Source organism: Lucilia sericata, unplaced genomic scaffold (assembly GCF_015586225.1).
Source record: "Lucilia sericata isolate MDLA Ls3-8-SP2 unplaced genomic scaffold, ASM1558622v1 Contig001481F_arrow, whole genome shotgun sequence".
NCBI lineage: Eukaryota > Metazoa > Arthropoda > Insecta > Diptera > Calliphoridae > Lucilia > Lucilia sericata.
Genome location: NW_023995409.1, coordinates 387 through 72,475, shown reverse-complemented (window position 1 = coordinate 72,475; position 72,089 = coordinate 387). Strand labels below are relative to the sequence as shown.

The following is a 72,089-nucleotide window of genomic DNA, read 5'->3' as shown; positions in this document are numbered from 1 at the left end:
GCAGCCATAAAATCTTAACGCCCTTAAAATTTTAGTTGAAGAAGTATTTAAAGAATTTATTTCAAACTTAGTTGTGGGTGTTATAAAGAGATAGATTTTTCTAATCAAATATGCAAAATATGTCGAGTATATTTACATTGAAATTATTTATGTATAATTTGAAAATAAATATTCAAAGTATTTAACACATATTTTCTTATCAACCACTTGTAAGAAAAATTTCTAATTGAGTTTTTCTTTTCGGTTGAGTTAAGAATTTATTGGGGGGAAAACTTTTCTGTAGTTTAGTTTGTAATTTGTATGATTTCCTTGGAATTTTGTAGAGGAATCAAATGATTGCAGAAGTAGTAAGTAGCACTAGTTAATTGAATATTCTTTATGGGTGTATGAACATTAGTAATTAACATTTTGGGGTTGTTAAACTACGAACTAACTAACTAACTAACTAACTAACTAACAAACTAACTAACTAACTAACTAACTAACTAACTAACTAACTAACTAACTAACTAACTAACTAACTAACTAACTAACTAACTAACTACTAACTAACTAACTAACTACTAACTAACTAACTACTAACTACTAACTAACTACTAACTAACTAACTAACTACTAACTAACTAACTAACTACTAACTAACTAACTAACTAACTAACTAACTACTAACTAACTACTAACTAACTAACTAACTAACTAACTAACTAACTAACTAACTAACTAACTAACTAACTAACTAACTAACTAACTACTAACTAACTAACTAACTACTACTAACTACTAACTAACTAACTAACTAACTAACTAACTAACTAACTAACTAACTAACTAACTAACTAACTAACTAACTAACTAACTAACTAACTAACTAACTAACTAACTAACTAACTAACTAACTAACTAACTAACTAACTAACTAACTAACTAACTAACTAACTAACTAACTAACTAACTAACTAACTAACTACTACTAACTAACTAACTAACTAACTACTAACTACTAACTAACTAACTAACTAACTAACTAACTAACTAACTAACTAACTAACTAACTAACTAACTACACTACTAACTAACTAACTAACTAACTAACTAACTAACTAACTAACTAACTATCTAACTAACTAACTAACTAACTAACTAACTAACTAACTAACTAACTAACTAACAAACTAACTAACTAACACGTACGAAAGTATAACTAGAGCATGACCGAACATATGATACCCTACACAAGTCAATTACAATTACTTGTAATGCATAATTGTGCAATAAACAATTAAAATTACATGTAAATGTATTTTTTGCCAATTACAATTACCTGCAATGTATAATTGACCAATAACCAGTGACAGTTACTTGTAATTGTAATTGAAGTTTACCAATTCTTCAATTACTTCTAATTGTAATTTAGGTATTAACATTTTTTTTTCAATTACTTCTAATTGTAATTTAGGCATTACCAATTATAAATTGCATGTAATAAGGAAAATTACAAGTAATTGTAATGGGAAATATCTTAATTACAAGTAATTGTAAGTGGCAAAACTTCAATTGTCATTACAAATACTTGTAATCGGCAAAAATTCAATTACAATAGCATGTAATTGGTAAAACTTCAATTACAATTATTTCAAATGTTTCCGATATGTTAGAGCAATTTATTGATCAAAACCGAATTTTCTAAAAGGGGCTTTATATGGGAGTAAGTTTCAAATAGGGGTCGATCCTCATAGGAGGAGGGTTTTATTTTGATATAAAAGTTAGTTATGCTGAATAGCATACTAATGGTTATTATGGCCGCAGAAGGCATTTTCTGAAGGGTAGTTTCTATGAGGGCTTAAGTTAAATGAGAGTCTATCATTTCGGCAATAACTTTTGCGCTTATATAAAACATAGTTGTACCGATATCTGAAGATATAATAGTATATTTATCGTAGTTATGAACTAAAAAGTCCAAAGCGGAAAATCCGTTTATATACAGACTAGATCAAATAGACAGATTTCAGTTATTCTCTGAAAACCTCCTAAATCCTGCGGACAAGGTTTAATCGCTTCAAACTGGAGATGTCTGAAGATGTCTTAAATCCACCAAATCATTAGTTGCGATGAAACCAAGTTGACATATACCTGTTAAAAACTATTTTGAAAGATGTGATTGGAAAGTATTGTCTCACGCATCTTAGAGTTCAGACCTTGTCCCATCCGACTACTATTCGTTTTATGCAGAAAGCTCTCAAATATAGCTATTATAATAAAGCTATTATAAATACCGATAAAATCATTATGTTTGAGATTATTGTCGTAGGGTATCAAATAACCATACTTGATAGACATTATTGTTCTTCTTGAAATAATTACGTATGCATTACTAGACATCATCATTATTGCTGATTATTCTTGCTTAAAATTATCTGATTATTTCAACCTTACTCAATTGTAGGAAGAATAGACAAACATAAAAGCAAAAAAAAATATACGGTAATACAATTCATCTTCGATATAAAATCTGAAAATTTGTAGATTGACCTGAGGCTACTTCGTTTTGCAAATATACAACATTTTGTTGTAGGGCTTTAAAATGACAACAACAGCAACAAACAAATAACATTTTTCGACCAAAATTCTATTTACACGAGTCTGAATATATCACATGCATATTTCCGACCTCACACACATATTTAAATAAACACATGTGCACACAAACAGCAAACCAATACATATGTATAAGAGTTGAGCAAATAAACCCAAATCCCAGTAGTTTTAGGAATATATGAATAATCTCTTAATTTCGACCTACTTAGTTGTAGAGATAAGTTATTTGTATATGTTTGGTAATCTAGCGGAAAGTTATTAGCCACTTTAGTATCTCAAAGTAATCTAAACTGTATTCACATAACATTTCCTATACTAAACTTTAAAATCGAAATTTAATTTCATCAGAATAAGGTCACAAGGTATACCTTCCCCATTTCCTGATCTACCGGGACTGGTTAAAACCGAAAAAGATAAAACTTCTATAGGATAAAATCAACAACAGTTAAATTAACATACATAGAAATAAGGACTTCCAGCACAAATGCATGTGTGTGCATAACCATGTAATAGATTGAAAGTCTATGTTTATGAAGTGAAGAATGATTGAAAAAGAATCAAAATTACAATTCAAACAACAACTATGTAGGTTTTTTTAAGTAAAATTAAATTGAACATTTTTAAATTTTATATTCAAACAGATACTTCGAATAAAATTAATCATGAACAGATCCAAAACATCAAGTAGACAGTGATTAATTGAGATTCAAAGAAAGACTGATGTAGAGAAACCCCTTTCCTTTTAAGATTTGAATCTGAAAATGGAAACTCTGGCACCTCTAGTTCAGTTCTAGTTCAGTTCTAGTTCAGTTCTAGTTCAGTTCTAGTTCAGTTCTAGTTCAGTTCTAGTTCAGTTCTAGTTCAGTTCTAGTTCAGTTCTAGTTCAGTTCTAGTTCAGTTCTAGTTCTGTTCTAGTTCTGTTCTAGTTCAGTTCTAGTTCAGTTCTAGTTCAGTTCTAGTTCAGTTCTAGTTCAGTTCTAGTTCAGTTCTAGTTCAGTTCTAGTTCAGTTCTCAGTTCTAGTTCAGTTCTAGTTCAGTTCTAGTTCAGTTTTAGTTCAGTTTTAGTTCAGTTCCAGTTCAGTTCTAGGTTAGTTCTAGTTCAGTTCTAGTTCAGTTCTAGTTCAGTTCTAGTTCAGTTCTAGTTCAGTTCTAGTTCAGTTCTAGTTCAGTTCTAGTTCAGTTCTAGTTCAGTTCTAGTTCAGTTCTAGTTCAGTTCTAGTTCAGTTCTAGTTCAGTTCTAGTTCAGTTCTAGTTCAGTTCTAGTTCAGTTCTAGTTCAGTTCTAGTTCAGTTCTAGTTCAGTTCTAGTTCAGTTTCTAGTTCAGTTCTAGTTCAGTTCTAGTTCAGTTCTAGTTCAGTTCTAGTTCAGTTCTAGTTCAGTTCTAGTTCAGTTCTAGTTCAGTTCTAGTTCAGTTCTAGTTCAGTTCTAGTTCAGTTCTAGTTCAGTTCTAGTTCAGTTCTAGTTCAGTTCTAGTTCAGTTCTAGTTCAGTTCTAGTTCAGTTCTAGTTCAGTTCTAGTTCAGTTCTAGTTCAGTTCTAGTTCAGTTCTAGTTCAGTTCTAGTTCAGTTCTAGTTCAGTTCTAGTTCAGTTCTAGTTCAGTTCTAGTTCAGTTCTAGTTCAGTTCTAGTTCAGTTCTAGTTCAGTTCTAGTTCAGTTCTAGTTCAGTTTAGTTCAGTTCTAGTTCAGTTCTAGTTCAGTTCTAGTTCAGTTCTAGTTCAGTTCTAGTTCAGTTCTAGTTCAGTTCTAGTTCAGTTCTAGTCAGTTCTAGTTCAGTTTAGTTCTAGTCAGTTCTAGTTCAGTTCTAGTTCAGTTCTAGTTCAGTTCTAGTTCAGTTCTAGTTATAGTTCTAGTTCAGTTCTAGTTCAGTTCTAGTTCAGTTCTAGTTCAGTCTAGTTCAGTTCTAGTTCAGTTCTAGTTCAGTTCTAGTTCAGTTCTAGTTCAGTTCTAGTTCAGTTCTAGTTCAGTTCTAGTTCAGTTCTAGTTCAGTTCTAGTTCAGTTCTAGTCTAGTTCAGTTCTAGTTCAGTTCTAGTCAGTAGTTCAGTTCTAATTTAGTACCTTCTTTTTTCAGGAAGGAGCTTGGAAGAAAAGTATTTCTTAAAGAGAAGCGTGTCCAATATGGTAAGACTTTCAGGGACCAGAAGTTGTTGGTAGTTTTAAGAACAATGCACCCTTCAAACGACACCAACTGTTGTGAATGTCGCATTTTAAACTTATACATTCAATTTATTTCTTTAAGTGTAATTTCCCATATAATAAAAATTTTTTATTATGAAAAGAAAACCTAAAGAATTTAGTATCTTCCTCCTGGCCAAATAGAATATGTATGTACTGTAAAATTTCTTTCTATAAAATAAACAAAATTCATTTTGTTTTGTGGCTTAAAATTTGACAAGATAGATTTCTAATAAATAATTAAATTACAAAGAGAACATTTATAATGAAAATAAAAAATTTTATACTACAATGATTTTGTTATAAATTGTCAAAACAATCACATATATATTACCTTTAAAAGTCTGTATTTAAAAAGGCCTCAAACTAAATAAGAATTAAAGTAAAATTTTCTTTGTTCTAAACCCATTTACGTCTAAATAGCAAAAGGAGGGTTTTTCTAACAACTTTTAACAAGATTTCAAAAATATAGTATAAATTTCTATTACCTTGAATGAATAAAGGAAATTTACTTATATAAAAGTTTTTTTTTCAAAAATAATAAAGCTAATAAAACTGCCTACATTTACAACCCTTTTTCATTTGAAAATTCGTATTCACTCAAGGATAAACACTTACTTCAACTCCCATTAAAATTCTCACAATTTAGTAAGTATTTTTAAAGAAATAAAAGAAATCTTTGCTAAACTTATTTAAAATGCATTTTACCTTTTATAAAAAATATTTAAATGAACATTTTTCAGTGTATGTATGTGTGTTTTTACTTTTAAACAAGAAAATTTAAATAAAAAGGAATATATTCAGCTTAACAACCCACCACGAAGTAAGAAGTTAAGGGGGGAGTATTATAGCAACCGTTTCGTATTTTTAAGCTAATTTAAAATTCAATTCATTTTTCCGTTTTTTTTTTTCTTCCTTAATATTGATTTGTATTTTTCTTCCATTAAAGATTTTGGAATAAAAGAAAATCTAGGACGAACAAAGAGAAAATAATAAAAGAAATGTTTGAAATAAGAAATCGGAAAATTTGTAGAAAATCAAGATTAAGACAAATTTATACATATACTAGCTATACCCAGAGAGCTTCGCTGCGCTAGCCTATAGACTAGGCTATAGACTAGACTATAGACTAGACTATAGACTAGACTATAGACTAGACTATAGACTAGACTATAGACTAGACTATAGACTAGACTATAGACTAGACTATAGACTAGACTATATACTAGACTATAGACTAGACTATAGACTAGACTATAGACTAGACTATAGACTAGACTATAGACTAGACTATAGACTAGACTATAGACTAGACTATAGACTAGACTATAGACTAGACTATAGACTAGACTATAGACTAGACTATAGACTAGACTATAGACTAGACTATAGACTAGACTATAGACTAGACTATAGACTAGACTATAGACTAGACTATAGACTAGACTATGGACTAGACTATAGACTAGACTATAGACTAGACTATAGACTAGACTATAGACTAGACTATAGACTAGACTATAGACTAGACTATAGACTAGACTATAGACTAGACTATAGACTAGACTATAGACTAGACTATAGACTAGACTATAGACTAGACTATAGACTAGACTATAGACTAGACTATAGACTAGACTAGACTATAGACTAGACTATAGACTAGACTATAGACTAGACTATAGACTAGACTATAGACTAGACTATAGACTAGACTATAACTAGACTATAGACTAGACTATAGACTAGACTATAGACTAGACTATAGACTAGACTATAGACTAGACTATAGACTAGACTATAGACTAGACTATAGACTAGACTATAGACTAGACTATAGACTAGACTATAGACTAGACTATAGACTAGACTATAGACTAGACTATAGACTAGACTATAGACTAGACTATAGACTAGACTATAGACTAGACTATAGACTAGACTATAGACTAGACTATAGACTAGACTATAGACTAGACTATAGACTAGACTATAGACTAGACTATAGACTAGACTATAGACTAAAGTATAGACTAGAATATAGACTAGACTATAGACTAGACTATAGACTAGACTATAGACTAGACTATAGACTAGACTATAGACTAGACTATAGACTAGACTATAGACTAGACTATAGACTAGACTAGACTAGACTATAGACTAGGACTATAGACTAGACTATAGACTAGACTATAGACTAGGACTATAGACTAGACTATAGACTAGACTATAGACTAGACTATAGACTAGACTATAGACTAGACTATAGACTAGACTATAGACTAGACTATAGACTAGACTAGACTAGACTATAGACTATAGACTAGACTATAGACTAGACTATACTAGACTAGACTAGACATAGACTAGACTAGACTAGACTATGACTAGACTAGACTAGACTATAGACTAGGACTATAGACTAGACTAGACTAGACTAGACTAATAGACTAGACTATAGACTAGACTATAGACTAGACTATAGACTAGACTATAGACTAGACTATAGACTAGACTATAGACTAGACTATAGACTAGACTATAGACTAGACTATAGACTAGACTATAGACTAGACTATAGACTAGACTATAGGACTAGACTATAGACTAGACTAGACTAGACTATAGACTAGACTATAGACTAGACTATAGACTAGACTATAGACTAGACTATAGACTAGACTATAGACTAGACTATAGACTAGACTATAGACTAGACTATAGACTAGACTATAGACTAGACTATAGACTAGACTATAGACTAGACTATAGACTAGACTATAGACTAGACTATAGACTAGACTATAGACTAGACTATAGACTAGACTATAGACTAGACTATAGACTAGACTATAGACTAGACTATAGACTAGACTATAGACTAGACTATAGACTAGACTATAGACTAGACTATAGACTAGACTATAGACTAGACTATAGACTAGACTATAGACTAGACTATAGACTAGACTATAGACTAGACTATAGACTAGACTATAGACTAGACTATAGACTAGACTATAGACTAGACTATAGACTAGACTATAGACTAGACTATAGACTAGACTATAGACTAGACTATAGACTAGACTATAGACTAGACTATAGACTAGACTAGACTATAGACTAGACTATAGACTAGACTATAGACTAGACTATAGACTAGACTATAGACTAGACTATAGACTAGACTATAGACTAGACTATAGACTAGACTATAGACTAGACTATAGACTAGACTATAGACTAGACTATAGACTAGACTATAGACTAGACTATAGACTAGACTATAGACTAGACTATAGACTAGACTATAGACTAGACTATAGACTAGACTATAGACTAGACTATAGACTAGACTATAGACTAGACTATAGACTAGACTATAGACTAGACTATAGACTAGACTATAGACTAGACTATAGACTAGACTATAGACTAGACTATAGACTAGACTATAGACTAGACTATAGACTAGACTATAGACTAGACTATAGACTAGACTATAGACTAGACTATAGACTAGACTATAGACTGTAGACTAGACTATAGACTAGACTGTAGACTAGACTAGACTATAGACTAGACTATAGACCTAGACTATAGACTAGACTGTAGACTAGACTATAGACTAGACTTTAGACTAGACTATAGACTAGACTATAGACTAGACTATAGACTAGACTATAGACTAGACTATAGACTACACTATAGACTAGACTAGACAATAGACTATATGTTTTGATTGATGCAGAACGCTCTCTATGTGATACGCTTTACAGGGTATCAAAATTGCCCACTACTGTTCCAAAAATATTTTTGTTTTGTTGCACGATTTCCTCCTCGAGTTCATGTCCACATGTTTAGCGGAACATTTTATATTCGTATTTCTTTCTTGCAGTATTATTATGTCATTGTTCAGTTTTTTTCCGTTCAATATGAATTGAGAAGTTTTAGTGCTAAAACACGACTAAAAATAGCAGCCTTAAAGTAAAGTAGATACAGCTAGCACTCTAGAATCCTGGCTAACCTACAGAAATGTACGAGTAAAATACATTTCTCTCCTTAACATATGGAAAATTCTTACAATTATTTAAATAATTGAAAAAATATATATATATATATATATATATATATATATATATATATATATATATATATATATATATATTCTAAGTTCATAGACTTTTCAAACCATGTAGTATCTATTTTGCGCGGATTTTGCATCGTTAATGTATTTTTTGCTCATTTTTTTTTTTATACTTTGTTGCTATAGAAAGTTAATTGAAAACGTGTTTGTTGGTTAAAAAAATGTTCAACAACTGACAAATATTAAGCGCACAGGATACAAATACACATATACGTTTACGGTATGTATGTAATGTACCGGAACTACACATGTATGCAAACACACAATATTAATGTAATGGAATCAAAAACGTTTTAATTTTCTTTTTTATATGCAATATATAATAAAAAATTAAAGACTAGAAAATGATGTAATATTAAAATTGGAAAAAAAAAGAAAATCACATTCACTTAAAAGTACAAGAAAAATAATTTAAGAAATTTCAGAAATTTTCTCTGAAAAATAATAAAATCTTGAAGAAATATTAATTTTAAATTTAAGTCGGTGTAATGAAAATATTTACTTATATCTCTTATTGTTTCTGTTTATCTTGTTATTTACATGATATTGTCATAAACAAAAGTTAATTTTGTAAAATAAATTTACATTGGTCACACACTTGCAACTATAATGAAAACCTTATTGAATGAATAAGTTGTAAATTGCAATTTAATTAAAATACAAGTTGCAACATGTTGTGGTTTTAATTTATAAAACAAAATAATTTACTTTCCCCCGTAAGAACAAGTAGAAACTATTTGGATAACAACAATATATTACCTAGCAGCTTATAGGTAATGTACTATATAAGGAATTATGAACATATAACAATATAAATATATACATTTGCAAAACACTTACCTTGTGATGTCATGTCATTGAGTGAAAGCTGAAAGAAAAAGAAAACAGGTTATTAGTGAAATTGTTAAGCAAGCGAAGAAGCAAGCAAGGAAGCAAGCAAGGAAACAAGCAAGCTAACAAGCACGCAAGCAAGTAAGTAAGCAAGCAAGCAAGCAAGCAAGCAAGCAAGCAAGCAAGCAAGCAAGCAAGCAAGCAAGCAAGCAAGCAAGCAAGCAAGCAAGCAAGCAAGCAAGCAAGCAAGCAAGCAAGCAAGCAAGCAAGCAAGCAAGCAAGCAAGCAAGCAAGCAAGCAAGCAAGCAAGCAAGCAAGCAAGCAAGCAAGCAAGTAAGTAAGTAAGTAAGTAAGTAAGTAAGTAAGTAAGTAAGTAAGTAAGTAAGTAAGTAAGTAAGTAAGTAAGTAAGTAAGTAAGTAAGTAAGTAAGTAAGTAAGTAAGTAAGTAAGTAAGTAAGTAAGTAAGTAAGTAAGTAAGTAAGTAAGTAAGTAAGTAAGTAAGTAAGTAAGTAAGTAAGTAAGTAAGTAAGTAAGTAAGTAAGTAAGTAAGTAAGTAAGTAAGTAAGTAAGTAAGTAAGTAAGTAAGTAAGTAAGTAAGTAAGTAAGTAAGTAAGTAAGTAAGTAAGTAAGTAAGTAAGTAAGTAAGTAAGTAAGTAAGTAAGTAAGTAAGTAAGTAAGTAAGTAAGTAAGTAAGTAAGTAAGTAAGTAAATAAGTCGACAACACTTCAAATTTGAAGAAGTTGAAGAATTATTTCCCTCATTATTTCAATATCACACTAAGATGTCACTGGGACATCACTGGGAATCTCTACTGACTCGATAAACCTTTTACTTAAAACTAAAACTTCAAAAACGAGATGACATTTTCAACTATCCAGTAAGACAAAATTCATATTCGTATTTCTTTGAAACATTGAATTACACAATCTGTACAAATTATTTGATGACATTTTGTATTTATTGCCAATTATTGTGAAAAATCTACGTAATATAATGTCATCATTGTAATAACGTTTAAACTTTCAGTTTGTCAAACATCATACATCTCAATTAGCATAAACATACTACATGTACAAACACATATCGATAGGTGAAAAGTTGATACCACATAACCATATTGTTTTTTGGAACTTGAAATAACTTTATCAATCATATTCAGCGTTATAGATAAGTCAATTGACATCATAACATCTTGAGCGAAAAAATCATATCAGTTATGTGGTGTCAAATTTTCACTACCGTGATATATGAACAGAAACTTATACATACAAAACATTACAAATCGATACCCAGCATACAATATCGAATGATATTAACTAATATTCTATTCAAGATATTTTCTGCAATTTTAATCGAACCTCTATATGTTTGTTGGGTATCACCAAAAATTATGTGGGTATTTGTCAATTCAATATGTGTGCATGTGTGATTGTATCTTATTGTCCTTTTAAGTTTCATTCTTATACCTGCATGTAATATTTTGTCAAACTAATCGATTTCGCAAGAAAACAATTTGACACAAAACGATTCCATAAGATTTATTATAGACCATAATAAATTTACTTATAACAGCAATGAATAACAACAATCTTATATACGTTATCATTATATGTATGTATATCCTACGTCATTACTTTATATAAGATTTCGTTACAAAGAACCTCAAAGTTTAGGTGATTAACTTATGTTTATATTAAGATAAATATAGGTGAAGATAAATTTATATGATTATTAGGGTGATATGATTTTTGAATAAAATATACTAGACTATACAATAGACTATAGTCCCGACTAAAGACTATACTAAAGTCCAGACTAGACTATGGTCCAGTCTATAGACTAGACTATATTCCAAACTATATACTAGACTATAGTCCAGACAGTAGACTGACTACATTCCAGTCCATAGAATAGACTATAGTCCAGACTATAGACTTGCCTACAGTCCAAACTATAGACTAGACTATAGTCCATACTATAGACTTGACTATAATCCAGACTATAGACTAGAGTATAGTCCAGACTATAGACTAGGGTATAGTCCAGACTATAGACCAGAGTATAGTCCAGACTATAGACCAGAGTATAGTCCAGACTATAGACTAGACTATAGTCCAGACTATAGACTAGAATAGGCTAGACTATAGTCCAGACTAGACTATAGTTCAGACAATAGTCCACACTATAGACCAGACTACATACTAGACTATAGTCCAGACTATAGACTAGATTAAAGTCCAGACTATAGACTAGACTATAGTCCAGACTATAGACTAGACTATAGACCAGCCTACAGACTAGACTATAGTCCAGACTATAGACTAGACTATAGTCCAGATTATAGACTAGACTATAGTCCAGACTATAGACTAGACTATAGTCCAGACTATAGACTAGACTATAGTCCAGACTATAAACTAGACTATAGGCTAGACTATAGTCCACACTATGGGCTAGAATTTAATCCATACAATAGATTAGACTACAGACTAGACTATAGTCCAGACTATAGACTAGACTATAATTCAGACAATAGTCCACACTATAGTCCAGACTACAGACTAGACTATAGTCCAGACTACAGACTAGACTATAGTCCAGACTACAGACTAGACTATAGTCCAGACTACAGACTAGACTATAGTCCAGACTACAGACTAGACTATAGTCCAGACTACAGACTAGACTATAGTCCAGACTACAGACTAGACTATAGTCCAGACTACAGACTAGACTATAGTCCAGACTACAGACTAGACTATAGTCCAGACTACAGACTAGACTATAGTCCAGACTACAGACTAGACTATAGTCCAGACTACAGACTAGACTATAGTCCAGACTACAGACTAGACTATAGTCCAGACTACAGACTAGACTATAGTCCAGACTACAGACTAGACTATAGTCCAGACTACAGACTAGACTATAGTCCAGACTACAGACTAGACTATAGTCCAGACTACAGACTAGACTATAGTCCAGACTACAGACTAGACTATAGTCCAGACTACAGACTAGACTAGTCCAGACTACAGACTAGACTATTGACTAGACTATAGACTAGACTATAGACTAGACTATAGACTAGACTATAGACTAGACTATAGACTAGACTATAGACTAGACTATAGACTAGACTATAGAGTAGACTATAGTCCAGACTATAGACTAGACTATAGTCCAGACTATAGACTAGACTATAGTTCAGACTATAGACTAGACTATAGTTCAGACTATAGACTAGACTATAGTTCAGACTATAGACTAGACTATAGTCCAGACTATAGACTAGACTATAGACATAGCCTAGCCTATCGTCCAGACTCTTGTGGATCTATGAACAATATTTCAATGTTTTTCAAACGGAAAATCAAAGTCAACATGCATCTGTCCGTCTGTTAGTCTGAGTGCCAGTTGAAAGTCCAGACTATAGAAAGACTATAGTCCAGACTATAGACTAGACTATAGTCCAGACTATAGACTAGACTATAGTCCAGACTATAGACTAGACTATAGTCCAGACTATAGACTAGACTATAGTCCAGACTATAGACTAGACTAGACTATAGTCCAGACTATAGACTAGACTAGACTATAGTCCAGACTATAGACTAGACTAGACTATAGTCCAGACTATAGACTATAGTCCAGACTATAGACTAGATTATGGTTCAGACTACAGATTAGATTATACTCCAGACATAGCCTAGCCTATAGTCCAGACTCTTGTGGATCTTTGAACAATATTTCAATGTTTTTCAAACGAAAAGTCAAAGTCAACATGCATCTGTCCGTCTGTTAGTCTGAGTGCCAGTTGAAAGCACGTGATTCGGAGCCCGTCTAATATAAAAATCCTTGTCTGTATTATCTTAAGTACAAACACATATACCGGTATGAGTATTATTTAAGCTTGATTAAATTCATTTACGAGATTATTACATTAATTTATTTTGTACTCATACAAAACATGTAATTGATTTACAGAATTCAAAAAGAAAAAGATAAAGATAACGTTATAAGGTGATTCCTTATTAAGATTTAGAACAGAACATGCGGAAATCACATAACATTTTTATTCCTTATACTTCGTCTTAATGACTTCTTCAAACTATAGTAACTATTTAACTGTTTCCAAGAAAAGTTTTACTAAAATTTACCAGAAACCTTTTATTCAAAACTATTGAAAATGTTAAAGTACTTATATTTATTTCCTAAAAATATGATATATTTTTCTCTTTAAATTAACTTTTTACACTTCAAGATTTAACTTGCATTTAAATGAATTTTATATGTAATCCTAAATACTCTGAACCCCCTGAAAATTAACATCCTTTTCAAACACTCAACCAAAAATGTTAAATTTCATTTCAAGTAAAATCTACCTTAACATGTAAAAAAAATTTTGAAATGTGTTATTTAAATATTTGTTAACAAATATTTAAACAAATTTTCCAGTTTCATAAAATGGTCAGTGATTTAATGTTTTTTTTTTTAGTTCGTTTTTTGTTCAAGTTCTATTTTATTTGTTATAAAAACAGTAAAGGATTTAACAAATATTGACATTTAAGTTTTTATCACACTTTCTCTCTTAAATCTTTTGAATACAGATGAAAAATGGCTTTAAATAGAGAGAAAAATATATATGGAAAAATTATGGAAAATTTTTTATTAAAGTTAAAATCTAGTGGATATGATTAAGTTTTGCAGATTTATGAAAAACAAAAGAATAGTGCAAAAAGGACAAGGACAAAATCAATGAAATAGTTATTTAAATGCAAGGACATACAGACGGATAGACGGACATATGGATGGACGGACAGACAGACAAACGGACATAGCATAATCGACTCTGCTATCTATAACGACTCGGAATCTGAGTTTTATTCTGCATTTCCCCCATCTTATAAAATTTGCTACAGCTACGATTGCACTATCCTAGTTCTTCTTATATCATGCGTCTCCAAGTATTCTTTGGCCGATCACGGCTTCTTTAAGATTCCACTCTAACACCATTCTTCTTATTCTGACAGGATTTTTTCTAATAACATGACCGATCTATCTCAGTTTTATCTACGTTTTATTTAAATTAGCCCTCGTTGTTAAGGTCCGCTAGAGATCCGCATTGCTGATGTTTTTAGGTCTGAACATCATGAATTAGGGTTCTATAAATCGACTTTCGAATAATCGAACAATCGACTTTTTGTCGAAAAAAGTCGAAAAGTCGAAGTCGACTATTTTGTTCCAAAAAAGTCGATAACTCGACTATCGTATGTGGAAAAAGTCGAAAAGTCGACTTTGCTAATAAAAGTCGAAAAGTCGTAAAGTCTGAAAGTCGATAAGTCGAAAAAAGTCGAAGAAAGTCGATAAGTCGAATAAAGTCGAAAAAGGTCGAAGAAAGTCGAAAATGGTCGAAAAGTCGAAAAAAGTCGAAAAATCAAAAATTGTAGAAACAAGTCAAAAATAGTCGAAAATTTTAAAAAAGTGTAAAAAAAGTCAAAGACTCTAAAATAGTCGGAAAAACTCGAAAAAAGTCAAAAAATAGTCGAAAAAAAGTTGAAAGAAGTCGAAAATAGTCAAAAATTCGAAAAAATCGAAAAGTCGGAAAAAGTCGAAAAAAGTCGGAAAAAGTCGAAAAAAGTCGAAAGTCGGAAAAAGTCGACTATTTATAAAATACTTATAGTCGAAAAGTCTAAAAGTCGACTTTTAATTAAATGAAAAAGGTCGAAAAATCGACTTTTCATAAAATGCAAAAAGTCGACTTTTAACTAAATGAAAAGTCGATACTAATAAGGTTGACTTTAAACATTTCCTGAATATTCTAAGTCTCGTTCATCTGGATATTTTTGAGTCCTCCGATTTGCTTTTTAGTACCTCTCTTAGTACCGTCACTCGTTTTCTGGGCTACACTTTTCCTTCTACATTTGGCAGGGCATCTGATGGTATCGAAGGCTTTCTTGAAATCTCTAGATACAGTAGATACAGGAAAGTAGGTCATTCTAGGGATGGTTCCATTATAATGCGTAGGGGTTTGGTCTGGTCCACGCAGTTCCTCGTACATAACTGTGATGATTCCAGTTTTTTCCCTTTATTCTTCATTCAGCAGTCCATCTGATGGTATCTTTCTTGAAATCTACGAACAGTAGATACAGGAAAGTACGTCATTCTAGGGATGGTTCTATTATAATGCGTAGGGGTTTGGTCTGGTTCACGCAGCTCCTGTTCGGCCGAAATCCTGCCTAATCATATCTTGGACTATTCTTTATTTCAATTTGAAGCCTTCCCAGTTTTATGCCTGCTTATATCTATATATCGTAAAGTAGTGTAATTCCTCTCCAGTAGTTGCAATCATTCGAGTTGCCACCTTTCGGTAACTAAACAATAATTTTCCCCGTAGGACTCATTTTAGACTTATGTCCTGTGCGGTCGTAGAAGTTCAGCAGAGGTTTTGATTTCAATCTGTAGAATTACATCTTCGCAGCCTCGTTATTTCTTAACATACCGATGTTTTCCTTTATCTCTTACAAATATCTCTATACATATAAACTAAATAGATCTAGGGTATAACAGGGTCGGAAATACACGACCTTTTACCTTGTTTATATTTTTAAAAAGTTATTGCGTTTGACACTGTTATGTAATCGATATCAAAACAATAGATTTTAGTCAAAACATTAATTTTTATTGAATGATGAGAGCGTGTGTTTTGAACAGAATGTAATTGGCAAAAAGTTTGTGGTGCCATGAACCATCGAATTCAAGGTCAAATCATTTAACTTTTAAAATTAATAGAAAGTCAAGCAGTTGCATATGATTAGAACCATTTACTGTAAAAATATTCACATTAACTTTCCTCTTATTTAATTTCATACAAAAATAGACATAATAACCTAAAAATTAAACAGAGATAACTCATCTATATAACAGTTCAACAAAACTAAATTGCAACCAAAACTCCCCCACCTAACGACATCTACTAACAACCTTCAATTTCACCTGTCATCTAATCTTATCCATTCATCTAGTAAATATGTATCTGTTGCACCGTTCAATTCTAAATTAGTCACATTTGATACGACCATTTAAATGCGAAGCAACACAAATAAAAATTCACCAAAACAAAAGCTAAATCAGCAGAACTTTTCGGCTTAAATGAGGCATTAAATTATTTGAATACAGCAGACACAGATCAACCTTCAACACTTTTACAGGTGGGGGCGGTTGGGTAAAGATATTTTGGACTATGATAATTATTTGAATGCTAAATGTTGCTGACACAATACTGACAATCATGATGACGATTACCATGATGGAGTTGGTGATGATGTTGACAAAAAAAAATGTTGACCCTTTTAGAAAAATAAATATGCTTTGAATAAACAGGTTTATTTGTGATATTAGTTACACTCAACTTTCAAGTACATGAATTGGTTATAATTAACTGGGTATTACTGGCAAATAAAAACAATAGAATGGATTAGAGAGCTGTTAGTTAAAGGGTAGTGCGTAAGGAGGAGTTAGATAACGATATCACCGAATGACTAGAAGGTCTAAATTTACGATTTTTATTTCTATAGACTCCAGAAGACTACTTTATAGACTATATACTATTCCATAGACTAGAGCCTAGTATAGGCTACAGAGCAGTCAATAGACTAGTCCATACATAAAATATTTAATGGACTAGTCCATAGACTTGTTCAGAGACTAGTCCACAGACTAATCAATATATTTGTCATAAGCGTTGCTTATAGACTAGTCAATAGACTAGTCTGCAGACTAATCAGTAGACTGATTCATAGACTTGTCGACATACTAGTCAACAGACTATGTCATAGACTAGATAACACACAAGTCCATAGACTGGTACATAAACCACTTAATAGTCTAGTCCATAGACTACATATTATACAAGTCAATATTCAATACACTAATCAAAAGACTAGTACATAGACTAGTCAATAAACTAGTCCATAAACTTGTCAATAGACCAGCCAATAGATATTCTATTAGTCAACAGCCAAGTCCATAGACTAGTCAGTAGATTAGTCAACAGACTAAGTCCATAGACTGGTCAATAGATTATTCCAAAGACTAGCCAATAGACTATTTCAAAAACTAGTCAACAGCCTAGATCAACGGCTAGTAAACAGACTAGTCAGTTAGTCCATGGACTAATCAATAGACTAATCCAAAAACTAGTTAAAAGACTAGTCTATAGATAAGTTCATAGACTAGTTAATAGATTAGTCGACAGATAAGTCTGGAGATTAGTCCAGACTAATTAAGAGACTAGTCCATAGACGAGTCAATAGCCTAGTCAATAGACTAGTCAATAAACTAATCAATAGACTAGTCAATAAACTAGTCAATAGACTAGTCAATAAACTAGTCAATAGACTAGTCAATAGCTAAGTCAATAAACTAGTCCATAAACTAGTCAATAGCTAAGTCAATAGCTAAGTGAATAAACTAGTCCATAGACTAGTCAATAGTCTAGTCCATAGACTAGTAAATAGCCTAGTCAATAGCCTAGTCAATAAACTAGTCCATAGACTGGTCCATAAACCAGTCAATAGTCTAGTCAATAGCCTAGTCAACAGACTAGTCAATAGACTAGTCAATAAACTAGTCAATAGACTAGTCAATAGCTAAGTGAATAGACTAGTCAATAGAATAGTCAATAGCCTAGTCCATAGACTGGTCCATAAACCAGTCAATAGTCTAGTCAATAGCCTAGTCAACAGGCTAGTCAATAGACTAGTCAATAAACTAGTCAATAGCCTAGTCAACAGGCTAGTCAATAGACTAGTCAATAAACTAGTCAATAGACTAGTCAATAGCAAAGTCAATAGACTAGTCAATAGCCTAGTCAATAGCCTAGTCAATAGCCTAGTCAATAGCCTAGTCAATAGCCTAGCCAATAGTCTAGTCAATAAACTAGTCCATAGACTAGTCAATAGTCCAGTCCGTAGACTAGTCAATAGCCTAGACAATAAACTGGACCATAAACCAGTCAATAGTCTAGTCAATAGCCTAGTCAACAGACTAGTCAATAGACTAGTCAATAGACTAGTCAATAGCCTAGTCAATAGCATAGTACATAGTCTGGTCCATAAACCAGTCAATAGACTAGTCAATAGCCTAGTCCACAAAGCAGTCAATAGCCTAGTCGATAAACCAGTCAATAGACCGGTCCATAGCCTAGCCAATAGACTAGTCCACAGATTAGTATATAGACCAGCCAATAGATTAGTCAATAGACTAGTCAGTAGACTAGTCAATAACTAGTCTACAGATTAGTACATAGACTAGTCAGTAGACTAGTCAATAGACCATCCAATAGATTAGTCCATAGACTAGTCAGTAGGCTAGTCCATAGGCTACTCAATAGGCTTGTCCATAGAATAGTCAATAGGCTAGTCCGTAGACTACTCAATAGGCTAGTCCATAGATTAGTCCATAGGCTAGTCCAAAGATTAGTCAATGAACTAGTCATAGACAAGTCCATACGCTAGTCAACAGACTAGTCCATAGGCTAGTCCAAAGACTAGTCAGTAAACTAGTGCATAGATTAGACAATAGACCAGTCCATAGACTACAGGTCCTCTTCATTTAAATTAGTACAGCTGCGTAGGTCTCCAAAAATCATTAAAAAAATTAAAAAATCAATCTTTTTAAAACAACACCCTATGACTTTTATTACGATACACATTAAGTCCATCATTCTCCAACTGAAAACATTATTTCACTAAATCACCAACTCATCTCATACTAAGTTAGTATCATTTACTAAAACCGCCACTTAAACACCAGGTTATTACCCCCTTTAAAAAAAATGAATTTAATATTTTCCAAAACAATGTTTCATCCCTAAGCTATATTCTTTTATTATCTCCATCATGACGATGATATCATCATAAACGGAAAATATCATTGAAATTTCCACTTGACATACCATTCAAGCGCTGGGAAATTCTATATATAAAAAACATTAAAAACGTTTAACTTTTATTTAAAAACTAAATTCTAAATTAAAGTTTCTAGTTTAAGTTTGTTGTTCATTGTCGTTGGTGTACGTTGAGTTTGTGTGTCAAAAAAAAACAAAAATGTTTGCAACTCAAAGTGTTTGGAAATTAGGTGTTTTGCTATTTTTGAATGCTTTTATAGGAATTGTAAGTAAAGAAGGTGTTAAAGCTTTAAAAAAGATTTTATTAATCGTTATTTTTTTTCTATATGGTTAGTGCTGTACGGAGGCAGCTGTTGAGGAAATATCTATGGGTTCGTTTAACTGTTCCCAACCACCAAAATTTGATAATTTTGTAAGTTTAAAATAGATTTTTACAATTTTTCTTTTTATCCTTAAATTGATGTTATATTAATTTGAAAGTTTATCTAACTTTATACTTTTTCCTATTATTTTGCAACAGTTGTTGCAGATTTTGTTGCAATATCGTTAGTTATTGTATTTTTTTTTTGTAAAAAATGTAAATTTTTATATTTAATTAAATGTAATTGACATTTGCAACCACTCTATTTCATTTTTTTTTATCAATCTACAATGAAAGTAATAACAAACAATGTGTATTTAATTATTTATATCTCCTTCCTCCAAAGACAGTGTAATCAATAGTAGAGACACAATTTTTTAAAAGGAGTCAGGCAAGGAACTTTATCTCATGGAGTACATTATAATTATACAAAATATATTATCATCACATTATAATTTGATAAAATATGTTATAATCGAACATAATGAATATAATCGATTTAAATTTCATATGATACATTATAATCGATTTGTAATATTGCAAAGTTCATTATAATTGGATTCTAAAGTTGAGGAATAAATTCTAATCGGATTATAATGTTATAGAATACTTTATAATAGGATTATAACATTACAGAATACATTATAATCGTATTATAATGTTATATAATAGATTATAATTGGATTATAATGCAATAGAATACATTATAATCGGATTATAATGTTAAAGAACTTATTATAATTGAAATATAATGTCATATGATAAATTAGATCAGAATATAATATTACATAATACATTATAATTGCATTATAAAGTTAAAGAATAAATTATAATCAAATTATAATGTTACAGAATATATTATAATAGGATTACCATGTTACAGAATACATTATAATCGGATTATAATGTATAAGGATACATTATAATGGGATTATAATGTTTTAGCATACATTATAACGAAATTTTAATATTATTCAATACATTCTAATAGGATTATACCGTATAAGGATACATTATAAAAGGATTATGAAGTTAAATAATTTATTATAATTGAAATATAATGACATATAATACATAAGATCCGATTATAATATTACAAAATACATTATAATTGCATTATAAAGTAAAATAATAAATTATAATCGGATTATAATGTTACAGAATACATTATAATCGTATTATAATGTTACAGAATAAATTATAATCGAATTATAATGTTATAGAATACATTATAATCGGACTATAGTCTTTTATAATACATTATAATTGTATTATAATGTTATGGAACACATTACAATCGGATTATAATGTTAAATAGTTTATTATAATTGGATTGTAGTGTTACATAATACATTATGTTCAAATTAAAATATTACCGAAAACATTATAAAGCGTTATAATATCAAAAAAACATTATAATTGAATTATAACTGTATAGAATACATTAGAATCGGATTATAATGTTATGTAATACATTATAATCTTATTATAACGTTATATATCATTATAATAGTTTCAGAATGTTATATAATACATTTAATTTGTATTATGTTATATTATACATTATAATCGTATTATAACGTTATATAACACATTATAATGTTATATAATACATTATAATAGTATTATAATGTTACATAGTACATAATAATCGTATTATAATGTTATATAATACATTATAATAGTATTATAATGTTATATACTACATTATAATCCTATTATAATGTTATATACTACATTATAATCGTATCATAACGTTATATAATACTTTATAATGGTATTATAATGTTATATAAATTATTATAATGGTATTATAATGTTATATAATACATTATAATCGTATTATAATGTTATATACTACATTATAATCGTATTATAATACTATATACTACATTATAATCGTATTATAATGTTATATACTACATTATAATCGTATTATAATGTTATATACTACATTATAATCGTATTATAATGTTATATACTACATTATAATCGTATTATAACGTTATATAATACATTATAATGGTATTATAATGTTATATAACACATTATAATCGTATTATAATGTTATATAACACATTATAATCGTATTATAATGTTATATAATACATTATAATCGTATTATAATGTTACGTAATACATTATAATCGTATTATAATGTTATATAACACATTATAATCGTATTATAATGTTATATAATACGTTATAATCGTGTTATTATGTTATATAATACATTATAATCATCTATAAATCAGTCTATAATGTTATATAATTAGATACATGGTATTTGCCAGATGTCTGGTATTATTCAAGACTTCTGGAAAAGGAAGTGGAGGTTGAGATAATGTGATAAAAAATGTTTATAATGTTTATAGCAGACAAATATATAGTACATGGAAGATCAAAAAGAAAATTGATAAAAAAAAATTACATGTTTTCAAAAAATATTGTATGAATTATAACACATCACAATTTAAAACCAACCATAACATATATGAAATATATTAAATTAAACATATGTCAATACATATATGATGGGGCCAGATGGAGTAGAATATTTTCAATATTATAAAACACACACTTTCGTATATTTATTTAAGAATTGAGACACACACACAAATATTAATATATAAACAATATTTCAATATACTTTCATTTAAAACATTTTTTGATTGTTTGAATTCTCTGTTTTTCTCCCAAACAGGACATCAGTAAGTGTTGTCGTTTACCTGCCATAAATATGGGCGATGCAATTGAAAAATGTCATAAACAAATAATATCTTTTAAATCACACAATGATAAATATCCAACATATGCACATGTGGTAAGTTATTTAAAAAAAGAAATATATCAAGTAAAAATTTCTATAGAATATTTAAGAAAATTGCAAGAAGACATTTAAATTATATTTATCTTGTCTTTTATTCTTTTTTTGTTTAATTTCCTTGCAGTGTTATCCGGAATGTATTTATCGTGAAACGAATTCCCTACAGGCTGATGGAGATATACATATTGAAAATGTTCAAAAGTTTTTGACAACAAATATCGAACAACGTGACAGGGTTATTGTGCCAACAATTGTTGAATCCTTTCGTACATGCTTGACCAACAGTGCGTATGAATAGTGTATTACTTAAATGTAATGTATTAACACTCTATCCCTTCCCATACACCACCCACTTGTGCCATTTTATACCCTCATTTCTTCCTTATGAATTTATTATCTTTATAATTTTTGTTTTAATTCCTCTTTTTTTGTTGTTGTATTTTGTCTATCTTTCCTTTAACATTTCATTAATTTCATTTCTCTTCAGTCAAACAAAATATGCAGGCCAAAGGCATAAAAATGTTTTCGAAATTAACTGACTTGGGCTGTTCTCCATATGCCAGTATGGTTTATGGTTGTGTTAATGCTGAAACCTTCCTACACTGTCCCCCAGAGATGTGGCAACAAAATGAAAACTCTTGTAATTTGGCTAAAAGTTTTGCCCAGCAATGTAACCCTTTACCTCACGTACCCATGCCCATGGCTTAATGTGCGAGCGCACAAGTGTAATTATTTAATAAATAAGTTAAATTGTTATAAATTATTAGTTTTTAGAATAGAATTTAGTTACAGATGTATTAATAAATAAATGATTGAATTAAAGAAAACTATTGAGTGTATAACCTAAATCTGGGGGATTCACTTAAAATTCACCTATAGACTAGGCTATAAACTAGACAATAGACTAGACAACAGTAGAAACAATAGACTAGACTACAGACTAGACTATAGACTAGACTACAGACTAGACTATAGACTAGACTACAGACTAGACTATAGACTAGACTACAGACTAGACTATAGACTAGACTATAGACTAGACTATAGACTAGATTATAGACTAGACTATAGACTAGACTATAGGCTAGACTATAGGCTAGACTATAGACTAGACTATAGACTGTAGACTAGACTATAGACTAGACTATAGACTAGACTGTAGGCTAGACTATAGACTATAGACTAGACTATAGACTATAGACTAGACTATAGACTAGACTATAGACTAGACTATAGACTAGACTATAGACTAGACTATAGACTAGACTATAGACTAGACTATAGACTAGACTATAGACTAGACTATAGACTAGACTATAGACTAGACTATAGACTAGACTATAGACTAGACTATAGACTAGACTATAGACTAGACTATAGACTAGACTATAGACTAGACTATAGACTAGACTATAGACTAGACTATAGACTAGACTATAGACTAGACTATAGACTAGACTATAGACTAGACTATAGACTAGACTATAGACTAGACTATAGACTAGACTATAGACTAGACTATAGACTAGACTATAGACTAGACTATAGACTAGACTATAGACTAGACTATAGACTAGACTATAGACTAGACTATAGACTAGACTATAGACTAGACTATAGACTAGACTATAGACTAGACTATAGACTAGACTATAGACTAGACTATAGACTAGACTATAGACTAGACTATAGACTAGACTATAGACTAGACTATAGACTAGACTATAGACTAGACTATAGACTAGACTATAGACTAGACTATAGACTAGACTATGGACTAGACTATAGACTAGACATAGACTAGACTATAGACTAGACTTTAGACTAGACTAGACTAGACTATAGACTAGACTATAGACTAGACTATAGACTAGACTATAGACTAGACTATAGACTAGACTATAGACTAGACTATAGACTAGACTATAGACTAGACTATAGACTAGACTATAGACTAGACTATAGACTAGACTATAGACTAGACTATAGACTAGACTATAGACTAGACTATAGACTAGACTATAGACTAGACTATAGACTAGACTATAGACTAGACTATAGACTAGACTATAGACTAGACTATAGACTAGACTATAGACTAGACTAGACTATAGACTAGACTATAGACTAGACTATAGACTAGACTATAGACTAGAAACTAGACCATAAACTAGAAACTAGACTATAAACTAGAAACTAGACTATAGACAAGACTAAATACTTGGGTCAATTGTAGGTTCGGATATAGTAGGGTATGGTCGTCATTACTTTTTTACTTCTTGTGAAATTTCAATACTTGTTATGAATATCTGTGTTCCTATGTATTGCTTTCAACAACACTCAAAGAGTACCTTATCTGAATCATCTTCTAAATAAATTAATCAAGCAAAAACTAATTGATAAATAAACCATTTTTTTGTAAATTTTACTTATGCCCTTCTATTGTGGAAAAAACAGATCCATTTCATATGTTAAATTATCCATGAAAAACTGATGTTTATCTTAAAATACCATCAAAATGAAAAAACAAAACTAATTATAAAGAAATTTGAAAAACCCTCATTATAAAAAAACACATTCAACATTTAACGGCCATGGGGTATAAACTTTACATGCTGCTACAATTTGTTTGTATGACAACACCAATTTGGGCAGCTTTTAAGGATTTTGTCATAGAAAATGAGGTGAGTAAAAGGTGAAAAAACCAAATTAATAATAATTAACAAATTCCGTTAATAAAGCATGATTTAGAACGTTTCGGTTTAAACAATAACGATATGGTGTACGATGACGTGGACTTGGAATATCAGATGCTAAATGACGACATTTATGAGGATGAAGCTTCTTATGGTGCTCTTGCTGGCAGTTGTGGTGACTATGGTGGAATGAGCAATAGCTATGATATATTCAGAAGCTATGACGAAGACTTAGGTGGTGTGTCTATGCCTGGCTATGAAGGCCAAATTGATAAGAATCTTCTGAGAGAAATTATACGTCAGTTAGCTAATGATCCACGTTTTCAACACTTAAAGGAACATTTAACTGAGGGTAAGTTTAAAATACGTTAAAAATAACATTTTGTGAATCGTATGGTTTTCAGATAAATTGCTATTGAGTTATAATGACGGAAGTGATAATGATGAGAATTTCCCAACACAAAATTATGTGGATTATTATGACGAAGATCATAATTACTTTTAAAATTATAAACAGAAAAAAGTTTAGAGATTAAATTAATAAAAACTAGAAAAATATTAATACAAAATAACAACAAAAACGTTTTCTTAATACAAAACTTCATTTACTTGATCATGCAGTCTGTGATCACTTTTATTTCCAACCAAAACTCGATTTAGTAGTGAAAAACTAAAAGTCCATTTTCTGGCTAAACTAAAGGCGCTAGGAGGATAAGGACAAAGATCTGTGATCACTTTAATTTCCAACCAAAACTCAATTTTGTGGTGAAAAACTAAAAGTCCATTTTCTGGCTAAACTAATAGAGCTAGGAGCAAAAGGATGAAAATCTGTGATCACTTTTATTTTCAACCAAAACTCGATTTTGTGGTGAAAAACTAAAAGTCCACTTTCTGGCTAAACTAAAGGCGCTAGGAGGAAAAGGATGAAATCTGTAATCAATTTTATTTTCAACCAAAACTCGATTTTGTGGTGAAAAACTAAAAGTCCATTTTCCGGCTCAACTAATAGAGCTAGGAGCAAAAGGATGAACATCTGTGATCACTTTTATTTCCCACCAAAACTCGATTTTATGGTGAAAAACTAAAAGTCCATTTTCTGGCTAAACTAATGGAGCTAGGAGCAAACGGATAAAAATCTGTGATCACTTTTATTTCCAACCAAAACTTGATTTTGTGGTGAAAAACTAAAAGTCCATTTTCTGGCTAAATTAAAGGCACAAGGAAGAAAAGGACAAAGATCTGTGATCACTTTTATTTCCAACCAAAACTCAATTTTGTGGTGAAAAACTAAAAGTCCATTTTCTGGCTCAACTAATAGAGCTAGGAGCAAAAGGATGAAAATCTGTGATCACTTTTATTTCCAAACAAAACTCGACTTTATGGTGAAAAACTAAAAGTCCATTTTGTGTCTAAACTAATGGAGCTAGGAGCAAACGGATGAAAATCTGTGATCACTTTTATTTCCAACCAAAACTCGATTTTGTGGTGAAAAACTAAAAGTCCGTTTTCTGGCTAAACTAAAGGCGCTAGGAGGAAAAGGACAAAGATCTGTGATCACTTTTATTTCTAACCAAAACTCGATTTTGTGGTGAAAAGCTAAAAGTCCATTTTCTGGCTAAACTAATAGAGCTAGGAGCAAAAGGATGAAAATCTGCGATCACTTTTATTAAAAGTCCGTTTTGTGTCTTAACTAAAGGCGCTTGGAGGAAAAGGACAAAGATCTGTGATCACTTTTATTTCCAACCAAAACTCGATTTTGTGGTGAAAAACTTAAAGTCCATTTTCTGGCTAAACTAATAGAGCTAGGAGCAGAAGGATGAGAATCTATGATCACTTTTATTTCCAACCAAAACTCGATTTTGTGGTGAAAAACTAAAAGTCCATTTTCTGGCTAAACTAATAGAGCTAGGAGCAAAAGGATGAAAATCTGTGATCACTTTTATTTTCAACCAAAACTCGATTTTGTGTTGAGCAAAATCTGTCAATATCTGTGATCAATTAGAAACTGTGATCTATATGAAGAAGCTGAAAAAGTTATCATATTGTATTCGAAGTAACTTTAGTAATAAGGTCACATTATGGGAAACCCTAAACAAATAGAATCAATAGAAAAATTTTCCAGTTCACTTAACATCAAAAACTTTTAACTTTATTTTTATACTTATTGTTATACATTGTTCAACATTGTTCAAGAAATGCAACAACAACAAATGGACACAAGCTTAACGCATAAAAGTTACCGTTTTTTTATTTATTGACACTGCTAATTAACAGACACTTTCATTCAAATTCAAATTTAAAGACGAAAAAAAAACGTAAAAATGTTCTAATTAAACTGATACACATCGTCTATTGAGGCGTTTAAAAGCTTTAACAAATTACAATGCAAAACATTTAGTTTAGTTTTATTTAAGAAGTTAAAGACTTAACACCACTTGTAGAAGAAAAAAGAAAAAGAAATTGTAGTTCGAAATTTTTAAAATTACAAATAACTATTTAAAAAAAAAATAAGAATTTTACGTTTAAATTAAAAAAAATACTAAGATTAAAATGCAATTTTTAAAAATATATGTTACTCTGGTGATATTTTGTTGTTATATTAGATTATCGCATAATGCTCTATTCTTTCCCTCAAACAGTGCTTATGGTGTAAGATTTTGCAATTGTAGTTTTTCGTATGTTTGTGTTAAATAATTTAAAATTGTTATACATTTTTTTTTTTGTTTTTATTAAAAGGTATTTGCTGCCATTGCGGTACCTTTAGATTTACCTCATCGTAATGTTTTCATTTCGTATAATTTCGAAGCAAATTATAATTTACCAGAGACTTGGAATTTACCACCATATGCGGTGAGTATCTTAAGTATATTTTTGAGAATGTTTCTCAATTTAATCGAATTGTGTTAGATCATAAGTTCTTGGTGTACTAGGTGATAAAATACTTTCTCTTTTTTGTTATTTTTGTATTTGAAAATTAAAAAAAAAACTGATGTAAATTATAAATGGCTTGCATATGTTACAATTATAAAGCATGATTATTGTGAATCAGAGATTTGTTATTTAAACCGGGTTTTCAGGGCCTTCTAGCAGCTATCTAATAGACCAAAATTTAAAATTCAATTCAAATTTGATAATTTCTACTTCAAAGTAAGAAGAGCCTTCCGTTACACAAAAATGGACCTAAAAACATTTACCAAAGATTTTGGTGTAAATCGAAACTAAGACATGCGAACTAACCGAATTGAAAACCACCAACGAACCTACTAGAGCAGCCTAGGTGGAGTATTAAATAATATTAATATTAAGGCAATTGGCTAGTCTATAGTCTAGACTACGCTATTGTCTAGCATATAGTATAGAGTAGGCTACTGTCTAGTCTATTGTCCAGACTATTGTCTTGTCTAAAGCCTATACTATGATCTAGTCTAAACTAGGCTATTGTTTTGTGTATATGGTCCAGTCTATGGTCTAATCTATAGTCTGGACTATAGTCTAGTCTATAGTCTGAACTATTATCTAGTTTATCGTCTGGACTATAGAGTATCTATAGGCTGAACTATGGTATAGTCTATAGGCTGAAATATAGTATAGTCTATAAGCTGGACTATAGTCTAGTCTACAGGCTGAACTATATTCTAGTCTATACTCTAGACTATAGTCTAGTCTATAGTCTAGTTTATAGTCTAGTCTATAGTCTATAGTGTAGTCTATAGTCTAGTCTATAGTCTAGTCTATAGTCTAGTCTATAGTCTAGTCTATAGTCTAGTCTATAGTCTAGTCTATAGTCTAGTCTATAGTCTAGTTTATAGTCTAGTCTATAGTCTAGTCTATAGTCTAGTCTATAGTCTAGTCTATAGTCTAGTCTATAGTCTAGTCTATAGTCTAGTCTATAGTCTAGTCTATAGTCTAGTCTATAGTCTAGTCTATAGTCTAGTCTATAGTCTAGTCTATAGTCTAGTCTATAGTCTAGTCTAGTCTATAGTCTAGTCTATAGTCTAGTCTAGTCTATAGTCTATAGTCTATAGTCTATAGTCTAGTCTAGTCTAGTCTAGTCTATAGTCTATAGTCTATAGTCTAGTCTAGTCTAGTCTAGTCTAGTCTAGTCTAGTCTAGTCTATAGTCTAGTCTAGTCTATAGTCTAGTCTATAGTCTAGTCTATAGTCTAGTCTATAGTCTAGTCTATAGTCTAGTCTATAGTCTAGTCTATAGTCTAGTCTATAGTCTAGTCTATAGTCTAGTCTATAGTCTAGTCTATAGTCTAGTCTATAGTCTAGTCTATAGTCTAGTCTATAGTCTAGTCTATAGTCTAGTCTATAGTCTAGTCTATAGTCTAGTCTATAGTCTAGTCTATAGTCTAGTCTATAGGCTAGTCTAAACTCTAGTCTATAGTCTAGTCTATAGTCTAATCTATAGTCTAGTCTATAGTCTAGTCTATAGTCTAGTCTATAGTCTAGTCTATAGTCTAGTCTATAGTCTAGTCTATAGTCTAGTCTATAGTCTAGTCTATAGTCTAGTCTATAGTCTAGTCTATAGTCTAGTCTATAGTCTATAGTCTAGTATATAGTCTAGTCTATAGTCTAGTCTATAGTCTAGTCTATAGTCTAGTATATAGTCTAGTCTATAGTCTAGTCTATAGTCTAGTCTATAGTCTAGTCTATAGTCTAGTCTATAGTCTAGTCTATAGTCTAGTCTATAGTCTAGTCTATAGTCTAGTCTATAGTCTAGTCTATAGTCTAGTCTATAGTCTAGTCTATAGTCTAGTCCATAGTCTAGTCTATAGTCTAGTCTATAGTCTAGTCTATAGTCTAGTCTATAGTCTAGTCTATAGTCTAGTCTATAGTCTAGTCTATAGTCTAGTCTATAGTCTAGTCTATAGTCTAGTCTATAGTCTAGTCTATAGTCTAGTCTATAGTCTAGTCTATAGTCTAGTCTATAGTCTAGTCTATAGTCTAGTCTATAGTCTAGTCTATAGTCTAGTCTATAGTCTAGTCTATAGTCTAGTCTATAGTCTAGTCTATAGTCTAGTCTATAGTCTAGTCTATAGTCTAGTCTATAGTCTAGTCTATAGTCTAGTCTATAGTCTAGTCTATAGTCTAGTCTATAGTCTAGTCTATAGTCTAGTCTATAGTCTAGTCTATAGTCTAGTCTATAGTCTAGTCTATAGTCTAGTCTATAGTCTAGTCTATAGTCTAGTCTATAGTCTAGTCTATAGTCTAGTCTATAGTCTAGTCTATAGTCTAGTCTATAGTCTAGTCTATAGTCTAGTCTATAGTCTAGTCTATAGTCTAGTCTATAGTCTAGTCTATAGTCTAGTCTATAGTCTAGTCTATAGTCTAGTCTATAGTCTAGTCTATAGTCTAGTCTATAGTCTAGTCTATAGTCTAGTCTATAGTCTAGTCTATAGTCTAGTCTATAGTCTAGTCTATAGTCTAGTCTATAGTCTAGTCTATAGTCTAGTCTATAGTCTAGTCTATAGTCTAGTCTATAGTCTAGTCTATAGTCTAGTCTATAGTCTAGTCTATAGTCTAGTCTATAGTCTAGTCTATAGTCTATAGTATAGGCTATAGTCTCGTCTATGTCTAGTCTATTAGTCTAGTCTATAGTCTATTCTATAGTCAGTCTATAGTTAGTCTATAGTCTAGGTCTATAGTCTAGTATATAGTCTAGTCTATAGTCTCTCTATAGTCTAGTCTATGTCTAGTCTATAGTCTAGTCTATAGTATAGTCTTAGTCTAGGTCTATAGTATAGTCTAGTCTATAGTCTAGTCTATAGTAGTCTATAGTCTAGTATATGTCTAGTCTATAGTCTAGTCTATAGTCTAGTCTATAGTCTAGTCTATAGTCTAGTCTATATTATAGTCTATAGTCTTAGGTCTATAGTCTAGTCTTATGTCTAGTCTATAGTCTAGTCTATGTCTAGTCTCTAGTCTAGTTATGTAGCTCTATTAGTCTAGTCTATAGTATAGTCTATAGTCTAGTCTATAGTCTAGTCTATAGTCTAGTCTATAGTCTAGGTCTATAGTCTAGTCTAATAGTCTAGTGCTATAGTCTATTCTATAAGTCTCTAGTATATTCCTTCACCCACTAAAAAAATACTAGTTCCAAAGAGTCGCTTGAACTTATGATTTATAAAGAAGTCGTGTAATTCGTTTACCTACAGGTTCAAAATCTGATTTTAAAGTATCATAAAAAAATACACGCATTTGTCTAATATTTATCGTTTTGCTTAAAAAAATCCAAAATCTCTAATTAAAATTTTTTATTAACAGATAGGCGTAGAAGAGGAAGATCTTTTCGAAGATGCAGCTAGATATAATAGTGGCAAAGATTGTACAAATTGTACATCGTCATCATCAGAGGAAGAAACTGTCGAAGATGTTGAAGTTGATAATGAAGAAATTATGGAGGAAAATGATATTGACAACACTACAACACCCTACAGAAATGAAACTGAATCGAATAATAGAAGAAAAAGAGGCAGGAAACGTAGAGAAATACCCTCGCTACTGACAAGAACACATTTCTATCATATATTGATAGATAAATTTGAAAGGTAAGCGTAGGTAGTATGTTAGATTTGCTAAATTTAGAAAATTTGTCTTTGTAGAAGTGGCTTTGAGGGTGAGCCCTGTTTGTTGCGTTTAATTTGTGAGACAAATGCTTCGGAATTGGGAGAAATAAACGGTGTCTTGGGCAATTTAATACATATAATGTTTTCGTAAGTTTTAGACAATAATTATTTTAAATACTTCATTATTCCAATTTTTACTTATATTTTAGTCCTACTACCTCCAAAAATGAAAATTTACCCTTGGCTTACTATCAAGCAGAAATAGATGGTATACATGATCAATGTCATCATTATGAGGAAGAATGCTCGGAAAGCATACTGGATTTAATATCAACACCCATACATGAATATATTGAACAAATGGAAATGGAAATTAACAATTTAGGAAAATGATATTGAAATAAATTTGGATTTGAAAATGCATACATTAATGAAATTAAATACATTCGAACAAGTATGGAGACTTATTACGCGACCCCAATTTTACTTATAAACAAATACAAAAAAACTTTATACAACAGTACAACAGTTGTTGAAGATATTTATTGACAACAAAGATAAATTGCATTTGAGATGTTTATAGATGATCAGCTGCAAGAAGTTTTCTGTTTAAATAATAAGAACTTTTTAAAAACAACTTTCACAAAAAACTTGAAAAAAATCCGCGGTTCAGATTTTGTACGACTTTCGAAAGCTACTAACTAAAACTAGTTACTTGAAAACAATTTTCTCACAAAACTCAAAAAAAAAATCTGCAGTTCAGATTTTGAAAGCTACTTACTAAAACAAGCAAAAGAAAATAAAAATCTAAAACTTACTTGTTATGATCTTGAATTTGTTGAAAACAGCTTAAGATTTTCAATGGTTTATTTTGTAATTAACTTATAAATCTGCAAGAAAAAAACAAAAATAATTAACTTAACAAGCCTTTTCAAAATTAAATCAACAAAAGTTACCATAATTTTTTTTTTCAAATAAAGAGAGTAACATTGGTTCTCCAAAATAATAAAAACTTATAGTTGAAAATTAAAGACAGTAGTAGCAGCTATTTATGCTGACGCATTTTGCGTTCTTGCCAAGTGACAAATTTAGTATTGGCTGATTGTAATAAACGGTTTAAATGTTGGGTTAAAGTGCCGCCCAAAGGAGAGAGTTTTTGTAAGCAGCGATCCTGAAATATAAACAAAAACGTAAATAAAGTTTCATTTACTGATATGAAAGAGATTACCTCAAAGGGTTGCAATTTGGCCATTTTAAAACGCTGCAAAGCTTCGTGCATTTTCAAAGCTTTAGTTTCTAATTCCTGAGTAGTGGGTGGAAAACAGTGCCAAAAGTGTTTTAATAATTCCGACAAAGCTAAATATAAATTACGCAAATCTTTTTCAAAATCTGGAGGTACAAGTTCTAAGGAATAAAATGGAAGTATAGTTAAACATATGCTCGATTATTTCTAATTATTGCTACTTACGTCCCACCGACTGTTCTTGAAAACCTCTCATAAGGGCTCCTCCAGGACTTAGTTCACCCAAGGCATTTACCGCTGCCGTTGAGCTTACTAATACTTTATGAGGTACTCGTTGATTCCAATTTTCTGTAGATCTTAACAATTGATATTGTATCTCTTCCATACGTCTGGGATCCTCATGCATTTCGTAACCGGTACTAGGCATGGGTCCATGCAAATAACGTTCCACTTTGGAAAGATTAATTTGTTGTGTTTTCTTTTTCGCTTCTGAATTCAAGCTGCCATCAGGATCAACTTGCGGTTCACCCAAATCTTCATAGTGTATTTTTTCCATAATTTTTTGACGTTTCGAAGGTTTCTCGGGACTATTCACTGTACTAGTGCCTGCACCATTTTGTGTGACTTCTTTATTTTTTGATTTCTCCACTGAGCCATTTTCAGTTTTACTATCTTTTGCTTGATTATTCAGAGGACCAGTGGCGGCTCCACTTGAGGCAGCATTAACATCCGCACAAGTCTTCAAGACCATTATCGAATGTTGATTGAAACGTTTAATCATATTTTGATGTACTATATTACCACTATTCACGGTATTACGATCACCAGCCACACTACAGAAACCATCTTCTAAAGGAACATCTTCAAATTGTTTAAGATCGAGTAAAGGATCACCAGCACCCTGCTGCACAGCAGCTTTCAGGGTTTGATCATCAATTTTACCACATTCTGCAAAAATATCCTTTGTCCCTGCCGTTATGCGATCACGATGAAAGTAATGAGACTGAAAGAATTTTGTCCAAAATTCCGCTTCACTCAATTTGGCAGGAACATTTTCTTGATGTTTACGCTTGACGGCAGGATATGTTTTGAAAATACAATGGATAATATCATCGGTGAGATTATATTTGAGGCCATTACAGCCATCAGTCTGTGGTTTTATGTCGGCTAAAAAGGCACCAGAAACACCTGGGGAAAAAATAATATGTTTTTAGAACTGAACTAGAGCTACACTAGAATTGAACTAGAACTGAACATGAACTGTACTAGTACAGAACTAGAACTGAATAAGAACAGAACTAGAACTAAACTAGAACTGAACTAGAACTGAACTAGAACTGAACTAGAACTGAACTAGAACTGAACTAGAACTGAACCAGAACTGATCTAGAACTGAACTAGAACTGAACTAGAACAGAACTAGAACTGAACTAGAACTGAACTAGAACTGAACTAGAACTGAACTAGAACTGAACTAGAACTGAACTAGAACTGAACTAGAACTGAACTAGAACTGAACTAGAACTGAACTAGAACTGAACTAGAACTGAACTAGAACTGAACTAGAACTGAACTAGAACTGAACTAGAACTAGAACTGAACTAGAACTGAACTAGAACTGAACTAGAACTGAACTAGAACTGAACTAGAACTGAACTAGAACTGAACTAGAACTGAACTAGAACTGAACTAAGAACTGAACTAGAACTGAACTAGAACTGAACTAACTGAACTGAACTAGAACTGAACTGAACTAGAACTGAACTAGAACTGACTAGAACTGAACTAGAACTGAACTAGAACTGAACTAGAACTGAACTAGAACTGAACTAGAACTGAACTAGAACTGAACTAGAACTGAACTAGAACTGAACTAGAACTGAACTAGAACTGAACTAGAACTGAACTAGAACTGAACTAGAACTGAACTAGAACTGAACTAGAACTGAACTAGAACTGAACTAGAACTGAACTAGAACTGAACTAGAACTGAACTAGAACTGAACTAGAACTGAACTAGAACTGAACTAGAACTGAACTAGAACTGAACTAGAACTGAACTAGAACTGAACTAGAACTGAAATAAACTGAACTAGAACTGAACTAGAACAGAGCTAGAACTGAACTAGAACAGAGCTAGAACTGAACTAGAACTGAACTAGAACTGAACTAGAACTGAACTAGAACTGAACTAGAACTAAATTAGAACTGAACTAGAACTGAACTAGAACTGAACTAGAACTGAACTAGAACTGAACTAGAACTGAACTAGAACTGAACTAGAACTGAACTAGAACTGAACTAGAACTGAACCAGAACTGAACTAGACTGACTAGAACTGAACTAGAACTGAACTAGAACTGAACTAGAACTGAACTAGAACTGAACTAGAACTGAACTAGAACTGAACTAGAACTGAACTAGAACTGAACTAGAACTGAACTAGAACTGAACTAGAACTGAACTAGAACTGTACTAGAACTGAACTAGAACTGAACTAGAACAGAGCTAGAACTGAACTAGAACTGAACTAGAACAGAGCTAGAACTGAACTAGAACTGAACTAGAACTGAACTAGAACTGAACTAGAACTGAACTAGAACTGAACTAGAACTGAACTAGAACTGAACTTGAACTGAACTAGAACTGAACTAGAACTGAACTAGAACTTAACTAGAACTGAACTAAAACAGAGCTAGAACTGAACTAGAACTGAACTAGAACTGAACTAGTTCTGAACTAGAACTGAACTAGAACTGAACTAGAACTGAACTAGAACTGAACTAGAACTGAACTAGAACTGAACTAGAACTGAACTAGAACTGAACTAGAACTGAAATAGAACTGAACTAGAACTGAACTAGAACTGTACTAGAACTGAACTAGAACTGAACTAGAACAGACCTAGAACTGAACTAGAACTGAACTAGAACTAAATTAGAACTGAACTAGAACTGAACTAGAACTGAACTAGAACTGAACTAGAACTGAACTAGAACTGAACTAGAACTGAACTAGAACTGAACTAGAACTGAACTAGAACTGAACTAGAACTGAACTAGAACTGAACTAGAACTGAACTAGAACTGAACTAGAACTGAACTAGAACTGAACTAGAACTGAACTAGAACTGAACTAGAACTGAACTAGAACTGAACTAGAACTGAACTACAACTGAACTACAACTGAACTACAACTGAACTACAACTGAACTAGAACTGAACTAGAACTGAACTGAACTAGAACTGAATTAGAACTGTACTAGAACTGAACTAGAACTGAACTAGAACTAAACTAGAACTGAATTAGAACTGAAATAGAACTGAACTAGAACTGAACTAGAACTGTACTAGAACTGAACTAGAACTGAACTAGAACTGAACTAGAACTGAACTGGAACTGAACTAGAACTGAACTAGAACTAAACTAGAACTGAACTAGAACTGAACCACAACTGAACTAGAACTAAACTAGAACTGAACTAATACTGAACAAGGACTGAACTAAAACTGAACTAGAACTGTACTACAACTGAACTAAAACTGAACTAAAATAGAACTGAAATAGAAGCGAACTAGAACTGAAATAGAATTAAATAGAAATGAACATGAACTAAAGATGAACTAAAACTGACTAGAACTGAACTAAAACTGAACTAGAACTGAATTAGAACTGAACTAGAACTAAACTAGAACTGAACTAGAACTGAACTAGAACTGAACTAGAACTGAACTAGAACTGAATTAGAACTTGAACAGAACTAGAACTACAACTGAATTATAACTGAACTTAAACTGTTCTATAACTGAACTAGTACTGAACCAAAACTGAACTAGAACTGAACTAGAACTGAACTAGAACTGAACTAGAACTGATCTAAAAATGAACTAGAACTTAACTAGAACTGAACTAGAACTGAACTAGAACTGAACTAGAACTGAACTAGAACTGAACTAGAACTGAACTAGAACTGAACTAGAACTGAACTAAAACTGAACTAGAACTGAAATAGAACTGAACTAGAATTGAACTAGAACTCAACAAGAACTGAACTAGAACTGATCTAAAAATGAACTAGAATTTAACTAGAACTGAATTATGATTTTCGAAGTTTTCCAAATCGATGTTTTTTTTTTAATTTTAGGAAAATTTTCTTAAATTTTAACTCACCTATACTTTGCTTTTTATTAACCTTCTTCAAAGCATGTTCCTTAGCATGTGTATTCCAAAATTCATCACTGGTCAAAACCTGTGAAGTCACCAGATCTTTATACAATTGAAACAGATGAGGATTTTCCGATAATATACGATTTTTCTCTTCCAATTCTTTGTCAACTTTTCGTTTGAAATTTGGCAGCAATTGTTGCAACAATTCTTTAACTTTATCACGATCAGCCAACATGGCCTGCTGGCCATTACGATTGACAAAATGGAATGTGGAAGTGTTGCCGTCGTGAAGGACAACTTGCAATTGTACTTTAGGTTTGCCTTCGGGGGAGATTTTTTGTGCTAAGAAGAAATAAAACAATTAACTAACAAAATATACAAATGAATATTAGGAAAACTTACTCTTGATATCAGCAAATCTATGAGACACCGCCACTGTATCACGATTTTCTGCCATCCAGGCTAAACGTTCATTCATTACGTACAGAGTGCCATCACCTTTTTTATAACGTACTTCTCCCATTTGCAACAAAACATCCTCACTACTGGTGGTCATTTTGAAAGTTTTTTTAGCGTCCGGTTTTCCGCCTTATTAAAAGGAGCACGTAGTTTTTTCTTTCTATATCAATATAGGAGATACAGCTCTGCAGTTTTTTAAGCTAAATTTTATATAATGTATATTTCAAATTAAATTTTATTTATTTTTAATAATATATTTATTTCTTTTTAATTGAATTGTTTACTATTTTTATGAATTTTAATAAAAATAAAAAAATATATGAATTCCTCTAGAACAATTTGTGACGGCGAGGAAAAAACAACTGAAAACTGTCAAAATATTTGTTGTTGTTTGTTTCTTTGTATTAATAAATGACATTCACTGGGGAATGTTAAACCATATGTTTTGATTGTAAGTAAATGACATGTAGGTGTCACTGTGGTAGGAAATAAACACGTTAAAACACATAGCACTAAATTTGGATAAATAGTTGGGTTCTTTTTTAAAACATACTCTTTTTAACACTTAAGTTTCTTCTGTGATTTTCTAACTTAAATTTTTTAAAATTATAAAAAGGAACTTTTAGGTGCTTACTTACTTAACTGATACTATTTGGTTTTCTACAATATTGAATACTGAAATATACAATCGAACATAATAGGATATCCATTTAATGAAAATCTCTAAAAGGGACATTTTTGGTACTTATTGTTTTTTCACCTGGTACTTTTTGATTTTTTAATAACATTACACCGTTAAGACATAAAATTAATAAGCAGGCTCCTTTCTGGTACTTTTTCGTTTTCCAACTGGTACTTTTTGACTTTTCCGAAATATTGAATGCAGAAACATAAAATTAGAAATATAAGATCCTGATAGAATTAAAATCTATAAAAGGGACATTTTTGTACTTTTTCAATATTCAACTACTACTTTGGTTTTTCTGAAAACATGAACCCAGAAACATAAAATCAGACATATGTACAGGATGATGCTATGTACAAAAAGGGAATTTTAATACTTTTTCATTTTTCTACTTTGAGATTCTTTTCAATATTGAACCTAGAGTCATAAAATCAGACACATAGGATCGTGATTGAATGAAAATCTAAAAAGGGGGATTTTTAGGTACTTAGCAATTGGTCTATTTTCACTTCCTTTCTTAATAAAATGAATATTTTCAAAACTTCCTTTATTTTTTGGAAAATTTTTGAAATTTCCTATATTTATAAGAAATTTTCGATATTTCCCTTATTTATGACGAGTTTTCGAAATTTTCTTTATTTGTAGGTAAATTTCGTATTTTGCTTTATTTAAGGGAAAATTTCGAAATTTCCTTTATTTATATAGAATTTTCGAAATTTCCTTTATTTGAAGAAAACTATCACTTTATTTATAGGATATTTTCGAAATTTCTCTATTTATAGGGAGTTTTCAAAATTTTTTTTTATTTGTAGGACATTTTCGAAATTTCCTATATTTCATTTATTTATAATGAATTATTTATAGTTTGGTAGACCGGAGGTGGTGAGTTCGATTCCCAGCAACTGACTAATTAATTAACCAACCAACTAACTAACTAACTAACTAACCACTAACTAACTAACTAACTAACTAACTAACTACTAACTAACTACTAACTAACTAACTACTAACCTAACTAACTAACCTAACTAACTAACTAACTAACTAACTAACTAACTAACTAACTAACTAACTAACTAACTACTAACTAACTAACTACTAACTAACTAACTAACTAACTAACTAACTAACTAACTAACTAACTAACTAACTACTAACTAACTAACTAACTAACTAACTAACTAACTAACTAACTAACTAACTAACTAACTAACTAACTAACTAACTACTAACTAACTAACTAACTAACTAACTAACTAACTACTAACTAACTAACTAACTAACTAACTAACTAACTAACTAACTACTAACTAACTAACTAACTAACTAACTAACTAACTAACTAACTAACTAACTAACTAACTAACTAACTAACTACTAACTAACTAACTAACTAACTAACTAACTAACTAACTAACTAACTAACTAACTAACTAACTACTAACTAACTACTAACTAACTAACTAACTAACTAACTAACTAACTAACTAACTAACTAACTAACTAACTAACTAACTACTAACTAACTAACTAACTAACTAACTACTAACTAACTAACTAACTAACTAACTACTAACTAACTAACTAACTAACTAACTAACTAACTAACTAACTAACTAACTAACTAACTAACTAACTAACTAACTAACTAACTAACTAACTAACTAACTACTACTAACTAACTAACTAACTAACTAACTAACTAACTAACTAACTAACTAACTAACTAACTAACTAACTAACTAACTAACTAACTAACTAACTAACTAACTAACTAACTACTAACTAACTAACTAACTACTAACTAACTAACTAACTAACTAACTAACTAACTACTAACTAACTAACTAACTAACTAACTAACTAACTAACTAACTAACTAACTAACTAACTAACTAACTAACTAACTAACTACTAACTAACTAACTAACTAACTAACTAACTAACTAACTAACTAACTAACTAACTAACTAACTAACTAACTAACTAACTAACTACTAACTAACTAACTACTAACTAACTAACTAACTAACTAACTAACTACTAACTAACTAACTAACTAACTAACTAACTAACTAACTAACTACTAACTAACTAACTAACTAACTAACTAACTAACTAACTAACTAACTAACTAACTAACTAACTAACTAACTAACTAACTAACTAACTAACTAACTAACTAACTAACTAACTAACTAACTAACTAACTAACTAACTACTAACTAACTAACTACTAACTAACTAACTAACTAACTAACTAACTAACTAACTAACTAACTAACTAACTAACTAACTAACTAACTAACTAACTAACTAACTACTAACTAACTAACTAACTAACTAACTACTAACTAACTAACTAACTAACTAACTAACTAACTAACTAACTAACTAACTAACTAACTAACTAACTAACTAACTAACTAACTAACTAACTAACTAACTAACTAACTACTAACTAACTAACTAACTAACTAACTAACTAACTAACTAACTAACTAACTAACTAACTAACTAACTAACTAACTAACTAACTACTAACTAACTAACTAACTACTACTAACTAACTAACTAACTACTAACTAACTAACTAACTAACTAACTAACTAACTAACTAACTAACTAACTAACTAACTAACTACTAACTAACTAACTAACTAACTAACTAACTAACTAACTAACTAACTAACTAACTAACTAACTAACTAACTAACCTAACTAACTAACTAACTAACTAACTAACTAACTACTAACTAACTACTACTAACTAACTAACTACTAACTACTAACTAACTAACTAACTAACTAACTAACTAACTACTAACTAACTAACTAACTAACTAACTAACTAACTAACTAACTAACTACTAAACTAACTAACTAACTACTAAACTAACTAACTAACTAACTACTAACTAACTAACTAACTACTAACTAACTAACTAACTAACTAACTAACTAACTAACTAACTAACTAACTAACTAACTAACTACTAACTAACTAACTAACTAACTAACTAACTAACTAACTAACTAACTAACTAACTAACTAACTAACTAACTAACTAACTAACTAACTAACTAACTAACTAACTAACTACTAACTAACTAAACTAACTAACTAACTAACTAACTAACTACTAACTAACTAACTAACTAACTACTACTAACTAACTACTAACTAACTAACTAACTAACTCTAACTAACTACTAACTAACTAACTAACTAACTACTAACTAACCAACTAACTACTAACTAACTAACTAACTAACTAACTACTAACTAACTAACTACTAACTACTAACTAACTAACTAACTAACTAACTAACTACTAACTAACTAACTAACTAACTAACTAACTACTACTAACTAACTACTAACTAACTAACTAACTACTAACTAACTAACTAACTAACTAACTAACTAACTAACTAACTAACTAACTACTAACTAACTAACTAACTAACTAACTAACTAACTACTAACTAACTAACTAACTACTAACTAACTAACTACTACCAACTAACTAACTAACTAACTAACTAACTAACTAACTAACTACTAACTAACTAACTAACTAACTAACTAACTAACTAACTAACTAACTAACTAACTAACTAACTAACTAACTAACATTTTCAAAATTGCCTTAAGTTATAGTTCTATATTTATGGAGAATTTTCGCAATTTTCTTTGTTTAAAGAACATTTATAAAATTTCCCATATTTATAGGACATTTTCGAAATTTCCTATATTTATAGGACATTTTCGATATTTCCTTTAATTATAGGACATTTTCAAAATTTCTTGATTTACACAAAATTTGCGTAATTTCCTATTTATAGGACATTTTTAAAAGTTTCCTATACAGTGGACGTCCACTAGTACGAATTAAGTATATAGTGTCAGGCCCTTTCGTAATACCGAAAAATTCGTATTATTGAACAACACATTTTGTATGTTTAAATTCAAATAATACACATAAAATATTGGATTTTATTTATTTTTGTTTTATTTTTCATGAAAAATTACATAACGGAACAAAATATAATAAATGTGTATTATTTTAAATAAATTTCTTGTACATAAACAGGCATAAAAGGGACATATTTACGTATATGAATTGTTAATTTTGAAAGTATCGTGAGTCCAATGGTTGAAATGAGATATATGTAGAAGGTTTTAAATTTTAATGTTTTTAAAAAGATGTGTGCCAAAGACAATTTGCAATTTACATATGTGTTCTAAAATGTATTAAAATGTTCAGATTACATAAAACTTTTATTAGAAACTTGAATGGAATATACCACAATTCTCTAATTTATAATTTTCTCTTAAAAATTAGAATAGTTATCCTTAAACCCATTGTTTGGAATGTGGAGTCACACTACTTTCAAAATTAACAGTTCATACATACATATGTATATAAATATCATTTTACTTATTAAAAAATCCATCATTTAACATCGAGGTTTATTACATTGTAAAATGATTCTTACGGCTTTTTCAATAACAGCGCTTTTGAGGCTTCAATATTGTTCTCAGCAGAGTTATTGTCGGGAACTAATAAAATACTTTCCTCATTGGCGTTATCATCCAATTTAATTTCTTCTCTTGGGTCATCAAAATTCCAATAAAATAAATTAATAACACTATAGTGTAAAAAATCTGAAATTTTTGGTAATAGCCAGTAGTTATTTCATACATTACTTGGTAATGAGTGTTCATTATCATCCACATTATTTCATTTAGCTGAATAGGTTATTACTGGTAAAGAACAACACAATTTGGATTTGTTATGGCTCAATTGTCTAGGTCGTTCATTTAACAAACAGGGGGTTCGTGGTTCGAGCCCTGCTGGATACTGTATATTTTTTTCAAAATGACATTCATTTATATATTTTTGTAAAAAGCCGTTCTCAAAATTATAAAAAGCAACATGTTAATGGAGCATCGAGTAAGCGGCTGGAGTGAGAAACATAGAAAACAACTGAATGCCTGGGTTCAAATCCCGGCCGAAAAATTTTTTTATTTTTTTTACTACATACAAAGTCGGCCCAAAATAACTAGCTATCACATAACATATTTGTAGGTTTATATGTAACTAGTTATTTCGCAAAGTTTTTGTAATCAAATTAGTAACCATTTATTAATTTGTTTAAGGTAGGTACATATTATTTGAACCTCGTCGAACAAAAATAATTAGTTATTCACCCCAAAAGTAATTAGGTTCCACGTGATTCCAATATTACTTTCTAGATTACTAGGTAATGAAAATTTTTGCTTGGTAAATAATTGTTGATTTGTAAATATATATATACATGTATACATGCAGTAAATTGTGTGTATAGGATTTTTAAAAATACAAAACACTTGTAATAAATACAAAAAAACTTCAAAATTACTGAGCTTAAGGTGAATGATACCGAAATAATAAAATAAAAACATAATAAAAACTTCATTCATACGTAAATAAAACCAAAATTCCCATAAAAAATGCGTTATTCGTACTATCGAACAGAAAAATTGTGACTTTATTCGTACTATAGAGTAGACAATGCAACAATTTTGCCATTCGTATTATTGGATATTCGTAATAAAGAGTATACGTACTATTGGACGTCCACTGTATTTATAGAAGCTTTTCTAAATGTTCCGTATTTATGAGAAATTTTCAAAATTTCCTGTGTTTATAGAAAGTTTTTGAAATTACCTTTATTTATAAAATATTTTCTCCTTTTTTTTAAACAAATATTCGAAATTACATTTATTTATGGGAAATTTTCAAAATTTCCCTAATATTATTCAAATTGACAACCCGCCCTTTTTAAAATATCAAGTAAAACACATAAAAATTTAGTTTTTTTTTATAAAAAAGCACTGTTTTGTTAATTTATTAATTTGTTCTTTTGCTTTTTTTCTGAGTTCTTTTTTCTTTTGTCTTTAAAATGTACGATCTTTTAGGTTTTTTTTTTTTCAAAATTTCTTAAAAAAATAGTGACAAAATCTTAAAAGTTAACAATTATTTATATAAGTTTTACAATAACAATGCTTAAAACTAAAAAAAGTGTACTTATTAACTAAAGTTCAAAAAAAAATAAACAAAAAACCAGACAATTTTGCAGGATTAAAGAAACACTCGAGAGTTATATGAGGGCCCACCTCCATAGAGCGCTAACTGTAGAATGTTCATAAAGTTTTTATATAAAATTTGTAATATAATATTGTCGTTAGTTTTTTTGTTTATAAAAAAAATAAACTTTAATTAATAAATTTTAAACTAAAAGTTAAGAAAGCCTTAAAGTTTTTTGGAGGATTTTCTTTTGAAATACTAAAGCAAATCTTAAACTTAAAACTAAGGCTGGCGTGCCATTGGCAGTATTTTTTAAAATTTAGTTTTGGGATAATTTTAAAAAGTACTAACTAGCGTGCCAATTGTACGAATGGCGTCAACATAGCCATTGTAGTACAATTTCAAAAAGTGTAATGAACACTCAATATATATAAATATCTCTTTTTGTAATTAAAGAAAATTTTAAAAACAAATGACAAATAAATATAAATCCAAGTTAGGATGGCAAATCGGGGGATTATTAGTTAAAACTTAAAGAAATATTTTAAAATTTTTAAGAAATTTTCAAGAAAAGTTCTTAAGAAATTAAAATAATTCTAAAGTTTTAATAATTTTCAAGGATAATAACAGCCTTACTTGGCTGTTATATATATATCATAATATTTTCAAAATTTTTTAAAATCACGAAATTTTCCCTAAGGGGAAAAAGGTTTTGTTATATTAGTTGCATGGAGGAAAGATTTTAAATAAAAACTTAATTTTAGAAAAATTTTAAAATATTTGTATCATTTCCTTAGAATTAATACAAATATTTCAAAATTTTTATTTTAAAATAAAAGTTTTCTTAAAAAAGCTTTTTCTCAAAATTGCTAATATAACAGTTTTTTGGTTATTTTCCTTAAATTTTGAAATTATTTATAACTTTAAAACTTAAAACTTATTTTTCCTCTAACACTTAAACAATTTCAGACACAAGTTCTTAAATTAATTAAGGGTTTTGAAAAATTAGTTTAAAATTTCAGTTTATAAAAATTTTAAAATTTTAGAAAAATCACCATTACACGTTAAAATGGGGTTTATTTGTATATGTTTACTAATTTGTTATATGTAAATTTCTTTAAAATCTAAAAGATTTTTAGAAATAAACTAACTAGGTCCAGGCGTTCATAGCCTGTAAAGCCGGTTTGTAAAACTAGCGTAAACTTAATGTATAATAAGATTAAAGAGGCGTTACCCGTCATTAAAAGCTGAAAAAAATCTATACATATTAAGTTTAATTTACAAAATTTTTATATAAATTAAAAAAAAAAAAAATAAAAAATTTATATAAAAATAAGAAAACTAACAAAATTTGTATAGAAAAATCTCGGGCTTTTAACTAAGAGAAGCCTATATAAAGTTAATACTAAAAGAGTTTTTAAACTCTTTCTCTTTAATGATGTCATTTACCCTTAAGAACTTTTTAGATTTTGAGAAGAAATGTCCACAAATCTCTTCTGGTTAATGTAATATTGCTGCTGCTGCTGCTTTAATCGCCATTGTTGGATGCCTCATCGGCATTTTTACGTTTGCGACATTGTTCAAAAGTGTGTCCACGGAAATTACAGTAAGTACATCTCTTAGTGCCCTTAGCACCCTTAACAGGACCCTGTTGATTGGCCTCATCTTCCATCATATTATGCTCGATAATACGACCCTTTTCCAACAATTCACGGAATGTTTTAAAGTCTTGACGAGCAATATGTTTACGGTATTTGATGTTGAGCAAACCATAAACAAAATCAATTTCGGTTTCTTCATCATGTCTACCCTCAGGCAGTTGGGCCAATAGGGCTCTCTTCTGGCACACAAAAGTATCGATAGCGGTTTTATCATCTTGTTTCTTATCGAAAATATCCACATAGATTTGATAGGCCGGTTTGGTGGGCGAGAAATGATCACGTATTAAAGCCAAAACATCATTCCAGGTTTTAGCTTCCTTACGCACACCCTGCCACCAGGTTGAGGCCAACCCATAGAACAGCAAGGATACGCCCTTTAAGGCATCTTCATCGCTAATCGATTCGACCTCTTTGTAGGTCACTATAGAGGTAATAAATTCTTCAACAGCTTCATGATCACGTTGACCGCCAAAGCGGTGATAACAATTACTAAAACTTCCTTTAGATTTGGTTTCTGCCACTACATTACCGGCGGCTGCTGAAACACGTACCGATTCGATGAGTTGTTGTAATTGTTCAGTTGTCATCTGCACCATTTGAGCCATTTTGAAGGAATTTTATTTTTAACACTTTTGATTTACAGCAAAAAAAAATGGTTGTTGGATAATAACAAAGCCAATGAAAGTATGGCGAATGTTATTTTGTTGTTATTTTGATAGGTGGTCGTTGCGTTCTGAAAACTCGCAGTAGACTAAAGAATTTCATAAACAATTGGCGGTATATATAGTCAGTTGCCGGCAAATGGTGGGAGAGTCTTTAGTGTTTTTTCTTCGGTATTAGTATTAGTCATCATCTAATATGAATGCTTCTCTTTGATAAGATTTAACACTACAGTAACCGAATGTGTTTAGTGGGAAATAAGCGCTAACTAACTAACTAACTAACTAACTAACTAACTAACTAACTAACTACTAACTAACTAACTAACTAACTAACTAACTAACTAACTAACTAACTAACTAACTAACTAACTACTAACTAACTAACTAACTAACTAACTAACTAACTAACTAACTAACTAACTAACTAACTAACTAACTAACTAACTAACTAACTAACTAACTAACTAACTAACTACTAACTAACTAACTAACTAACTAACTAACTAACTAACTAACTAACTAACTAACTAACTAACTAACTAACTAACTAACTAACTAACTAACTAACTAACTAACTACTAACTAACTACTAACTAACTAACTAACTAACTAACTAACTAACTAACTAACTACTAACTAACTAACTAACTAACTAACTAACTACTAACTAACTAACTAACTACTAACTAACTAACTAACTAACTAACTAACTACTAACTAACTAACTAACTAACTAACTAACTAACTAACTAACTAACTAACTAACTAACTAACTAACTAACTAACTAACTAACTAACTAACTAACTAACTAACTAACTAACTAACTAACTAACTAACTACACTAACTAACTAACTAACTAACTAACTAACTAACTAACTAACTAACTAACTAACTAACTAACTAACTAACTAACTAACTAACTAACTAACTAACTAACTACTAACTAACTACTAACTAACTAACTAACTAACTAACTAACTAACTAACTAACTAACTAACTAACTACTAACTAACTAACTAACTAACTAACTAACTAACTAACTAACTAACTAACTAACTAACTAACTAACTAACTAACTAACTACTAACTAACTAACTAACTAACTAACTAACTAACTAACTAACTACTAACTAACTAACTAACTAACTAACTAACTAACTAACTAACTAACTAACTAACTAACTAACTAACTAACTAACTAACTAACTAACTAACTAACTAACTAACTAACTAACTAACTAACTAACTAACTAACTAACTAACTAACTAACTAACTAACTACTAACTAACTAACTAACTAACTAACTAACTAACTAACTAACTAACTAACTACTAACTACTAACTAACTAACTACTAACTAACTACTAACTAACTAACTAACTAACTAACTAACTAACTAACTAACTAACTAACTAACTAACTACTAACTAACTAACTAACTACTAACTAACTAACTAACTAACTACTAACTAACTAACTAACTAACTAACTAACTAACTACTAACTAACTAACTACTACTAACTAACTAACTAACTAACTAACTACTAACTAACTAACTAACTAACTAACTAACTAACTAACTAACTAACTAACTAACTAACTAACTAACTAACTAACTAACTAACTACTAACTAACTAACTAACTAACTAACTAACTAACTAACTAACTAACTAACTAACTAACTACTAACTAACTAACTAACTAACTAACTAACTAACTAACTAACTAACTAACTAACTAACTAACTAACTAACTAACTAACTACTAACTATTCTATCTATCTATCTATCTATCTATCTATCTATCTATCTATCTATCTATCTATCTATCTATCTATCTATCTATCTATCTATCTATCTATCTATCTATCTATCTATCTATCTATCTATCTATCTATCTATCTATCTATCTATCTATCTATCTATCTATCTATCTATCTATCTATCTATCTATCTATCTATCTATCTATCTATCTATCTATCTATCTATCTATCTATCTATCTATCTATCTATCTATCTATCTATCTATCTATCTATCTATCTATCTATCTATCTATCTATCTATCTATCTATCTATCTATCTATCTATCTATCTATCTATCTATCTATCTATCTATCTATCTATCTATCTATCTATCTATCTATCTATCTATCTATCTATCTATCTATCTATCTATCTATCTATCTATCTATCTATCTATCTATCTATCTATCTATTCTATCTATCTATCTATCTATCTATCTATCTATCTATCTATCTATCTATCTATCTATCTATCTATCTATCTATCTATCTATCTATCTATCTATCTATCTATCTATCTATCTATCTATCTATCTATCTATCTATCTATCTATCTATCTATCTATCTATCTATCTATCTATCTATCTATCTATCTATCTATCTATCTATCTATCTATCTATCTATCTATCTATCTATCTATCTATATTTAAAGATATCTCTATGTTTTATCGTTGGTATTTCTAGTGTTAACTTATTTCATCAATTTATTAAATTCTTATTTTGATTTAGTTAAACACTCGCAAATTTTATTTTAATTATTGTTTAACCGCAATACCAGCTAAGAGATCCCAAAATAATCGATTAAAGAGAAAATTATGACGAGTTAATATTAATATCTATCTATTATTGTACTCCATACACGAGTATGGTTAACAAATAACACGTCAGTATTTGAAATTAGTTAAAAGTTTGGAAATGCGTGTTAGAGATTAGTTAAGGGGGTTTTTCTGCCCAAACACAAAAAAAAACTTATGTCACTTTATGAGAGTTTTTTTTATAGTACGTATTAGAAAAAAAATAGTTTAGTACATAATTAATAATAGTCATAAAAATTCGAAAAACATTTTACATAACTTTATATCGAATTATTTTGGAAGCACTTTAATGTTGTGGGTACAATTAATGCATTTTCAGAAAATATCTGAATTATTTAGTGTGTTCTTTTTCATCAGAATTATTTGAATATGTCCTCAAAGTCATCGGATATTAGGATCCCAACGGGATCCACATAAATAATAAAGTGCATTTAGCGAAGCCTATCACTGTATAGGAATGTTATATTCGGCTCCAAATCGTATGGCCCTATGATCCTAATAGAATCAAAAAGAAATACTAATGTCAAATCTTAATTACCATCAAAGCGGCGTAAATTTAAAATTGATTTTATGTGACGGCCCCATACATGGACTTAAATCTTTATATGTAGATCGATCCCTTCGTCATTTATATTACCACTATTTACTTATATATTACATTTATGCAGAATTATATATATTATTATATCAAATCATTTTTAGAAAATTCAATCTTAAAATCATTATGTGTTTTTCTTTAAAAGGGGCTTCAGTGAAGGGTTTAAGGTCAATTATGATTCTTATTAAATTTTATAAAGAAATTTTGATTCGAGTAATACTTGTTTCTCTTGTATACTGAAATGTTTAAGCCAATTATGAATGTTAAAGTAATCTTTTAAAGAAGAATTTATTTGGGACCTAGAATCAGATATGGCCCGATATTCGCTATACTTAATAATATAACTAACGAACTCATAGAACAAACTTAACACTTCATCACGATTGATGAACAATCAATATGTACAACTAAGGGTGTTTATTCGGGGGGTACTTGTCTGGGAGCTATGAGAAATCGTGGACCTTAGTATACTACACATCTGCATTGTCAAAGAAACCATATCAGTTGTGAAGATTTGTGGGAAATTTCAACCTTTGAGCTTTGAACCCTAGTTTGAACCCTAGCTAGTTCGTCAGATAATCTAATAAGGATCCAAAATATATATAATTCAATATATACAATTAAATTGTAACTAATAATTTCTTTAATTTTCGAGAGTTTCAAACTATCAGGAACCAAAAACAATTCGTTAGAATCGGTTAACGAAACATTAAACGATTTACTCAGTTATTTGAATATCAAGTAAAATGCACAGATATTTTAATAAAAAGCACAGCTTTTATAAATTTATTTAATCTTTTTAATTTTTAAAAACTAGTTACAAAATGCTTAATAATAAAAATTTATTAAACTAAAAATAATAATTAAAGTTAAAGACTAGAATCTAAAGTCAAAAAAGTACTCAAAAGACTTTATTCATCTTCATTATCGGCATTTTTACGTTTGCGACATTGATCATAAGTGTGACCACGGAAATTGCAGTAAGTACATCTCTTAGTGCCCTTGGCACCCTTAACAGGACCCTGTTGATTGGCCTCATCTTCCATCATATTATGCTCGATAACACGACCCTTTTCCAACAATTCACGGAATGTTTTAAAGTCTTGACGAGCAATATGTTTACGATATTTGATGTTGAGCAAACCATAGACAAAATCAATTTCGGTTTCTTCATCATGTCTACCATCGGGCAATTGGGCCAATAGGGCTCTCTTCTGGCACACAAAAGTATCGATGGCGGTTTTATCATCTTGTTTCTTATCGAAAATATCCACATAGATTTGATAGGCCGGTTTAGTGGGCGAGAAATGATCACGTATCAAAGCCAAAACATCATTCCAAGTTTTAGCTTCCTTACGCACACCCTGCCACCAGGTTGAGGCCAAACCATAGAACAGCAACGAAACACCCTTTAAGGCATCTTCATCACTAATCGATTCGACTTCTTTATAGGTCACTATTGAGGTAATAAATTCCTCAACAGCTTCATGATCACGTTGTCCACCAAAACGGGATGAACAATTACTAAAACTTCCTTTGGACTTAGTTTCAGCTACTACGGTACCAGCTGCAGCAGAAGCACGTACCGATTCGATAAGTTGTTGTAATTGTTCAGTAGTCATTTGCACCATTTGAGCCATTTTTGTGGGAGTTTTATTATTTTTTACACTTTGAAATTGAAGACGTATAAAATCTATTAATCTTTAATAACAAAGCCACCGGTATTTGGGCGAATGTTATTCTGAAATTTATTTAAATGGTCGTTAAGTTCTTGAAAACTTGTAGCAGACTAAAGTATTTCATAAACAAGTGTTTGTTTATATAGTCCATTAGCCGGCTTTTTATGGTCAAAGAGAAATTGTTGTTTTGATATATTAGTCATCTCTAGTATAAATGGGTATTTCTCTCTTATTATTAACACTTTCATAACATAAGTTTTCTAGAGAATAATTGGGGTTTTTCCTTCCCTTTTAGCGTGTATTATCTTGGGCCTTATTAATTAGATTTCTCAGTACTTAAATTTTAATGCAGAGAGAGAGCATATTTTCTGATTCTATTTTGTAAATTTAGAAAATATTTTAATTTAATTTTATAAACGTTAAGTAAATAATTTCATCACTTTAACAAATACAATTGCTCTCTTAAAGTTCATTTAAATATATTTTAATATAAATTCTTTGCTATTTTCAAGAAAAAAAGAGCAAATTCTTAGAATTTTAACACGTATTTGTATTAAACATTTTAAATTTATTTAATAAATGTGGTGAAATGTTTTTCAGAATTACAAAAAGGCTAAATTTTCTGAAAACCACAACCGATAAGATTCCAAATTTAAAAGGAGTTAAAGCTAAAATAAAACTTCTAGAAAGAAGTGTAATAGAATAAAAAAGAGGGAAATAATTCTTAAAGGTTAGTCCGATTTCAGTGAAATGCCTCTCTAGTCTAATTGCATATGTGCAATTTCGTGTCGATTGACCCAACCTTTAGCGATGTCTTCCGATTTGGATGAAATTTGCAACTTTGATCCCCCTCTGATTCCGGCTATAGTCTAGTCTATAGTCTAGTTTATAGTCTAGTCTATAGTCTAGTCTATAGTCTAGTCTATAGTCTAGTCTATAGTCTAGTCTATAGTCTAGTCTAGTCTAGTCTATAGTCTAGTCTATAGTCTAGTCTATAGTCTAGTCTATAGTCTAGTCTATAGTCTAGTCTATAGTCTAGTCTATAGTCTAGTCTATAGTCTAGTCTATAGTCTAGTCTATAGTCTAGTCTATAGTCTAGTCTATAGTCTAGTCTATAGTCTAGTCTATAGTCTAGTCTATAGTCTAGTCTATAGTCTAGTTATAGTCTAGTCTATAGTCTAGTCTATAGTCTAGTCTATAGTCTAGTCTATAGTCTAGTCTATAGTCTAGTCTATAGTCTAGTCTATAGTCTAGTCTATAGTCTAGTCTATAGTCTAGTCTATAGTCTAGTCTATAGTCTAGTCTATAGTCTAGTCTATAGTCTAGTCTATAGTCTAGTCTATAGTCTAGTCTAGTCTATAGTCTAGTCTATAGTCTAGTCTATAGTCTAGTCTATAGTCTAGTCTATAGTCTAGTCTATAGTCTAGTCTATAGTCTAGTCTATAGTCTAGTCTATAGTCTAGTCTATAGTCTAGTCTATAGTCTAGTCTATAGTCTAGTCTATAGTCTAGTCTATAGTCTAGTCTATAGTCTAGTCTATAGTCTAGTCTATAGTCTAGTCTATAGTCTAGTCTATAGTCTAGTCTATAGTCTAGTCTATAGTCTAGTCTAGTCTAGTCTAGTCTAGTCTATAGTCTAGTCTATAGTCTAGTCTATAGTCTAGTCTATAGTCTAGTCTATAGTCTAGTCTATAGTCTAGTCTATAGTCTAGTCTATAGTCTAGTCTATAGTCTAGTCTATAGTCTAGTCTATAGTCTAGTCTATAGTCTAGTCTATAGTCTAGTCTATAGTCTAGTCTATAGTCTAGTCTATAGTCTAGTCTATAGTCTAGTCTATAGTCTAGTCTATAGTCTAGTCTATAGTCTAGTCTATAGTCTAGTCTATAGTCTAGTCTATAGTCTAGTCTATAGTCTAGTCTATAGTCTAGTCTATAGTCTAGTCTATAGTCTAGTCTATAGTCTAGTCTATAGTCTAGTCTATAGTCTAGTCTATAGTCTAGTCTGTAGTCTAGTCTATAGTCTAGTCTATAGTCTAGTCTATAGTCTAGTCTATAGTCTAGTCTATAGTCTAGTCTATAGTCTAGTCTATAGTCTAGTCTATAGTCTAGTCTATAGTATAGTCTATAGTCCAGTCTATAGTCTAGTCTATAGTCTAGTCTATTGAGGTTCAAAGTTCATAATTTTTAAGATTTTTTTTCTCAATCATTTCAACTAAAACTAGTTTAAAGTTAAAGACTAGAATCTGAAGTATAAAAAGCACTCGAAGATCTCTATTCATCTTCATCTTTATTTGCGGCATTTTTACGTTTGTGACATTTGTCAATAGTGTGTCCACGGATTTTGCAGTATGTACAATTCTTAATACTTCCTCGATTGGCCTCAACTTCCATCATATTGTGTTCGATAATACGACCCTTTTCCAACAATTTACGAAATGTTTCAATGTCTTGACGAGCCATGTGGCGCTTCATTAGAAAGGTAACTTTTTATTTTAAAAATTATCTTAAATTATTGTTTAAGTTTCAAAATAGGGGGCTTGACGCCTAAACTAACCAAAAACCGTCATGAAAGGACAGACCATTCTAGTAGTTTCTAGTAACAATAAATCAAGATTTTGAATAAAAATTAGATCGTATACTGTCGAAACCGGAAAATTGCATTCCACACTCTTCAAATGATCTTCAATAGAGAGTACGTATTCGAATAGATTTCTATTAAATTAGATTAACTTGGACCAAAAATTTTTTGTCTATATAGTTGAAAATATTTGGCGCCATATTTATTCTAATCCAATTTACGCATTCCGTTTTGTTCCCCAGTTTAGAGTCATCTGTGTAGCAACGGATTTCTACTGGTATTTATGCAAATATATAGCTTGACCGAAACATTATGTGTCTGGTATGCGATCGCGCTCGTCCAACGTTTGTGCACAGCCTTCCAATGTGTCCAGTAACAGACTTTGTAAAGCTAATGTATCGTAGTAGGACTAAGACCCCATTTCATGCCTATGATTATTCTAAATCGCTATCAGCACCGATGGGCCTTGTTGGTCCTATCCCCTATCGGGTATCTCAAGGATTACACCTAAGTACACGACTCTGTTGGTAACCGGCAGAGTTCTTGAGAAAAGTTAGAATTAAGTCCTCGCCGGTTTAACATTTAGCCATCTTGATTGAGTACCTTAGGGCTGGTATTCAGAGCCTCTTCATCCCTTCTACACAGGTAATTTAGATCATTACTCCTTAGCATAGCAGACAGCTCTAAGTCCTTTTTCCGTTAGGGCTCTTAGGAGGTTATTAAATGCAGTTACCCAAAGTTAAGGGTTAAGTTAAGTTATAACGTACATCTCGCAGTTTACCCATCTAATCCTTAGTCGAGTTATGGAGTACTTGCTAGGTTAGGTTCACTCGGAGGACTATTGGAGAAAAACTACATTCAACGCGGTTTCCACCGATCGTCCCTTTACATAAGCAAGCTGCTTCTATTTGAGGTCTTTGTCTTAATATTTCGCAAAAATTTTAGATTTTTAAACTTTTTAAATTTTCAATATTTTTGAGATTTAGTAAGAAGGCCTTTAAAAGCTCCTCTCAAAGACTTTTCACATGATATAAAAATTGCATAACATTCTTTAGCGTAAAATATGAATACATTTTGAGAAACCTTAAGAAATCACCTTTTAACCTTTGACCTAGCTCAGCAAATATTGACTCTAGGACAAATTAATCAAACTTTCATTTTGGGAAACCTTTTTTCCCATACAATCAGATCCCCCCAAATAAATACATGAATAAAATTAAAGAATTGTATCAAAATACTGATACAATTAAGTGATTTATACGATTTGTTTAATGTTAAAAACCCCTTTATAGTATACGCACAATTGGGACGAACGACGAATTTTTCGGAACGAATATTCTTCGTCAGAAATAGAACACACTTGGGTATATGAAAATGTACACAATCATTGCGTATGACGAAATTCGTCGTACGTAACGAACTATGCGATACGTTTATTTCTATTTCTTATGCAGACGAACGACGAATTAATTGGGGAAAATTGTTTTAAGACCAATTCCGGTAGCCCGAATTGTCTGAAATTTGGCAGTCTGGCAACACTACAATGCTATGTTGTAAAATTAAGTTCGAAAATTCAAAGTAATGTTCGAAAAAATTTTGAAGCTGTTAAAATAATCTCAAAATTGGGGATATTCACAAAAATATAATTTTAGTTCTAAATTCGAAATAATGCTCGAATAAGTTTTAAAGCTGGTAAAATTATCTCAAAATCGTGGAGATTCACAAAAATATAATATTTGTTCCTTTTTCTAACTTTTGTTCCATTCGACGAATTTACGCAACGAATAGTTGTCTACTAGTTCGTCGTACTATAAGAAATTCGTCGTTCGTCCCAATTGTGCGTATACCATTAAAAACAAAAAATTAAACCCCAATAAAATTTCAAGTAAAACACATAAAGATTTTTAGTTTTTTTTATAAAAAATCATTGACTTTTTTATTATTTATTTTGATTATGAATTTACTTTTGTTTTCTTTTGCGGTAGTTTCTTTTTCATTCTTTTTTTGTTGAAAAATTCTTAAAAACTAGTTTACAAAATGCAAAGTCTGAGTAAGATTTATAACAAATCTAAAAATATAATAAGTATTACAATGCCAATAACTAAAAAAAATAATAATAATATTAACTACAGTTTAAAAAAATAAACAAAAAACCAGACCAGAAAAAAAACATTCAAGCGTTGCATTATGGTTCACCTCCAGGGAGCGCCAAACGTTAAATGTTTAAAAAGTTAATTTAGACTTGTTAATAAGTCTGCGTTGAAAGCTATTTGTCGTTGAGTTGTTTGTTTAGAAAAACTAAACTTTAAGTTAATAATAAAGATAATAGAGAAAGTTAAAAAAGCTTTAGGGGATTTGAAGGATTTCATAAAACCCAAAAGCGATTCTTAACTTATGATTAAAAGACTGGCGTACCTTTTTATAAGTGTTTTAAAAATGTTCAATATTTAAAAACACTTTATAAGGTGTTGCCAATTGTACGAATGGCGACAACCTAGCCATTGTAGTACAATTTAGTTCAAATTGATTTGAATAAAAAATATTCAGTTTTAAAGATTTTTGCATTAAAAATAAATTAAGAAAACAAATGACAAATAAACCTGGAGCAGAAAGTTTGGAGACAATATTTTTAAAACTTATTTAGCACTAAAGAAAATACTTTAAGATTCTTAAGACTTTTCAAAAAAGACCTCAAGAAAATAAAATAATTCTTAAGCTTAAATAATTTTCTATAATATTCTCTGCAACATGCTGCTGCCATATTTATATCATAACATTTTCAAAATTTTCTCAAAACGCGGGGGTTTCCCCTAGGGGAAGAAGTTTTTTGCTATAATAAGTGTTAGAAAAAGCCTTAAAGAAAATTTTCTTTTTTCTTAAAGCATAAACATTAAAATATTTGTTTTATTTTGAAAAATTAAAACAAATATTTTAAAATTTTTCTTTAAAATAAAAGTTTTCTTTAAGTGTTTTGATAAAACATTTAATATAACGGTTTTTAGCAACTTTCCTAAAATGTTCAAATTATTTTTAAACTATAAAACTTAAATCTTATTTTTCTTTAACACTTAAACAATTTCAGACACAAGTTCTAAATTTGTCAAGGGTTTTGAAAAATTAGATAAAAATTTCGGTTCTTAAAAGACTCAAACATATAAAGAGAGTCACTGATGCTCTAGGATATAGAAAGATATCCGACTTATAATATATATATATATATATGTATGTATGTATGGTTGTATATAAAAATACATGATTTCTGTTAAATCTAAAAGATTTTTAGAAATTTTATCAGGTCCAGGCGTTCTTAGCCTGTAAAGCCGGTTTATAAAACTAGCGTAAAATATTAATAAGGAGGAGGCGTAACTCTTAATCAAATGCTCAAGGAAATCTTAAACAAATTAAAAATATTTAAAATTTTTATATAAATTAGAAAAAAAAAATCAAACATTTATATAAAAATAATAAAACGTTCAAAATTTGTATAGAAAAACCTGGGACATTAAACTAAGAGCAGCCTATATAAATTTAATTTTAAAAGAGATTAACGGTTTCTCTTTAATGATGTCATTTACAGCGTATTTTCTCTGGTGCCTAAGACCATGAGGGCAAATTCTTATAGAAATCAAGTTTAGCCACTTTGTTAAGACAATTTAAGTTGGTAGTAGTCTATTTGTGACTTTCCTCATATAGCCTCTAAAATCTCCTTGTACTTCTTTTAGTGTCTATGACGCCTTTTATCTTGTTGACTGCCTTCAGCTTCTAACATATTGTGTTCGATAACACGACCCTTTTCCAACAATTCACGGAATGTTTTAAAGTCTTGACGAGCAATATGTTTACGGTATTTGATGTTGAGTAAACCATACACTAAATCAATTTCGGTTTCTTCATCATGTCTACCATCGGGTAATTGGGCCAATAGGGCTCTCTTCTGGCACACAAAAGTATCGATAGCGGTTTTGTCATCTTGTTTCTTATCAAAGATTTCCAAATAAATTTGATAAGAAGGTTTAGTGGGTGAGAAATGGTCACGTATTAAGGCCAAAACATCATTCCAAGTTTTAGCTTCCTTACGCACACCCTGCCACCAGGTTGAGGCCAAACCATAGAACAGCAAGGACACCCCCTTTAAGGCATCTTCATCACTAATCGCTTCCACTTCTTTGTAGGTCACTATTGAGGTAATAAATTCTTCGACAGCTTCATGATCACGTTGACCGCCAAAGCGAGATGAACAATTACTAAAACTTCCTTTGGACTTGGCGGCAGCAACCACAGTTCCTGCGCCAGCAGAAGCACGTACCGATTCGATAAGTTGTTGTAATTGTTCAGTTGTCATTTGCACCATTTGAGCCATTTTATAGAAGTTTTATTTTAACACTTTTAATTTAAAATAATTTGATATAGACAATAACAAAGCCACGGTTTTGGCGAATGTTATTTTGAATTTATTATTGAAATTTAAAATGTGGTCGTTGTGTTTATGAAAACTCGCAGTAGACTAAAGTGTTTTCTGAAATAGCACCAGTTTATACAGTTAATTGCCGGCATAAGTTGGCAGATAAATTGTTGTTTTTCTAGAGTATTAGTAATTTTTAGTGCTCTTTGATTATTTTTAACACATTAAAAACAATAGCTCTGTATTGTTAACAACAAATAAAATCAAAGAACTATTGTGAAATTGTTTAGCAATAGTCTAGTTCTAAAGTGAAGACTATTCTTTAAACTATATTATAGACTAGACTATAGACTAGACTATAGACTAGACCATAGACTATAGACTAGACTATAGACTAGACTATAGACTAGACTATAGACTAGACTATAGACTAGACTATAGACTAGACTATAGACTAGACTATAGACTAGACTATAGACTAACTATAGACTAGACTATAGACTAGACTATAGACTAGACTATAGACTAGACTATAGACTAGAATATAGACTAGAATATAGACTAGACTATAGACTAGACTATAGACTAGACTATAGACTAGACTATAGACTAGACTAGACTATAGACTAGACTATAGACTGGACTATAGACTAGACTATAGACTTGACTATAGACTTGACTATAGACTTGACTATAGACTTGACTATAGACAAGTCTATAGACTACACTGTAGACTTGATTATAGACTAGATTAGACTATAGACTGGACTATAGACATGACTATAGACTAGACAATAAACTAGACTATAGACTAGACTATAGACTAGACTATAGACTAGACTAGACTATAGACTAGACTATAGACTAGACTAGACTAGACTATAGACTAGACTATAGACTAGACTATAGACTAGACTAGACTATAGACTAGACTATAGACTAGACTAGACTATAGACTAGACTATAGACTAGACTATATACTATACTAGACTATATAGACTAGACTATAGACTAGACTATAGACTAGACTATACACTAGACTATAGACTAGACTAAAGACTAGACTATACACTAGACTATAGACTAGACTATAGACTAGAAATAGACTAGACTAGACTATAGACTAGACTATAGACTAGACTATAGACTAGACTATAGACTAGACTATAGACTAGACTATAGACTAGACTATAGAACTAGACTATAGACTAGACTATAGACTAGACTATAGAACTAGACTATAGACTATACTATAGACTAGACTATAGACTAGACTATAGACTAGACTATAGACTAGACTATAGACTAGACGATAGACTAGACTAGTAAGACTAGGACTATAGACTAGACTAGTTTATAGACTAGACTAGACTATAGACTTAGACTATACTAGACTAGACTATAGACTAGACCATAGACTAGACAGACATAGACTAGACTATAGACTAGACTATAGACAGACTAGACTATAGACTAGACTATAGACAGACTTACTAGACTAGACTATAGACTAGACTACTAGACTAGACTATAGACTAGACTATAGACTAGACTATAGACTAGACTATAGACTAGACTATAGACTAGACTATAGACTAGACTATAGACTAGACTATAGACTAGACTATAGACTAGACTATAGACTAGACTATAGACTAGACTATAGACTAGACTATAGACTAGACTATAGACTAGACTATAGACTTAGACTATAGACTAGACATACTAGACTAGACTACTAGACTAGACTATAGACTAGACTATAGAACTAGACTATAGACTAGACTATAGACTAGACTATAGACTAGACTATAGACTAGACTATAGACTAGACTATAGACTAGACTATAGACTAGACATAGACTAGACTATAGACTAGACTATAGACTAGACTATAGACTAGACTATAAGACTAGACTATAGACTAGACTATAGACTAGACTATAGACTAGACTATAGACTAGACTATAGACTAGACTATAGACTAGACTATAGACTAGACTATAGACTAGACTATAGACTAGACTATAGACATAGACTATAGACTAGACTATAGACTAGACTATAGACTAGACTATAGACTACTATAGACTAGACTATAGACTAGACTATCGACTAGACTATAGACTAGACTATAGACTAGACTTAGACTAGACTATAGACTAGACTATAGACTAGACTAGACTAGACTAGACTATAGACTAGACTATAGACTAGACTATGACTAGACTATAGACTAGACTATAGACTAGAGACTATAGACTAGACTATAGACTGGACTATAGACAGACTATAGACTAAGACTATAGACTAGACTATAGACTAGATCTATAGACTAGGACTATAGACTAGACTATAGACTAGACTATAGGACTAGACTATAGACTAGACTATAGACTAGACTATAGACTAGACTATAGAGCTAGACTATCGACTAGGGACTATAGACCTAGACTATAGACGACTATAGACTACTAGACTATAGACTAGACCTATAGACTAGACTATAGACTAGACCTATAGACTAGACTATAGACTAGACTATAGACTAGACTATAGACTAGACTATAGACTAGACTATAGACTAGGGACTATAGACTAGGACTATCGACTAGACTATAGACACTAGGACTATAGACTAGGACTATAGACTATAGACTAGACATACATAGACTAGACTATAGACTAGACTATAGACTAGACTATAGACTAGACTATAGACTAGACTATAGACTAGACTATAGACTAGACTATAGACTAGACTATAGACTAGACTATAGACTAGACTATAGACTAGACTATAGACTAGACTAGACTAGACTATAGACTAGACTATAGATAGACTATAGACTAGACTATAGACTAGACTATAGACTAGACTATAGACTAGACTATAGACTAGACTATAGACTAGACTATAGACTAGACTATAGATTAGACTATAGATAGACTATAGACTAGACTATAGACTAGACTATAGACTAGACTATAGACTAGACTATAGACTAGACTATAGACTAGACTATAGACTAGACTATAGACTAGACTATAGACTAGACTATAGACTAGACTATAGACTAGACTATAGACTAGACTATAGACTAGACTATAGACTAGACTAAAGACTAGACTATAGACTAGACTATAGACTAGACTATAGACTAGACTATAGACTAGACTATAGACTAGACTATAGACTAGACTATAGACTAGACTATAGCTAGACTATAGACTAGACTAAGACTAGACTATAGACTAGACTATAGACTAGACTATAGACTAGACTATAGAAGACTGAGACTATAGACTAGACTATAGACTAGACTATAGACTAGACTATAGACTAGACTAATAGACCTAGACTATAGACTAGACTATAGACTAGACTATAGACTAGACTATAGACTAGACTATAGACTAGACGATAGACTAGGCTATAGACTAGACTATAAGAACTAGACTATAGACTAGCTATAGACTAGATATAGACTAGACTATAGACTAGACTATAGACTAGACTATAGACTAGACTATAGACTAGACTATAGACTAGACTAAGACTAGACTATAGACTAGACTATAGACTAGACTATAGACTAGACTAATAGACTAGACTATAGACTAGACTATAGACTAGGCGCTATGGACTAACTATAGACTAGGCGCTATGGACTAGACTATAGACTAGGCGCTATGGACTAGATATAGACTAGGCGCTATGGACTAGATGATAGAGACTAGGCGCTATGGACTAGACTATAGACTAGGCGCTATGGACTAGACTATAGACTAGGCGCTATGGACTAGACTATAGACTAGACTATAGACTAGACTAGACTATAGACTAGACTAGACTAGACTAGACTATAGACTAGACTAGACTATAGACTAGACTATAGACTAGACTATAGACTAGACTATAGACTAGACTATAGACTAGACTATAGACTAGACTATAGACTAGACTATAGACTAGACTATAGACTAGACTATAGACTAGACTATAGACTAGACTATAGACTAGACTATAGACTAGACTATAGACTAGACTATAGACTAGACTATAGACTAGACTATAGACTAGACTATAGACTAGACTATAGACTAGACTATAGACTAGACTATAGACTAGACTATAGACTAGACTATAGACTAAACTATAGACTAGGCGCTATGGACTAGACTATAGACTAGGCGCTATGGACTAGACTATAGACTAGGAGCTATGGACTAGACTATAGACTAGGCGCTATGGACTAGACTATAGACTAGGCGCTATGGACTAGACTATAGACCAGGCGCTATGGACTAGATTATAGACTAGGCGCTATGGACTAGACTATAGACTAGACGCTATGGACTAGACTATAGACTAGGCGCTATGGACTATACTATAGACTAGGCGCTATGGACTATACTATAGACTAGACTATAGACTAGACTATAGACTAGACTATAGACTAGACTAGACTATAGACTAGACTAGACTAGACTAGACTAGACTAGACTATAGACTAGACTATAGACTAGACTATAGACTAGACTATAGACTAGACTATAGACTAGACTATAGACTAGACTATAGACTAGACTATAGACTAGACTATAGACTAGACTATAGACTAGACTATAGACTAGACTATAGACTAGACTATAGACTAGACTATAGACTAGACTATAGACTAGACTATAGACTAGACTATAGACTAGACTATAGACTAGACTATAGACTAGACTATAGACTAGACTATAGACTAGACTATAGACTAGACTATAGACTAGACTATAGACTAGACTATAGACTAGACTATAGACTACTATAGACTAGACTATAGACTAGACTATAGACTAGACTATAGACTAGACTAGACTATAGACTAGACTATAGACTAGACTATAGACTAGACTATAGACTAGACTATAGACTAGACTATAGACTAGACTATAGACTAGACTATAGACTAGACTATAGACTGACTAGACCTATAGACTAGACTATAGACTAGACTATAGACTAGACTATAGACTAGACTATAGACTAGACTATAGACTAGACTATAGACTAGACTATAGACTAGACTATAGACTAGACTATAGACTAGACTATAGACTAGACTATAGACTAGACTATAGACTAGACTATGACTATAGACTAGACTATAGACTAGACTATAGACTAGACTATAGACTAGACTATAGACTAGACTATAGACTAGACTATAGACTAGACTATAGACTAGACTATAGACTAGGCGCTATGGACTAGACTATAGACTAGGCGCTATGGACTAGACTATAGACTAGGCGCTATGGACTAGATTATAGACTAGGCGCTATGGACTAGATTATAGACTAGGCGCTATGGACTAGACTATAGACTAGGCGCTATGGACTAGACTATAGACTAGGCGCTATGGACTAGACTATAGACTAGACTATAGACTAGACTAGACTATAGACTAGACTAGACTAGACTAGACTATAGACTAGACTAGACTATAGACTAGACTATAGACTAGACTATAGACTAGACTATAGACTAGACTATAGACTAGACTATAGACTAGACTATAGACTAGACTATAGACTAGACTATAGACTAGACTATAGACTAGACTATAGACTAGACTATAGACTAGACTATAGACTAGACTATAGACTAGACTATAGACTAGACTATAGACTAGACTATAGACTAGACTATAGACTAGACTATAGACTAGACTATAGACTAGACTATAGACTAGACTATAGACTAGACTATAGACTAGACTATAGACTAGACTAGACTATAGACTAGGCGCTATGGACTAGACTATAGACTAGGCGCTATGGACTAGACTATAGACTAGGAGCTATGGACTAGACTATAGACTAGGCGCTATGGACTAGACTATAGACTAGGCGCTATGGACTAGACTATAGACTAGGCGCTATGGACTAGATTATAGACTAGGCGCTATGGACTAGACTATAGACTAGACGCTATGGACTAGACTATAGACTAGGCGCTATGGACTATACTATAGACTAGGCGCTATGGACTATACTATAGACTAGACTATAGACTAGACTATAGACTAGACTATAGACTAGACTAGACTATAGACTAGACTATAGACTAGACTATAGACTAGACTAGACTATAGACTAGACTATAGACTAGACTATAGACTAGACTATAGACTAGACTATAGACTAGACTATAGACTAGACTATAGACTAGACTATAGACTAGACTATAGACTAGACTAGACTAGACTATAGACTAGACTATAGACTAGACTATAGACTAGACTATAGACTAGACTAGACTAGACTATAGACTAGACTATAGACTAGACTATAGACTAGACTATAGACTAGACTATAGACTAGACTTAGACTAGACTATAGACTAGACTATAGACTAGACTATAGACTAGACTATAGACTAGACTATAGACTAGACTATAGACTACTAGACTAGACTACTATAGACTAGACTATAGACTAGACTATAGACTAGACTACTAGACTAGACTATAGACTAGACTATAGACTAGAATTTTTCTAGTTTATTCATATGGGGGCTCCAAGTCCCCCGTATGAAAGTCCGCTCTTATTCTTCCAAAATGTTCAGATGAATATTTAAGTTCATCGTGCAAAATTTTAAGAATTTAGTTCTATTACTTTCCCAGATAACCGAATTTTTGTATTTAATTAATATGGGAAGTTGCCGCTCCCCTCATGGGTAGTCCGCCAAATTAAAACCCAAAATATTTACATGGATGTTAAAGTTATTCGTGCAAAATTTTAAGATTCTAACTGTAATAGTTTTCAAGATAAAGGATTTTTTGTATTTAATTTATATGGGAGGTGACACGCCCCTTAATGCTAGTCCGCTCTTTTTTTGTCCAAAATAATCATATTGACACTAATGCGGCTCCGACAAAATTTGAGGACTCTAATTGTTATGTTATCTCAAATATAAGGATTTAATATTTTCTTAATATGGGCGTGGCTCCTCGCCCACTTGAAATTCCAGACATATAGGAATACACTGTGAATTCAAATGGAATTTTCCTTCAAGCTTCCAGACCAAACTGGCTCAGCTACTACCGAATATATGGTTTTAATATTTTCGAATATATAGCGATAGCCAGTCAGCCCTTAGGGCTTTAAGTGGTATTTACACAGCCTCAAACTTTGTCCTAGAATGCCGGGCCTCGCTTAATCAGATGGCGAAACATTCCACAATAGTACGGTACTGGATTCAAATACATCAACAAATTAGTGGTAATACCAAGATGGATTCCTCTCTTGCAAAAGAGCACACGAGGATAGCCACATGGGCCATCGTTCAACCTACAAAGATCTCAAGTCCTTCTATATATTCCGAGAGTTAATCTACGAAACTTAATGGCGGTGGTGACTGGCCGCTGGCCCTTTAGCCTCCATGCAAGAAGACTAAACTTAGCCAGTAATGACTTCTGCAGTAGCTGCTCTGCCCTTGCCCCGACCCTAGCAGATCTTACAAGGAGTATGCAAGGTAGCTATTTCTTGCCTGACTTAACAGAAGTTGATCCTATATTCGTGCGACAAACTGGTTTGGTTTAGGAAACCAGAGAACTTAGGTCGAAGTGTACTAATACGCTGACCGTTTTCTCTCGTTTCAGATAACACAAAGGGATGAATTTACTGGAACTTCGTCAAACCCCACAAAAATAAAAACCCAATAAAATTTCAAGTAAAACACATAAAGATTTTTAGTTTTTTAATAAAAAGCATTGCTTTTTTCAGTATTTATTTTGATGATGAATTTGCTTTTGTTTTCTTTTGCTGTAGTTTCATTTTCATTCTTTTTTTCAAAAATTCTTAAAAACTAGTTTACAAAAATGCAAAGTCTGTGTAATAAAAAATACAAATTTTTGCAATGCTAATAACTAAAAAAAAAAATAATGATATTAACTAAAGTTCAAAAAAATAAACAAAAAACTAGACAATTTTAAGTAAGAAAAAACATTCAAACGTTGCATTATGGCCCACCTCCAGGGAGCGCCAAACGTTAAATGTTTACAAAGTTAATTTAGACTTGTTAATAAGTCTGCGTTTAAAGCTATTTGTCGTTGAGTTGTTTGTTTACAAAAAATAAACTTAAGTAAATAATAAAGATAATAGAGAAAGTTAAAAAAGCCTTAAGGGATTTGGAGGATTTCATAAAACCCAAAAGCAATTCTTAACTTATGATTAAAAGACTGGCGTACCTTTAAAAGTGTTATAAAAATGTTAAACATTTGTAAACACTTTATAAGGTGTTGCCAATTGTACGAATGGCGACAACCTAGCCATTGTAGTACAATTTAGTTCAAATTGATTTGAATAAAAAATATTCAGTTTTAAAGTTTTTTTTTTTCGCAAAGCGAAAAGTTTTTGCATTAAAAGAAAATTAAGAAAACAATTGACAAATAAACCTGGAGCAGAAAGTTTGGAGACAATATTTTCAAAACTTATTTAGCACCAAAGAAAATACTTTAAGATTCTTAAGACTTTTCAAGAAAAGACCTTAAGAAAATAAAATAATTCTTAAGCTTAAATAATTTTCTATAATATCGTCTGCAACATGCTGCTGCCATATTTATATCATAACATTTTCGAAATTTTCTCAAAACGCGGGGGTTTCCCCAAGGGGAAGGTTTTTGCTATAATAAGTGTTAGAATAAGCCTTAAAGAAAATTTTCTATTTTCTTAAAGCATAAACATTAAAATATTTGTTTTATTTTGAAAAATTAAAACAAATATTTTAAAATTTTTCTTTAAAATAAAAGTTTTCTTTAAGACTTTTTATCATAACACTTAATATAACGGTTTTTAGCAACTTTCCTAAAATGTTTAAATTATTTTTAAACTATAAAACTTAAATCTTAGTTTTCTTTAACACTTAAACAATTTCAGACACAAGTTCTAAATTTGTCAAGGGTTTTGAAAAATTAGATAAAAATTTCAGTTCTAAAAAAAATTCAAACATTTAAAGAGAGTCACTGATGCTCTAGGATATAGAAAGATATCCGACTTATAATATATATATATATATATATATGTATGTATGCATGGTTGTATATAAAAATACATGATTTCTGTTAAATCTAAAAGATTTTTAGAAATTTTATCAGGTCCAGGCGTTCTTAGCCTGTAAAGCCGGTTTATAAAACTAGCGTAAAATATTAATAAGGAGACATAACCCTTAAGCAAAATGCTCAAGTTAATACTATACAAATTAAAAATATTTAAGATTTTTATATAAATTAAAAAATAAAAAATTTATATAAAAATAATAAAACGTTAAAAATTTGTATAGAAAAACCTGGGACATTAAACTAAGAGCAGCCTATATAAAGTTAATACTAAAAGAGTAAATCGTTTCTCTTTAATGATGTCATTTACCAAACAGCGTATTTTCTCTGGTGCCTAAGACCATGAGGGCAAATTCTTATAGAAATCAAGTTTAGCCACTTTGTTAAGACAATTTAAGTTGGTAGTAGTCTATTTGTGACTTTCCTCATATAGCCTCTAAAATCTCCTTGTACTTCTTTTAGTGTCTATGACGCCTTTTATCTTGTTGACTGCCTTCAGCTTCTAACATATTGTGTTCGATAACACGACCCTTTTCCAACAATTCACGGAATGTTTTAAAGTCTTGACGAGCAATATGTTTACGGTATTTGATGTTGAGTAGACCATACACCAAATCAATTTCGGTTTCTTCATCATGTCTACCATCAGGCAATTGGGCCAATAGGGCTCTCTTTTGACACACAAAAGTATCGATAGCGGTTTTGTCATCTTGTTTCTTATCAAAGATTTCCAAATAAATTTGATAAGAAGGTTTAGTGGGTGAGAAATGATCACGTATTAAGGCCAAAACATCATTCCAAGTTTTAGCTTCCTTACGCACACCCTGCCACCAGGTTGAGGCCAAACCATAGAACAGCAACGACACCCCCTTTAAGGCATCTTCATCACTAATCGCTTCCACTTCTTTGTAGGTCACTATTGAGGTAATAAATTCTTCGACAGCTTCATGATCACGTTGACCGCCAAAGCGAGATGAACAATTACTAAAACTTCCTTTGGACTTGGCGGCAGCAACCACAGTTCCTGCGCCAGCAGAAGCACGTACCGATTCGATCAGTTGTTGTAATTGTTCAGTAGTCATTTGCACCATTTGAGCCATTTTATAGAAGTTTTATTTTAACACTTTTAATTTAAAATAATTTGTTATAGGCAATAACAAAGCCACGGTTCTGGCGAATGTTATTTTGAATTTATTATTGAAATTTAAAATGTGGTCGTTACGTTTATGAAAACTCGCAGTAGACTAAAGTGTTTTCTGAAATAGCGCTAGTTTATATAGTCAATTGCCGGCATACGTTGGCAGATAAATTGTTGTTTTTCTAGAGTATTAGTAATTTTTAGAGCTTTTTGATTATTTTTAACACTTTAAATACAATAGCTCTGTATTGTAAACAACAAATAAAATCAAAGAACTATTGTGAAATTGTTTAGCAATAGTTTAGTTTTATAGTGAAGACCATTCTTTAACCTATACTATATAGACTAGACTATAGACAAGACTATAGATTAGACTAAAGACTAGACTATAGAATATACTAAAGACTAGACAATAGCCTAGACTAAAGACTAGACCATAGACTAGACTAAAGACTAGACTATAGACTAGACTAAAGACTAGACTACAGACTAGACTAGACTATAAACTAGACTATAGACTAGACTATAGACTAGACTATAGACTAGACTATAGACTAGACTATAGACTAGAATAGACTATAGACTAGACTATAGACTAGACTATAGACTAGACTATAGACTAACTATAGACTAGACTATGACTAGACTATAGACTAACTATAGACTAGACTATAGATAGACTATAGACTAGACTATAGACTAGACTATAGACTAGACTATAGACTAGACTATAGACTAGACTATAGACAGACTATAGACTAGACTATAGACTAGACTATAGACTAGACTATAGACTAGACTATAGACTAGACTATAGACTAGACTATAGATAGACTATAGACTAGACTATAGACTAGACTATAGAATAGACTATAGACTAGACTATAGACTAGACTATAGGACTAGACTATACAGACTATAGACTAGACTATAGACTAGACTATAGACTAGACTATAGACTAGACTATAGACTAGACTATAGACTAGACTATAGACTAGACTACTAGACTAGACTAGACTAGACTAGACTAGACTATAGACTAGACTATAGACTAGACTATAGACTAGACTATAGACTAGACTATAGACTAGACTATAGACTAGACTATGACTAGACTATAGACTAGACTATGACTAGACTATAGACTAACTATAGACTAGACTATAGACTAGACTATAGACAAAATATAGACTAGACTATAGACTAGACTATAGACTAGACTATAGACTAGACTATAGACTAGACTATAGACTAGACTAAGGATAGACTATAGACTAGGCTATAGACTAGACTATAGACTAGACTATAGACTAGACTATAGACTAGACTAGACTATAGACTAGTCTAGACTAGACTATGACTAGACTATAGACTAGACGACTATAGACTAGACTAGACTAGACTATAGACTAGACTAACTAGACTAGACTATCAGACTAGACTAGACTATAGACTAGACTAGACTAACTATAGACTAGCTAGACTATAGACTAGACTAGACTATAGACTAGACTAGACTATAGACTAGACTAGACTATAGACTAGACTATAGACTAGACTAGACTATATACTATAGACTACTATAGACTAGACTAATAGACTAGACTAGACTAGACTAGACTATAGATAGACTACTATAGACTAGACTAGACTAGACTAGACTGTAGACTAGACTAGACTAGACTAGACTATAGACTAGACTAGACTATAGACTAGCTATAGACTAGACTAGACTATAGACTAGACTAGACTATAGACTAGACTAGACTATAGACTAGACTAGCCTATAGACTAGACTAGACTAGACCTAGACTAGACTAGACTAGACTAGACTAGACTATACTAGACTAGACTAGACTAGACTAGACTAGACTAGACTATAGACTAGACTAGACTAGACTAGACTATAGACTAGACTAGACTATAGACTAGACTAGACTATGACTAGACTAGACTATAGACTAACTAGACTATAGACTAGACTATAGACTAGACTATAGACTAGACTATAGACTAGACTATAGACTAGACTATAGACTAGACTATAGACTACCTATAGACTAGACTATAGACTAGACTATAGACTAGACTATAGACTAGACTATAGACTAGACTATAGACTAGACTATAGACTAGACTATAGACTAGACTATAGGACTAGACTATAGACTAGACTATAGACTAGACTATAGACTAGACTAGACTAGACTAGACTAGACTATAGACTAGACTATAGACTAGACTATAGACTAGACTATAGACAACTATAGACTACTAGACTAGACTATAGACTAGACTATAGACTAGACTATAGACTAGACTATAGACTAGACCTATAGACTAGACTATAGACTAGATATGACTAGACTAAGACTAGACTAATAGACTGACTATAGACTAGACTATAGACTAGACTATAAGACTAGACTACTATAGACTAGACTATAGACTAGACTATAGACTAGACTAGACTAGACTATAGACTAGACTATAGACTAGACTATAGACTAGACTATAGACTAGACTATAGACTAGACTATAGACTAGACTATAGACTAGACTATAGATAGACTATAGACTAGACTATAGACTAGACTATAGACTAGACTATAGACTAGACTATAGACTAGACTATAGACTAGACTATAGACTAGACTATAGACTAGACTAGACTATAGACTAGACTATAGACTAGACTATAGACTAGACTATAGACTAGACTATAGACTAGACTATAGACTAGACTAGACTATAGACTAGACTATAGACTAGACTATAGACTAGACTATAGACTAGACTATAGACTAGACTATAGACTAGACTATAGACTAGACTATAGACTAGACTAGACTAGACTATAGACTAGACTATAGACTAGACTATA

The 72,089-nt window shown here is 31.0% G+C and overlaps 7 protein-coding genes across 7 annotated transcripts; 2 read left to right on the top strand and 5 right to left on the bottom strand.

The window, feature by feature from the left end:
* The first annotated feature begins 19,780 nt into the window (after nt 1-19,780).
* Nucleotides 19,781-23,558, top strand: LOC119611566. Its single transcript, XM_037967207.1, has 5 exons — nt 19,781-19,927; nt 19,997-20,074; nt 22,728-22,847; nt 22,975-23,134; nt 23,338-23,558. The coding sequence occupies exons 1-5, from the start codon at nt 19,862-19,864 to the stop codon at nt 23,556-23,558; spliced, it is 645 nt and encodes a 214-aa protein (XP_037823135.1). The 5' UTR covers nt 19,781-19,861.
* Nucleotides 23,559-27,968: 4,410 nt separating this feature from the next.
* On the top strand, nt 27,969-32,548 carry LOC119611565. Its single transcript, XM_037967205.1, has 5 exons — nt 27,969-28,195; nt 28,283-28,396; nt 31,816-32,099; nt 32,154-32,264; nt 32,327-32,548. The coding sequence occupies exons 1-5, from the start codon at nt 28,097-28,099 to the stop codon at nt 32,508-32,510; spliced, it is 792 nt and encodes a 263-aa protein (XP_037823133.1). The 5' UTR covers nt 27,969-28,096; the 3' UTR covers nt 32,511-32,548.
* A 393-nt stretch (nt 32,549-32,941) lies between these two features.
* Nucleotides 32,942-38,357, bottom strand: LOC119611567 (general transcription factor IIH subunit 1). The gene is made up of 6 exons (XM_037967208.1): nt 37,930-38,357; nt 37,531-37,869; nt 33,586-34,548; nt 33,346-33,521; nt 33,074-33,288; nt 32,942-33,007 (listed from the first exon to the last, which is right to left on the bottom strand). The coding sequence occupies exons 1-5, from the start codon at nt 38,081-38,083 to the stop codon at nt 33,163-33,165; spliced, it is 1,758 nt and encodes a 585-aa protein (XP_037823136.1). The 5' UTR covers nt 38,084-38,357; the 3' UTR covers nt 32,942-33,007; nt 33,074-33,162.
* A 6,773-nt stretch (nt 38,358-45,130) lies between these two features.
* Nucleotides 45,131-47,163, bottom strand: LOC119611564 (activity-regulated cytoskeleton associated protein 1-like). Its single transcript, XM_037967204.1, has one exon. It carries the CDS (start codon nt 47,012-47,014, stop codon nt 46,277-46,279), a length of 738 nt encoding a protein of 245 aa, XP_037823132.1. The 5' UTR covers nt 47,015-47,163; the 3' UTR covers nt 45,131-46,276.
* A 4,017-nt stretch (nt 47,164-51,180) lies between these two features.
* Nucleotides 51,181-52,089, bottom strand: LOC119611568 (activity-regulated cytoskeleton associated protein 1-like). The gene has a single exon (XM_037967209.1). The coding sequence runs from the start codon at nt 51,934-51,936 to the stop codon at nt 51,208-51,210; it is 729 nt and encodes a 242-aa protein (XP_037823137.1). The 5' UTR covers nt 51,937-52,089; the 3' UTR covers nt 51,181-51,207.
* A 6,139-nt stretch (nt 52,090-58,228) lies between these two features.
* Nucleotides 58,229-59,051, bottom strand: LOC119611562 (activity-regulated cytoskeleton associated protein 1-like). The gene has a single exon (XM_037967202.1). The coding sequence runs from the start codon at nt 58,909-58,911 to the stop codon at nt 58,270-58,272; it is 642 nt and encodes a 213-aa protein (XP_037823130.1). The 5' UTR covers nt 58,912-59,051; the 3' UTR covers nt 58,229-58,269.
* Nucleotides 59,052-68,483: 9,432 nt separating this feature from the next.
* LOC119611563 (activity-regulated cytoskeleton associated protein 1-like) lies at nt 68,484-69,306 on the bottom strand. Its single transcript, XM_037967203.1, has one exon. It carries the CDS (start codon nt 69,164-69,166, stop codon nt 68,525-68,527), a length of 642 nt encoding a protein of 213 aa, XP_037823131.1. The 5' UTR covers nt 69,167-69,306; the 3' UTR covers nt 68,484-68,524.
* Between the last annotated feature and the right edge of the window lie 2,783 nt (nt 69,307-72,089).

Bases quoted from the DNA above. Each gene is read 5' to 3' on its own strand.
- LOC119611566 (XM_037967207.1), top strand. From the start codon at position 19,862: ATGTTTGCAACTCAAAGTGTTTGGAAATTAGGTGTTTTGCTATTTTTG. The intron at 19,928-19,996 runs GTAAGTAAAGAA...CTATATGGTTAG, and splicing joins TGAATGCTTTTATAGGAATT to TGCTGTACGGAGGCAGCTGT. The intron at 23,135-23,337 runs GTGCGTATGAAT...ATTTCTCTTCAG, and splicing joins TCGTACATGCTTGACCAACA to TCAAACAAAATATGCAGGCC.
- LOC119611565 (XM_037967205.1), top strand. From the start codon at position 28,097: ATGCAATTTTTAAAAATATATGTTACTCTGGTGATATTTTGTTGTTAT. The intron at 28,196-28,282 runs GTAAGATTTTGC...TTTTATTAAAAG, and splicing joins CCTCAAACAGTGCTTATGGT to GTATTTGCTGCCATTGCGGT. The intron at 32,265-32,326 runs GTAAGTTTTAGA...CTTATATTTTAG, and splicing joins TTAATACATATAATGTTTTC to TCCTACTACCTCCAAAAATG.
- LOC119611567 (XM_037967208.1), bottom strand. From the start codon at position 38,083: ATGACCACCAGTAGTGAGGATGTTTTGTTGCAAATGGGAGAAGTACGT. The intron at 37,870-37,929 runs GTAAGTTTTCCT...ATTTCTTCTTAG, and splicing joins TAGATTTGCTGATATCAAGA to CACAAAAAATCTCCCCCGAA. The intron at 34,549-37,530 runs GTGAGTTAAAAT...TTTTTTCCCCAG, and splicing joins TAATAAAAAGCAAAGTATAG to GTGTTTCTGGTGCCTTTTTA.
- LOC119611564 (XM_037967204.1), bottom strand. From the start codon at position 47,014: ATGGCTCAAATGGTGCAGATGACAACTGAACAATTACAACAACTCATC.
- LOC119611568 (XM_037967209.1), bottom strand. From the start codon at position 51,936: ATGGCTCAAATGGTGCAAATGACTACTGAACAATTACAACAACTTATC.
- LOC119611562 (XM_037967202.1), bottom strand. From the start codon at position 58,911: ATGGCTCAAATGGTGCAAATGACAACTGAACAATTACAACAACTTATC.
- LOC119611563 (XM_037967203.1), bottom strand. From the start codon at position 69,166: ATGGCTCAAATGGTGCAAATGACTACTGAACAATTACAACAACTGATC.